Here is a 66,627-nt window from a genome sequence, read left to right on the forward strand (position 1 = left end):
ATTGGACGGATATTAAAATTTGAGAGTTGACACCGAGTGAGAGATAAAGAGACGACTCATATGAGGTGAGTGTGAGATGAGACAACGCTTAGTTAATGGGTGTTGAGTTTCATATTAGAGTTTTCAGGATTTTCATTTTTCTTGATTTTTTTTTGTAGGAAAATTTACTTAAAATTAAATATATATTTATATATTATGGGTACAGTCCGATCCAAGTAGGCGGACGAGTGGTTTCATATTTAGAACTGGGAACTAGACTGGTGCCCTTGAGGTATACTAGTTCCAATCTAGTCTAATCCAGTTCCGAGTGGTCTGCGCAGTTCTTAATTCTTTTGCATGCCCATATTAGAAGGTGGAAAAATCCTATTTAAATTATTTTTTTTAAAATATTTTTCAAATTATTCTTTCTTTGGAGAAAATATCTTGTGGTTGTGTAGTACCACGTCATATGTTGACATGGCAAGCCCTCATCAATTCTTGACCAATCATGAATTGACACATGTCAGTATGCGGAAATAAGAAATAAAACATCTTAACTTTTTTTTCCCTTCTTTCTCTCTCTTCTTCGTCCTCCATCTTCAATCGTAGAATTCTTACTTCTGCCGTCACTTTCAAGAAGCCGTCTCCCACAAAATGCCATTGAAATCTGAAACTCTGTTTTGTATTTTTCCCCTCTTCTTCCTCCTCTATCCACGGCTGCCTCCTCCACCAGCAGTCGCCGGCGCAACAACACTCAGGCCAGCCACTGCCGCGCGTCCATGGCCGAGCCACCCTCATCGTCGCGGCGGCTCATAGCCGTCGTCCGTCCATGGCTGAGTTACCCATTTCGTCACCGCTCACGGCCATCCCCTGCGTGTGTGAACGAACCCCACAAGAACGTGCGGAGGAGACAATCAAAGAGAGACCTAGAAGAAAAGAATTCAGGTCTGACAAGCCCGGTCGCGAGCTACGACGGCGGCGGGGTGGCTCGGCCGTGGCACCCGGCTCCAGACCTGGGCGCTTGAAACTGAAACTTCGATCAGGAACGGTTATGGCAAGGGAAAAGTTCCCACGAACGGGCAAAGCTTCATAATGCATGCGACAAGAAGAAAGATGAAGGGAAGCCAGTGAAAGATGGTTTCTTGAAAGTAATGGCAGAGGAAAGAAACCCAGAAACTTCAACTGACCGCTGAAGGAGGACGAAGACGACGAGAGGGGCAAGAGAAAAAAAAAATTAAGAGTTTATTTTATTTATTTCCACGTCAGTGACACTTGTGAGTTCGTGATTGGTGTACAGTTTACATAGGCTTGCCACACCAGCTTATCACGTGGGAGAGACTGTTAAAAACGAGGCAAAAAGCTCCGTTGCAAAATAAATGATTTAAAAGGCATAATTTTGAAATTACTCACTTCTATTACTTAAAAAATGAATAACTGAATGATATTTCATCCTCTGCAAAAATATTGAAATATTATAGAAATTATAATTTTTTAAATTATTTATTTTTCGCATAATAAATGGAGTCTAAAATATTGACCAACCGAGCAATCTCTAAGCAAAGTAGTCTTCGGAGAGATCCGATAAATTACTTTCATTGTAAGGGAGAAGTCTTAAGCACGTTGGGCCTCAAGTGTATCTGTTTTGTTGGGCTTGTCCATCAAGAGAAGAAAGTCCATGCAATCTTTTGGATCGGGCGGGCCTCTTGCGAGCTCAATTGGGTCGGGTTGGGTTTCGTAACTTGATGCTCACTAGGCTCGAGCAGGTCTATGGTAAGATTTAGAACAAATCGTGCCATTACCGTTTGTCCGTTAGTTCGGTTATTGCTTGCGACACATTCCTTGTTAGTCCTACTTGATTGCTTCTTACAAATCGAACGCAATCACATGCATGAAACATCTTTTGGTGCATCTGATGTATTTAAAGAACCGTACTTACGCACTAACATCCAAATGGTTAATGACTGAATTTTAACCAAATCTACGTAACTAAATATGTCATTTAGATAGATTTTTCTTAGCCGAGATATTTCATGGACGTGATTCACTTCCCATGTACATAGTGAACAAATACTTGCTCTCTATGTTCAGTGATATTCACATAAATGTGCATGCGCGTTGTCAAGTATGTTCTTGATGGATATATCTAATCATATAGTATGTGTGAATAGAATTTTGTAGGCAAGTATTTTTGTTTTGCGTGAAAACTTCATGAAAAGAAAAAACACCTTTTGGGAAATTTTCCTATTTTCAAGTTAAGAGATTCATCCGTAGACTAATCACTTTCGGCAAACTAATTACATGAAAATCAGAAAGCTAATTTGTAAAAAAATTCGGGGTTCGTTTGTTTCTTGATAATTTTATGGATATCAATTTTAAAAAAATGTAAAAAGAAAAATCTTGATTCCATTGTTTTTGTCGAACTATGCGACAAGAGATGGTAAGATTAAATCAATTCTTTGATTCCATTGTTTCTGTCGAATGTACAGCGGCCCCTTCAAGAGTACAAATATTCCCAAAACGAAGCATTTTCCATTGGTCAAATCCTCTAATCACAATTATTTAATCTAATATAATTTGATTTATTTATATTTCCCGATTTTTCTTTTCTGGCCTTTTTTTTTCTTTTCTTTTTGGTCAATCGAAATGAAGACGAGGGAAGAATCTCTGAAAGTGATTTGCCACCGAGAAGTCCACTTTGATAAATAGTCTAATAAATTACTTTCAAAAGAACTCCAATTGAGGAGAAGTCCTAAGCACGTTGCGTCTCAAGCACATCTTTTTTGCGGGGACCTGTCCATCAAGAGGAGAAAGGTACCTGAAAACTTTTGGGTCGGATCGGGATTTTTCAATTCAATGCTCGCTAGGCTAGAGCAGGTCTATGATAACATTTAAAAAACCAATCGCGTCATTACCGTTAGTTCGTCAGTTGTCACTTGTGGGGATGAGTAAGGTTCTAGAATAGACATGGAACTTGATAATCAGATCGATAATAATCTATAAGTTTCAAATTCTAAAAAATGAAGAAATTATTTTAATTGGTAAGTTTTAAGTTTTTTGTTAGAGAAACTTAAAACTTGAAACCTATAACTTATAACCTAAAACCTAGAATAAGTTTGAATGTATTTTTTTTTGTTTATATTTTTGTGCAATATTGCGATATTTCTGTATTGTTCAATTACGAGTGTATAAACTAGAAATACTAATTTGAGTTTCTATTTTATAACCGAGATTTTTATTTTATTAATATTCATATTTTTCATGTGTCTTGTGGTCTATAAATTGTGGTAACAAGTGGTAGTCATTAATAATTTTAATTTATTGCTCTCATTTAATTAATAATATTAGTGGAACTTGAGTAAACCCTGAAACCGACCTTGAAACTCGTAACAGAGAAGGTTTCGGTTTTAAGAATGGTAGGTTCTAGGTTCAAAAAATTAAGAAATCTGTTGCAGCAACTAGATTTCAAGTTGGATATGGAATTTGTATGGAATCTAGGATACTCACCCCTAGACACCTGTGACCCCTTTTATTTGGTCCCACTTGAATTGCTTCTTACGTAAAGAGTATTAAACACAATCACATACATGGAATATCTTTTGGTACATCTAATGTATTAAAAGAGTCATACTCACGCATTGACATCGAAATGTGAATATGCATGCTGCGTGCTTGAAATGGATAATAGCTGAATTTTGACCGAATCTACATTACTAAATATGTCATTTAGATAAAGTTTGCCTTCCCGCAAACAAATGCTTGCTCTTGCTCATGCTCGCCATGTTCCGTGATGTATTTGCGTAAGTGTATGTGGGTTGTCGATTATGCTCTCGATGGGCATCTCTAATCATATGGCATGCATAAATAGAATATTTATAGGTGGGTATGTTTGCGTCAGAGGAAAAGTTTCATGATAAAATAAAAATACCTTTTCAGAAGATTTTCTCATTTTTAAGTTAGGAAATTCATTTGTTGGAAGATCATTTTTAACAAACTAAAAACATGAATGTCAGAAAAGCTATTTTACAGGAATTTTTAGGGTCTATTTATTTTTGAAATTTTTTTTTGACAAAATTACTTTCTCGAAGATTATTTTTGAGGAAAATGTGAAAAAAAGAACAAATCTTAGTTCCATTGTTTTTGCCTAATCATGTGACATGACATGATAAGATTAGGCCAGTCCTCCAAAAAACGCGCAACCTATGTGCTCTGTCGTGTGGGCAGCAGCCCCTTGAAGAGCACAAATATCCCTTCTATCAGTCCATCCCCTAATCACAATTATGCAATCTAATCCAATTTCATTTATTTATATTTCCAGATTATTCTTTTCTGGGCCTTTTTCTTGTCAATCGAAATGCACTCACGGGTATTAAATAAATAAATAAATAAAGTATAATATAATCCGCCGCAATTTATTTTAGTTTCTTGCAAATATCAACAAAGGAGTTCGTAGCTTGTTTTTCTTTCTTCAATTCCCTTCGTTGACTGCCCGAAGACAAAACTCCATCTCTCTCTCTCTCTCCGGCGGCCGTCTTCCCATGGCTCCGCCCGCGTCTCGGCTGGCCGCCGCCCTCCTCCTCGCCTGGCTGTCTCTGCCCGAGCTCCTCGTCTCCTTCGCGCACGCTCTCCCTCGTCCGGGCGATCTCCACCGCCCGTTGATCTTGCCTCTCTCTAAAGCGCCCCGGGATTCTTCTTCTTCTGCTTCTTCTTCTTCTTCCTCTCGCGAGAGAGATCATCACCGCCGGCGATTGCTCGGCTCGGAGCTCCCTCGCTCGCCCAGCGCTCGCATGCGGCTCTACGACGATCTCCTCTCTAATGGGTCATCTTCAAGTCTCTTCATTTTTTCGAGTCTTCGCTGAATTTGTCTTGGTTATCTATGTTTTTGGGCCGAAATGTTTGATGGGTTTCCTTTTTTTTCGGTGGGGGCGATTCTTGCAGATACTACACGACGCGTCTTGCCATTGGGACGCCTCCTCAGGAGTTTGCGCTGATCGTGGACACGGGAAGCACCGTCACTTACGTTCCGTGTTCCAATTGTCAGCGTTGTGGTAAACATCAGGTCTGGTTTCTCAGCTGCTTTTTCAGCCTTTTTTTTTGTCTTTCCTTTTCTTTTTGTTTCTTTGGATTATATTCAGCAATCATGGCTGAACGGGGCAGTTCTAGTTAGTTTCGGTTTGAAATTTTTTTTAGCAGTTTTTAGCGGAATACCCGTGACTATGGTGATTCTGTTGATAGCTTAGATGGTCTAGAGCTCTCAACCACAGTTCTAGTAAGACTGCTACATAGCAAGTCGAGCTTCTTCTCTCAAAGGCCTGATTGGTTACTGAAGTAATTAAAATGATGGTATCTGCTCTGGTGGTTGATTTTTTATGCTGCTGATATATGTCAAAAAGGCTTGGAAAGTTACGAACAGGGTATTAATGATCTGTCGTGTTTGTTACAGCTGCAATAATAGATGGTAACGTTCCTTTTCCCCTCTACCGAGAAATTTCGTTTTTTGTTCTGTTGTGCTGTTCAATGTTCAGTTATGGACAGTTTTCATATCTTTTCTGGATTTGGAACGATCAGATAAGTTATAAGATGCTGTTGACTGGTGTGGAGGACCAGGATATCTTTTTTTCTTTTGGTTTGTTTGTAACTGTCTCTTGCAATAATCCAGGATCCAAGATTTCAACCTCAATTATCTTCCACCTATCAACCTGTCAAATGCAATGCCCACTGCTCCTGCGACGATGCAAGAAAGCAGTGCACTTATCAGAGACGGTACGCTGAGATGAGCTCCAGTACCGGCATGCTGGGAAATGATCTTGTATCATTTGGGAATGAAAGTGAGCTCACACCCCAGAGGGCTGTTTTTGGGTGTGAAATTGTGGAAACCGGTGATCTGTTCAGCCAACGAGCAGATGGCATAATGGGCTTGGGACGTGGTTATCTCAGCATTGTGAATCAGCTCGTTGAGAAGCATGTTATTGATAACTCTTTCTCATTATGTTATGGTGGTATGGGCATGGGAGGTGGTGCAATGATACTTGGAAGTATTGTTCCTCCCACAGGAATGGTATTCTCACATTCGGATCCTCACCGCAGGTAAACAGCCCCCTGACATATTGAATTAGATTGCTGACATCCTTGAGGATGCAAATGCAATTAGTGCATCTCACACATTTATGATAGTATTGGAATGTTCACAGTCCGTATTACAATATCGAGCTGAAGGAAATACATGTTGCTGGGGAGCCATTGAAGTTGACACCAAGTATTTTTGATGGAAGACATGGAACGGTCTTGGATAGTGGAACCACATTTGCATACCTACCAGCAAAGGCATTTCTGGCATTCAGGGATGCTGTAAGGTTTCTTAGCCTAAATTAAATAATTCAAATTCTACAGTACAGTTGTCCTTGTATATCTGTGTCCATTTCGGAAACATTTTGTTTGACTGCTAGATTTTGAAAGTTTATCCAATATTTCTTTCCATTAGGTAGCATTCATATTTTCATAAAGCAGAATGTTTGAGCCTGGTGCATAGTTGACGCTTAAGATGCATAAAGTCCACTAACATGAGCAATTTGCTTGAGGACCTCCAGGAACTTATTCACTTATTTGCTGGCATTAATATTCGTGAACCCATATGCCCATTATACGGAACTTATAATGTCAAACCATGTTCAAAATATGATAACTCTTGGGTTTTCTGGAATTTTATCTTAACTGGTCATTCCAACTCTTGAATATAATTAGGCTCAAAGGACGACTCATAAGGACTTGTGTATTTATTTTGACTATGATAAGGCTTTGGGAAAGTGTTTCTCTGATCTTGAAAGTCAGAGTTACTATGGTGAATTCTCAGTTGACTCAATTTTTATCCCTGTGTAAGGCTAGGACATCGTAGAAATTAAGTTGGTTAACAATGACCAGAGATGATTTTTGCGCTTCAGATTTAGAAACATCATCTAAAGTGATCTCAAGAGAGCTGATTGATTTTGCCACAGATGACAATAGGCAGCATCAAATAAGTTAAAAATTACTTAATGTGGCATCAGATTTAGAAGCATCAGCTAAAATAGCTTAACAATGAGTTCAACTGCATTTGAATGTTAATGGAGCACTCGAAACTGAAATTTTCTTCAGAAGCCTTGTCCATGAAGTACATTGCATGCACTATTCTGAAAGCTATGCTATATATGATGCAATTCTTTATTTTCGAATGCAGGTTACAGAGAATGTTCGATCCCTGAGAAAGATTCCAGGACCCGATCCAAAATTCCAAGATGTTTGTTTTGCTGGTGCTGGATGGTAGTGGCAGATAAACTTAATATGCACACTGGCAATTTTTTCTTACTGTGCTTAACTGAATTTTGTTCTCAACCTATGCTTAGGGACATCTCCAGGTTATCTGAAGTATTTCCAAAGGTTGATATGGTTTTTGGCGACAAGCAAAAGCTGTCACTGTCTCCTGAGAACTACTTGTTCAAGGTTATCACCTCGTAGGATGCTTTATTTATGCTTTTGTCTATGGATGGATGTATTACTAGTTGGCTAAGAATGCTTTATAGACAGGAGAGACTTGTATTAATGCTGCCTAGAAGCTCGAGTTGTTTATTACATAATTTCGACTTCTATTCTAAACTTTCTTGATTTTATTTAGCCTGATATATCTTCTTGATTTTACATTGTTGCCCCAAAATGGTTTGTAGCATACAAAGGTTCCTGGGGCATACTGCTTAGGAATATTCCAGAACGAAAATGATGAAACCACTCTCCTAGGAGGTACTTTTTATTAGTTCGAAATTCTCTCTCCCCCACCACCAACACCACCCAACCAACACCCCCTCCCTGCATTTATATATTTCAGACTGCTTTTGGAAACATAGTTTGGTTCTTGCTGCTGTCCCTTCTCTTTGTTTTTTTTTTTTTTTTTTGAATGCTTAGCAATTTGCAAACCCTGATCCAGCCCACTCTATTTGTTTGGCAGGTATACTTGTCCGCAACATGCTTGTTACTTATGATAGGGAGAAAAATAAGCTTGGCTTTTGGAAAACTAATTGTTCTGAACTGTGGAAGCGACTGCAAGATACTGGTAGTCCTACACCTGCACCTTTAGTTCCACAGAAGCACAATAATACTTCAGCTATTTCTCCTAGCATAGCTCCGAGTGGATTGACTCCAAATTCGTTTCCGGGTAAGAAGAGTAACTTCTGCAAGCATTTATATGCCCTTAGCTGTTTTTGTACATTAAGTATTCTACCAGAATGAGATGTAGTTAGCAGGGTATGCATCTTGATGGGTGCTGCACTCTGTCAATTCTGGCATCTCCCTCCTAGTCATTAAAATCCTGCTTAAAAGAAAGATGGAAGAAGTTAAATGCATTAGTTGCTATGTGATTACTAAATTTTGGTCTCCTTCCATTTCTAGTTCTTGACATATGTCAGACTGTAAAAGACTCAACAATGCTGGGTCTTCCTTTTGACTGAGATTCATATCCACCGATTTTCTTACTGTCTTAATTTTTCGAAAGCATTACGAGAATAAGATAGCTTAATTTTCCAGAGTACTTTTTCTTATCATCTTGCAACTTCAAAAATCTTCTTCTGAATTTTTTTTTTTTTTTGGTTGGATTCTTCTAAAGATTTTCATTACCATTTTTTTGTGCTCAGATGAATTTCGAGTAGGCATCATAACGTTCAACATGTCATTCAGCATCAAAAGCTACAGTGGCAAGCCTAACTTCACTGAATTTGAAGAACTTATTGCTCATGAGTTGGGAGTGAGTACCTCACAGGTAAGGGTCAGATCTTGCGGGAACCTTTACTGATAATCTATATTTGAATAGTATGCTTGACCTTATCTCCTGAGTTCACAAAATACGATTTTATTAATTTAAGAAGTAACCTAATCTTCTAAATCTAGCATTGCACTTTTAAGATGTTCAATTTGTTTCCTTCAGTCAGGGTGTATACCCTTGTCATATCTTTTATCAAGTGTGAGATATTGACTGCTGTCTGGATTTTAGCTCCATAAAAACTATGTGATGTCATCTAGTTTTGTGTTTAGAATAATCTTCCAAACTTACCTGCTTCTGCCTAATACTCAGGTCCATTTGCTGAAATTCACTTCCAGTGGAAATCAGTTCCTTGTTGAGTTGGCTATCTTTCCAGCAGATTCTGCTGATTACTTCTCTAATACCACTGCAATGGTATTGCTTCTTTTCTTTCATAGAATTTAATCGACAAGTAGGCTCTTGTAGTTGCAGCTTCACTCCTGACTCGTGTGTTTTGTATGCAGAGCATAATCACACGCTTAAGAGATCATCACGTGCAGCTTCCTGAAAGATTCGGTAGTTATCAGCTAGTTGAATGGAAAATTGAGCCTCAAAAGAAGCGGTGAGGTTTCAATTTCCTCTTCAATGTCTACATGTTCAGTTGTGATTTAACTTCGTTGGTTTTCCCTTAAGATGGACTAAATCATCTTCATGAATTTGAGAAGCCATATGAATACAGGGAACAATGGGCTGTTGATGGTTGGAGTAGAAATAGTTGATTGCAGAAAAAAAAAACATTGGGACTCCACCTACAAACATTGTTATTGAGTCGCTGAGTTGTTGCAGCATTGGAATTCTTGGACATTTAGCACTTTTAAGATATGTTCAATTTCAGAGAGGGACGGATAATGTCAATGTCTAGGAACTTTGTGCCAATATGGCCTGCCATATTTTGCTGCTTATTATTTCTCTAACAGTATCTTCTTCTTGATTGGTGCAGCACATGGTGGCAGCGTAATTATTTGGCAGTGGCTGCAGTAGCTTCTGTAGCACTGTTGCTCACCTTAACGAGCATCGCACTATGGTTTGTTTGGAAGAATAACTGGCAACAATCTGGTGCATACAAGCCTGTAGGTGTCGTCATTCCTGAGCAAGAGCTTCCGCCGCTCGTCATTCCTGAGCAAGAGCTCCGCCGCTTTGACTCAGGCATGTCCATCTTCTCATTATGATTTTTTTGGCTGGCACAAATTATCGAAATACATCAATAGAGGAAGGATTTCTAACTGCATCCATCCAATCTTTGGTTGGAGGAAGTTCACATTCGACGTAGTGTGTGAAGAAGCAGTTCCTACCAGGGGTATATAGTTGAAGCCTATAAAGCAGTCCCTCATACGGTTATACAGTAGAAAACATGCTAGGCAGACGAAAATATTAGAAGATTGCAGAGTGTAACATAGGCAGCTGCGCAGCTTTTGTCGAGAGAGAAAATCGCTGAACAAAAAATCTGTCCTTGCGGCTAACCAAGTGAACTGTGAATGACATGGATTGTGCTTGATCACATGGTTGGATCAGGAAAGCACCAGTTTCTATTGATTTTGCAATAGAGTGCAGTAAAAGAACTTACGTGGTTTTGTGTCTCTTAATTTGTATACTTGTAACTCTTAATCTGTTGGTGAATCTTTAGCTTTTACATCACTCATGTACTCGTGACCATTTTATAGAGATGACTATTTTTAAGAAAATATGTTCTGGACCGTTCATTTGTTGAAACAAATTAACTCATAGAAATTAGAGAGAGAGAGAGAGAGAGAGAGAGGCTACTACGAAAGGATTATGTTCTCCCAGATTCAAGATTGTATATGGTCACAGTTCACTCTTTGAGCCGCGAAATTAAGATTACGCACCCGAACTGCTTTAAACTTCGAGCATTATCATGCTCCATTTTCATGGCTTATCCACATCCATAACCTACTCAAGTGACCAATACAAAGTTGATAACCAGCCATCTATAGTCTCGACCATATGATATCTCGACTCTCGAGGGCACTTCATAAGCACTATAACGTAAGATAGGCGAGATTATTTTTTGATAATTCATAGTTAACGAATACTTAAGGCGGTAGTGATGTTCAAGGGCATTTCGGCTTGCCCTTGGAGTTCCTGAGGTCACGGTAACACGGGCACTCGTGCTTGTTGCCGTAGGTGCCGGAGGGGACGCACTTGCACTTGTCACAGCAAATCTGGCAGTACTTGAGGCAGCGATCCTTCAGCCCCGCCTTAGCGCACCTCGCCGAGCACTTGGACCCGCAGAAACCTTGCAAAATTCAACCAAACCTCGAATTAGTCTAAGTGAAGTTTGGTCGGCTGTTTGAATATTGCAAAGCCGTTGCTCTCAGTTCTCTCTCAGTTCGACACATCGGTTTTCGTAGGTTAGCATCGCTCTAACAACGACGAGTCATGATGTGCTTACTTGATCCGGCCATTGCCAAGTCGAGCAGAGAGGAGCTGACGAGGAGACATGCGAGAAGGAAAGCTGTCGCTCGAACCATCTTCATGGTGTGGTGAATGAAGCAGAGATCTTTCGAATTTGAATGTGTGCGCTTGAGCGAATGGTGTGCGAGGAAGTAATGCGAATGGTGTGGTCATTTATACATGAGAAGAAGAAGGGCAGAGCTATGGAGTGTGCAGGTGAACGTGACAGTGTGCAGGTGAAGTGACTTGTTCTTTAGGCAACAAAATTCGTACCATAGAGAGAGAGAGAGAGAGAGAGAGAGAGAGAGAGGGTTTGGGGGTGGTGCTGGAAACTCCCATGTTGAAGGTTGGTGTTGGAGTACAGGGTGTCGGTCATGTGATGTTTGGGTTCATCAAGGGCCCCGCCTTTCGAGTCGACAGTAATCGGATCGTAAAAATTACAGATATCAACCAACTACAGAGGACTTTTCAACTATTTTGTATGTACAACAATACGACGTTCTGGATCGAAATTACGGTAGAATGTGCGCCGTTTAAGATGCTTTGCGATCCACAAAATCTTTCTATATTGATTGCAGAAGCAGCCCAGTTTACCCGAAGCACGGAGGACTTTCGAAGGTCATCATTTCGTGCTACAGGGCGAATGAAGGCATATTGCTGGGATGAAGAGAGTTTTCTTGATAATTTGCGGAGGACGTGTACCACCGACTTGTTCCAAACCGAGGTATTGCGACCCCTTAATGCTCGGCCCACATTTGGCTAATGTCAAAATCTTCTTTCCCTATGAAATTATTTCTCAAAAATATCAGGACATGCGTCGGCAGGTTTTCGAGCTACTTCGCACAGCTAATAATACATTCAGTGATCTCCTTGAAATATTTAATTTAAGCTCATAAGTTATGTGTTAATACCATGAAAAACCTAAAATTGATGCATCTGTGATAAATTTATTCAAAATTAATTTTTTGATCATAAAAAATCTCAAATTGATACACTTAACTATCGAAAATCCAAAACCGATATATTCGTGACAAATTTATCATTCGTTAGTTTTTGTTAAATTGGATTAACATTACAAAAATCACAAATTGATATACTTGTGACAAACGGAGAGTAAAATCCTAAATGGGTGTACGCATTAACTATCACGTATCATCAAACTCAGTAATTAAACAGTAAAATTTAATGAAGATTAACATAGGGTAAATTTGTTATAAATGTATTAATTTGGAATTTTTTTTATAGTATTAACCCGCATTTATCTTTATGTTCTTTGATTGATATTGGCATAACATCGTGCTGATTTAACACTGTGGAGAGTCAAATAGGCGTCTACGCATCGGACTCTTTCTTTAGTCCGACAGAAGGAAAGGAAGGCAGGGGGGGCAAAGAAACGTCACCGACCCACTGGTTTTAGCCTTTCGTCAATCGGACGAATCGGTCCCCACGCGGTTTCAAAAGCCGGTGGGACCATAATTCCAGTTGCGACAACATCATCTTTAGACCGAGCCAAAAGCAGCCTGTCGGAAGAAGCCCCACTTTTGAGGGCAATCAGCGTACTGTGTATTTCCCTTCGCGTCACTTCGCCGTGGGAAGCCGGAAGAAGTTGGTGCCATAGTAACCAAAACTCAAGTAGGGCCAACTCTGGTCCCTTCGAGGTGGTGCATTTCACTTTGCAAGTGGGATGGTGTGGCTCCTTTTTTAGGAGGTGAGCATTGAATTCAGTCTACGAGTTAATGCGACGTACCTATATTAACTTACTGGAGATATTACTTATTTTTTACCCATTCTATACTGAGTTTCATGATTTTTTCCTTTAGCATATGAGCATGAATTTTCTTAACAGGTCATCATCCATGTAATACTTTACCTTGAGTATGTTTAATTTTGGAGTTCCAAAACAAAACTTGTCATTACGTCAAGAGGTGCTTTCAAAAGTTGATTTCAGTTTTTGACATATATATTGCGTAATTGCTCTCCCTATACTCAGTGTGCAATTGGTTTCAATCTTGCCCTCTTGCTATCCTAGAAGCTCGTTAGGAGTTGTTCCTTATCCGAGCTCTCTGACCTCGGCAAGCATTCCCTACCTTTGTTGGACTGGATCGTTACAATTGGAGGAGATGGGCCAGGACAAAGAGCTGGTTCAGTTCTCAATTTCACAAACCTAGAACTAACCCATTACTAATTTGATTCCTAGTTCTAAAGCCGCAATCACCAATTTCCCAAGTTGAACCAGTTTTGAAACCTCTTTTAGAAAAGCGACATACTTTTGCACCCATAAAAAATAGGACAATGGTTTTCAACATGAACAAATGACAAGATAACCACTTGACCACTGTTTTTTTTTTTGGTAGTCAAATGGATAACTTATATATGTTTCATTATAGACATTTTACTCAAAACACAAAAAGGAGTCGGTCTTGAGTTTCTGAAATTGATTAGTTTGGTTCTCGCTTCCGATCTTTTGGAATCAAGGGCCATAGAGTTGGTTCTCATTCTAAGCAAAAAAGCGACACACCTTGAACCAATCATCCCTACACCTTATACCTTAGCTCATGTCATGTAGGGACCTTGTTTCTTATAGGGGAAGATTCTCACTTTGGGATCATTGGACTTGGTCACTGCATTCACGTCATTGAAACTAGAGGTGGCAAGAACTAATTTAACCTATAAAATCCGACTCAACTAGACTCACTTGAAAGCCAATCCAATATGAGTTGACTAAGAGTAGCCTATAGCTTGTCAACAAGTATCTAAAATAAATCGAACCTCCAAAATTTGAATCGTCTAGCCATTCAAATGCGACCGAATCTGACCAACTAAAAAAAACGGTCTAACCCAGCCGGAAATGACTAATAGTATTTGAATAATATAGTACAATTGTTCGGGTCTGCTTAAGATGCGAATCAAACTCATGACCTCCTAAGAGAAATGCGACCCCGTTTACAATTAGGCCAGCCACCTTAGTGGCGACACCTAAATTTCTTACCAAAAAAAAAAAATGTAAAGATTTTTATTATATACAAACAGGAGAGGATCCCGCTGATGGGTGGGCTGGGCTGCTATATTGGGCTTTACCTCCTTTATTGCTGCTTTGATTGACGAGGGTTGGCGCTTAGTCACATTCGGGCTACGAGCAAGGCCCATTATTAAAAAAGAGCTTTGACTTCGACATGGAATTTGGGCTACGACCAAGGCCCATTTCAGGAACATATCAGATGCTAGTTGTCATTATTCATGCGTGATCCGATGTATTTTCAAAAGATTTGGCATCTGATCTTGACCAAGTCGCACTAATATGGTTTGCACGAAAAAGAGAAAAGAAAAATTGACCAAGCTAAATTAAACTATCGTTTCAAACTGAACGAAACGAAACTATACCCTATTAATTATTATTTTTCTTCTATAAATGAATGATAAAGGTAATATTGGTAGAAGCTTCAATGTTTATGCAAGCCGAAGAATTTGATTAGACAAGATCAAATTATTATTTTTCTTCTATAAATGAATGACAAAGGTAATATTAGTAGAAGCTTCAACGTTTATGCAAGCTGAAGAATTTGATTAGACAAGTTAAAAAATACAAGGACTTAAGATGAAAAAAGCACCTAAGTTCAAAGACAAATGTGGAATTTCACCAATTTCAAATAGAATGTGAAAACATTTCATGTGTGAATCCTGATTTGCAACATGTTTGAAAGTCACAACTACCTCAAGCAAAACGATAATACTTGATCAATTCACCAACCAACTTTATTCTTACTTGTTTTATAACTCGAGCATGAGAATAGAGACCGATTAAATAGAGGCTTATGGAACACTCTACAAGTTCCATGAACCAAATAAGTTTGGACCTTTAGGCTTTTCAAATAGCCTTGATTTGGTTTGCCAACCGGTAAGATCTCCAAGAGTATGTAATTTGGCAAGGTTCAAACAATTGACCTTCCTCTAATTTAAGCTTGAAATTTCTTGATGCCCTAACCAATGACCCGATCTTCATTTATTCAATTTTCTTCCTCACGTGATTTTATTCATTGGCTAAAGATTGTCTGCATAAAAGCTTCATATCAAGAGACATTTGCTTTATTTTTAGGATTATTCCTCATGAAAGCATTCTCTTAACACATGAATATTTCAGGTGAAGCAACCTTATGGGATGCTGTTACAAAAAGGGAACATAAATTAACCGGCCAAGGACTTAGGTTTATGAAGAATAAAGACACCCAAAGTCATATTCCATTGCTATTGACTATACGAACAACTTTTTTTTTCTCACTGATCACATTAATGAAGCCTCAATTTTCTGAACTTAGGTGCCAAATTTTTGGACTTTAGTGACTGGCTACACATACCCCACCGACCCCAACCCACCTAATTCACGTCACAAATTCAAACTGAAGTTAGCAATTTCCTCATTTGAATAAACTCAACCGTAGCCCTCCAATTAGCCTTCTTGATAGTCAAACCAGTTAATGAATAAAAAGGAACCGTCGGGCGTTCAACAATACCGGTCCCAATGTCAAAATAGCTTTTGAGAAAAAGTTCTATCGGGATTCGAATTTTGCGGAGCGCTCAACTAATTTTGCAGATTGTCACAATCTCTTATCTCACTAGAGTTCGGGTATAGGAAATGGAAAAAAGTCTATTAAAGGCGGTCCAGAGGAGCAGCCTTCAATGGAACATAAGAACCTAAAAACAGAAGGTTCCACTGGTCATTAGGATCCTAATACCTTGCTTGGCCAGGAAGGCACTCATTCAATCTCCAGTTGCCTCTGTGATTTCCTGTAAAAGGAAAATAAAGGAAAAAGGGTTCAATTCAAAGTGCTTCAAATCCCACGTGGCAAAAGGTAAAAAGGAAAAACAAAAAGAAACCTGTTTCATTCTAAAAAATGATTAGTCCACATGGCAAGAGATTATGCATACATTATACCCCTCTCTCATCCAGCTTTCATAGATTTCTTAATAGCCCACAACTTCATCATTCGCGTTTGAATGTGTTTATAAATAGAACCAAGAGAAACCACAACAATCTCGGCAATTTTTTTTTTTTTTTTTACCAAAATGAAGTGTGATCAACTTAGTTAAAATGATTGCTGGCCAACATGTTTAGGACTTCTATCACACTAATTTTTTTTCTAATGGAGATAAGCACAATCTCTTGTTACACGTGTTTGCACTTTACTTTGAATTTGTGATACTTTCTCGTAAATCTTTAATTTGCAAATAGCCTTGTTATACAACGAATAGAACGCCCATAGACAGAGTACAGTGGATGACATGACATTACTAAGTTTGTCTTCCAATTTATATATACTCAATTTCAAATATTTGAAAAATTAAATTACCATTTTTCGAAGGAGCAGATCAATTTGGATTGTACTCTAGCATCAACTTTCCTCGATATTGAATCCCAATTTTTTTTTTCCCGCTCAACTAATGAATCAAAGATTAGACTCTCGGATTTTTTCTTCCGCGCACGTTCCCACCAAGTTGCGCACTTTGTTGACCTCATGCCCAACCACATATCTCTCATCTCCTAAAAAATACCAGTGACCAGCGGTTACCTCTGACTTCGAGGCATGCATGGCATATACTCAATTTGTTTCGACAATGCATCGTATTTATGGTACTTTTCGACCGATTTGATTATGTCATGAAGGCAATCGAATTCTTTAAATATTCATCGTTTTTCTTTTAAAATTGCTGTGAGATCAATGTACTGACAAGACTATTTTATTTCTGGCAACAGCAGCAAGTGATGTGATACGAGGATTTCTTCATGTACCATCTTCGGAAGGAATAAAAGAGGTGTTATTTAAATTGAACAGCACGAGCGAACCAAATCATGAAAGAAGATCGAGGGCGGTGGGCCCCACCTCTAAGATGATAAGATGGGCCCGGGCCCTAAAGCCCTTTGTTCTCGAGTCCCCTCCTTTTGACTTTTTCCGCGAACCAATCTCTGCATGATCTTCGATTGAATTAATAAAAGTAAAAATAAAGAGAGCACTAAACAAATAATTTCCGAGATTTTATTTGGTTTTTCTTGAAGATCTCGAGATATTTTCTTTTTAATTTCGTTTTTTATGTGTTTTGGAAGCTATTTGGTTTGGTTGGAATCTTTGACTTTGGCTCGGCTGGTTAGAACTTAGATTAGTCACATTTTCACGTAATTCCACGCTGCTCGTGACTAATTGAGCGCGACTTGCGCTTCTTTGGAAAAAGGGTTTTAACTAATCATCTCTTTAATCCTCCATGCATAAGCAAATGGCGTTATTCTTCGTGACTCCTGATAATTTTCTTCTGGACAAAAACCTCGAACTCAAGAAACCGAACAAAAGAAAAAAGGAGAAGAAAATAATAAAAGAAAAAGAGAGAGAACAAGCTCCATAATAATTGGGCAAGACAACCACAATAGCATCCTTTCGCGGTAAGCTGGAGCTTCAACCCAATTTTCCTGTTTTGAAAATGAAATAATTATAGATCTATATGCCCTTTAAGTGGACGCCATCTCCTATGTTGTCGGTCCGAGCTTTCAAGGTTGGTCTTTTTTCCGTACATTATCGGTTCAACTTAAATTTCTTGTTTTGAAAAATGATGTAATTACAGATTTTGTATGCTCTTTAAGTGCACGTGGTCTCCCCATGCTGTTGCTTCAAGCTTTCGAGTTAGACTTTCACATATGGCAATCAGAGCCCAATTTCCGTTCCGGTCTATTTCGCACCGCGTTCATCCGTTCCGTCGAATTTTATGACCGGGTCCCTTTTTTCAAAGGAAGGTCTGGAGTAGGGAAATGAAACGAAGTGGAAAGGGCGGAATTTTTGTTGAATTTTTTTTTTTGGGTTATATCCCCGTGATTGGCGACGTGACATAGGAGAGAAGAAGTGGAAGCCAATTGTCCGGTCGTCGTCGTGGTCGCTTTTGGGGTGGAAAGACAAGGAGTGGGGGACGAAGGGAGGGCGGCTGCTGCTGGGTGCTCCTTTTATGTTTGTCGGGTTTAGACGGTCGTGCGGATGAAGACAAGGCGCGCGACGCTAAGCCGCACCTGCTCCGGTCCCCCGCTTTTAGTTTTTACCCACCAACGCTACTCTCCTCCCTCCCTCCCTCCCGCTTTAAATGAGGCTACGTGGCATGGGGGCTCCCATAAATTCATAGTGTAAATTAACAAAAATTATATTATATAAAATATATATATATATACACATATTAGATAAGAATAAATGCACTAAAAACTCAAAACCTACGATGAAAGTGCAATTGAGTTGTTATTAAAAATGTACAATTGAGTTATAAAATTTTAAAAAGTATAATCAAATTTTAAAATTTGCAAAATGTCCACAAATTTGACAAGTTTTTATATATTTTAAAAGTTTTAAGACTCAATTATACTTTTATAATAAGTTTTATGATTTAATTGTACTTTTCAAAAGTTTTAGAACTCAATTGTACTTTTATAACGTATTTTAAGGCTTTTAATACATCTATTTCTATTAAATAATATCTCATTTTAGGAGTAATAGGATGTTGGTTGGCCAATGGGAAATGAGACCGGCTTGCTTTTGCACGTAGAATTATTGCCTTGGGTTTAGCTCGCTCACGACACGGCCTCGAACTTATTTTATGTTGTCTCTACTTCATGTTCCGCAACGTTCAGCTTTAAACACGAATTGGGATTAGAATAATGGCATCCGCGACAGTAATCAAATGTAAGTACACAATGATGAAAAGGTACCATTAAGAAGGCCGAAAAAGGTCAATCTTCCCTTCATTTTCTCCTACTTCGATGCATCGATGTGCATCGCCCTTGCATCCCTCGTTCGAATGAACCTCAAATTAATCTAATGACGGGTGCCGTCCTAAACATGACGCTAACGAGAATCGTGGTGATTTCTGGACGCGGAATCTGTTTTTAATCCAACGGGTTCTTTAATCCTCCATCAACCTCATGTCTTACGAGAGGATTTTTTACTTTAATAAAAAGATGGGATTTCCCCCCCTTTTTGTACCTTTTTTTTTTTTTGGGGGGATTAAACTTTGGATATGATATGGGGAGAGGGATGGGGTTTTCAATTTTCACTTTAGTCGCACTCGGCCGCATCCGGTTTGACCCACGCACCGGGAAAACCCTAATCTTTGACCGTTATGAGCGGCGCCAAACCCCACATTTGCCTCCGTGTTCCACGAGAAAGCAGCACCTGCCTGCCCAAAAGATCTCTCTCTCTCTCTCTCTCTCTCTCTCCCATGTTGTCCTGTTCCTCTAGCAGTCTTTTAAAGCTCTAATTCTCTCGCTCTCTCTCAAGATTCAAGAAGAAGGAGGGGGAGACGACGAAGCGTTCGTCTGAATAAACTAAACCCAAAAGTATTTTTGGGTAATGATGAGAGGAGAGACGAGACGCACGTAAAGGAGAAGGAGAAGGAGAAGAAGGAGAGGGCAGAGGAGGAGGCCTTGGTTGAGCATAATTAAAGTATCCATCTTTTTTAGAAAGACAGAGAGAGAGAGAGAAAGGGAGAGAAGCTACGACCCCATCATCACCAGATTCATCCTCCACAGTGAGGTGAGGTGAGAGAGAGAGAGAGAGAGAGGGTGAGGCTTTTGTCTCCCGGCTATGCATTCCAAAAAGAAAACCACCGAGACGTAATAAGAAAGAACAACCCATCATTGCCACTTTGCCATTTGTTTTTCCCACTCTTCCCCTTCCCCCCGTTTCGCTCTCTCCAGCTCGAAACTCGACACCAATCACTCTCTCTCTCTCTCTCTCTTCCCCTTTTGCTTCTCCTCACTCTGTTGCCCAGCTGCTGCTTCTCGCTGAAGCTCCTCTGTTTCTCTCTCTGCCTCTGTCTCCGCGCGCGTCGTGGGTGTGGACGCTCGGTGGCGGGTTCGTGACATGGAGAAGAAGCAGGGGTTCTTCTCCGCTCTCAAGGACGAGGTGGTGCGCGGCCTCTCCCCCTCGCGCTCCCGTCCCCGCTCCAGGGCCAAGAGCCCCCGCGGCAGGAGCGCGTCGCCCATGAGCGGCCTCTTCAGGCGGAGGAAGGGGGGCCAGGTGGCGCCGCCCGAGCTGCTGATCTCGAGATCCGGGAGCCTGATGCGGCCCGTCGAGGCTCTCTCCCCGCTGATGGAGGGCCCCGATCCGGACGGCGCGGAATGCGGGGACTCCAGGAGGGGACACTGGATGCGGGCGCCCTCCGTCTCCTCCTCTTCCTCCTCCGCCGCCGCCGCCGCAGCCGCCAGCAAGCAGTCGAATCTGAGGCTTCTGCTCGGCGTGCTCGGGGCGCCGCTCGCTCCCGTGCACGTGGCCGCCTCCGATCCCCTCCCTCACCTCAGCATCAAGAACATCCCCATTGTTAGTTCTCTCTCTCTCTTTCTCTAGATCCCTGTAATGGGTTGGCATATTTCTGGGAAAGTCGTTTCATAACTAGCGCCAAAATTACTAAAGTGTTCGATAAATTACTGTGTTTCTGTTGTGAGGTTTCGAAACATTTTTTTGGAAATTCGGGATTAGCATTTTGGCTTTTCTTTTTTCTTTGAATGAGTCATGGGGGAGGTGATGAAACTATGCATGCTCTGCTTCTGGGGTACTTGCTGAAAACGCTCAAATGGTATCGCCAACGCATGTGTTTTCTTTGCGTTTCTTCCATGAAGTGTGATGTAGGAAACTGCCACTAGTGAGAGTAGTACACAGCATATGTCTCCGACCCAAAGAAAAAATAGATTTATGTTGGAGAAGAACTTCGATTTGAAGAAGCATATGTCTCCGACCCAAAGAAAAAATAGATTTATGTTGGAGAAGAACTTCGATTTGAAGAAGCAAGTCGGAATTTTTCTTCTGATTCTGTTAAGGGCGATTTTGCAGGAATCGTCGTCCGCGCAGTACATACTGCAGCAGTACATGGCAGCGTCTGGAGGACAGAAGCTCCAGAACTCCATTAACAACGCATACGCCATGGGAAAGGTCCGGATGATAGCCTCCGAATTCGAGACGCCCAACAAAGTCATCAAGAACAAGAATTCCTCTAAGGCCGCTGAGTCAGGTGGGTTCGTTCTCTGGCAGATGAATCCCGACATGTGGTATGTCGAGCTGGCGCTTGGGGGCAGCAAGGTTCACGCCGGCTGCAATGGGAAGATTGTATGGAGGCACACGCCATGGCTCGGTGCGCATGCAGCGAAGGGACCTGTTAGGCCTCTCCGTCGTGCACTCCAGGTGAACACTTCTTGGTTCTCTGCACCGACTATTAACAAGAGGAATTGAATCGGCTCAATTATTGAACTATCTTGCGTCCGATACTTAGTATAGCCAGACCTAATTAATAGGATAATGATCTAAAAATTCCTTGTCGAAAAAGAGTACTGTTTCCGTGTCTTATTTCAATTGTGTTATTCGGTCGTGTATCAGGGTCTTGATCCAAGAACCACGGCAAGCATGTTTACCAATGCGCGGTGTATTGGGGAGAAGATGGTCAATGGAGAGGACTGTTTCATTCTTAAGCTTTGCGCAGACCCTGTCACCCTGAAGGCCAGGAGCGATGGACCAGCTGAAATCATACGGCACGTTCTATTTGGGTACTTCAGCCAGAAAACAGGGCTCCTCATTCACTTGGAAGACTCGCACTTGACCCGGATCCAGAACAACGGAGGTGATGCTGTGTATTGGGAGACCACAATCAACTCCTTCCTCGACGATTATAGGCCTGTGGAGGGAATTATGATCGCACATTCAGGACGGTCGGTAGTGACCCTCTTCAGGTTTGGAGAAACTGCCATGAACCATACCAAGACCAGGATGGAGGAAGCATGGACCATCGAGGAAGTGGCGTTCAATGTCCCAGGACTGTCGTTAGATTGCTTCATCCCTCCCGCAGAAATCAGGTTATCCTCGATCAGTGAGGCCTGTGAACTCCCTCATGGTCAGAGAGCAAAGAATGCGGCTGCTAATCTCGGTAGTAATATACATCGTGCCAGAGTTGCTTCACTAGACAGATCTCATGGTAGCCTGGCCCGCAGTTACATTTAGGGAGACGTATGCTCGCAAAGGAAAAAGATGCGGCCTATCTTTTCCCTGTGTGGTAGCGTGGAGTAGCTACCGATCACCATTAGAAGGTATATCTGAATTTCAGCACTTGATGATCAAGGATCTAAACTGTAAATAGAGCACAACGGTCAGGAGGTGCCAGGCTGCCAGGAAGTGGGATTTTGATGGAATGTGCCGGTGGAGTTTTCTTTTTCCCTTTCCTTTCTAGAACAAGATCAGCTCTTTCGTTCAAATTTTAAATCAGGATATCCTGGAATCACATTTGAAGCGGGATTCTTGTGGAAGTTGCTCATTGAGCGCAAGCCAATCGATATACTCACAGATGATCAGAAAGACATGTAAAAATCCGAGCGACTTCAAAAAATGTGCATAGTCAAAATTTTCCCGAATTCCCCACCGAGCTCGTCTCTTTTGTGGATGTAATCGCTAGCACTCACAACAAATGAGCGACATCAAAATGACCTTCAATCAGAATGCCGTGAGAAATAAGATGAGTTGTTCTTTTGAGTTTCTTAGCTTGTACTGCTCTGTTTCTTGGCATTCGGTTCAGGCAACTAAACCCTGCTAGCCCCACCATGGAAGTCATGGAGTACCAATGCTTATTCGGACGTCCGACCAATCTAGTACCTTGGATGTGAAGCTTTTATATTCTTGTCCTATATATATCTTCAAATGTTTTAGGGGGGAAAATCTCCCTTTGCAGAGTGGGCATGTCCACTTTTTCCTTTTTTGACTGTTGACGGTTAGAATCTGTATTAATGAATGCTTCGAGGGCCCTTTTACACTGGTCATGGCCGCAGCCAGAGGACATCACAGGTTCCACGATGCCCTATGGAACTATTTGCCCCAAATCACGCAGATTTGCTCAGAAAATTGCCGTCCTGTCCTAGCCTTGTGACTATGATCCGCCATGAGCAAAAAGGGCTCGCTCCTTCGGAACAGAGCAATGCGAAAAATGTCGCGCGTTAGCTATATTAGGCACATCATTAGTTGCATTATTCATGGATCTCAACTTGGATATCTATGCATCCGCGTGTGTTGTCTCTTGCCCAGTGCACATGTTGTGTTTCTGTCAAGTAATGCCTGTTGAGATAGTGGGTTTTGGGATTAAAAACATACTGAAAAATTAGGGGGTGAGCGGCCATTCACAGAAACCTGGATTGACCTTGGACTAGCCCAAACCCATCAACTCGGCCGATCTTGGTCCGTTTCTGGAGAGACTAGGTTGGTATCTGGTTTTGAGACAGCTGGAACCTCTATTGTGCGGATTGATTCCTGGTTAATTCCTGATTTTAAGACTTTAGGATTGATCTAACTTGAGCTAGCTTTATAGCTGTCTTTTTATTATTATTATTATTTTTATTGAAACCCTAGGTATATAACTATAAATGCTGCTCCTCTTCTTTTGCCGTTTCCCTATTTCTTAGTTTCAGTCTCCCTTAATCTCAGATTATTGCTAAATTACATTTCCACATTTTTTAGGGCAATCTCTTCTTCTTTCTACTCATTTAAAATTAGTGATCAATTCTCTTCCGCTCCATTTTCACGCTTCTACCTCTGATTCTCTTCCCCTTCCTTTTGCGTTTACGTACTTTTTATTGTTTATATTATTTTACAAGTTCGTCTTTTATAGTTTATTGCTTTTTCTTAGTGGAGAGATTAATAATATAACCTTATCTCACATTTCTATATAACCCCTACCGATGTTCACTATTTGATTGCTTAATTTTGTATTGTCAATGGATATGTAATTTTAAAATGTATTTTTATTTTTTTAAGGAATACAAAAAGGAATTAGTTGGTCATGGGTTTACCCTAGAATCAGGCTGGACCCACAAGGTCAATCCAGTCATCGATTTCAGGCTCAACATGGTTGGTCTCTAGTTTTAAAAATTGAGAACCAACACTGAGTGGGTTAGTCCTTAGGTTAGGTGTTGAATCGGCTTGACCTAAACTATCTCACCCCAAGAAAAAATAGGTGATGATGATTTTGGATAAAGGGTTAGACAAATAAACAAACAAATAAACAAATATATGTGGCTTGTAGGGTATAGCATACGCACAGCCATTCGGACTAAGCAACTATGCTCGAGGCAAAAATTTCAAAGGATGAAAGAACTAATCATTATGCAAGCATGGACAAATGCAGAGATTTCTCTCCCTCAACTTTGACATTGTACATTCGGAAAACTCTTCACATAATCTTTCGAAATGTAATGAAGGGTGACTGTACAGAAAATATCACAATTTGCTAATGTGGCAAATCATTGGCTGAAAACCCCGTTGATAGCTAGTGCTATCTTCCATCTGTCTGAACAACACTATTCTCGTTTATTTTCACCAAAATGTGCAATGCTTTAATGCAGTGAAGTTTCCTAGACACTTCACTCTCAATTGAAGTTTGTCATACTTACATACCAGATATAGTCAAAATACACATGAGTCCTTGAAGAGCAAAGGTGCCCGACCGCATTACTATTATACATGTGAGAGAAAAGTGCTTCTATTATTCGATAATGTTCTATATATACATAAAATAAACCCTAAAGTTCCTAAAAACTATTTTAGCATTATATTCTAACACTCCCCCTTAAGTTGGAGTATAGATATTAATCATGCCCAACTTGTTACAAATATAATCTATCCTCTAATTTCCTAGAGGTTTAGTAAGAATATCCATAAGCAGTTCGAATATGACTAGGAAGAATCAATCCACTCTACAACTTCTCTAGAATAAAATGACAATCAACCTTAATGTGTTTTATTCTCTCTGAAACACAAGATTGGAAGCTATATACATTGCAGCTTTATTATCACACCATAGGGTCATAGGTGTTGAAGCTTTGAAACTTAACTTAGTCAGTAACTGTTGAATTCAAAGTAATTCACACGTCACTTGTGCCATGACTTTATATTTTGACTCAGCACTGGAGCGAGCAACAACACTCTGCTTCTTACTCTTCCATGATGCCAAATTCCCTTCGACCAAGGTACAATAGCCTATGGTTGACCTCCTATCATTTGGAGACCCTGCCCAATTAGCATCAGAAAATCCTTCAACTTTGTTATGATCGTGGTTCTAGTCAACAATGCCTTTCCCTGGAGTCTTCTTCAAGTACCACAATATACAAGTAACTACATCCCAATGAGAAGTTCGGGGGGGAAGACATACACTAATTGGAAAGGAAACATTTGGATGAGTGATTGTAAGGTAATTCAGCTTACTCATCAATCTTTTATATCTCTCGGGATTATCAAAGATCTCCCTTTCCTTAACGGTAAGTTTAGCCCCTTGTTCCATAGGTGAATCAAGAGACTTTGATCCCAATATACTTGTCTCAGTAAGCAAATCCAAGATATATTTTCATTGTGACAAAACAATACCTTTCATTGACTATGCAACTTCAATTCCTAGGAAATACTTCCATTTTCCTAAGTTTTTAGTCTGAAACCGATGTTGAAGGTAGATCTTTAGCTCAGCTATACCGGCCAAGTCATCTCCTGTGATGATAATATCATCAACATATACAATCAAGAATAATTTGCCTCCCCCAAAATGTTTATAAAAGAAAGAGTGATCATTTTCACATCTTGACATTCCAAAAGAAAGTATGGCCTCAGAAAATCTTCCAAACCATGCCCATTGAGATTGCTTCAAACCATATGAAGATTTCTTTAATTTGCAAACCAATCCCCTAGACTCCCCTTAAGCAACAAACCAGGAGGTTGCTCCATATAAACATCCTCATTAAGAGTACCATGCAAGAAAGCATTCTTAACATCAAGTTGAAATATGGGCCAGTTATTTATGGCAGCAAGAGAGATCAAAATTCAAATAGAAGTAAATTTGGCAATAGGAGAAAAAGTTGTCCAAATAGTCAACTCCATACACTTTGGGTAAGTCTTACTTTTAAATGAGTAAGAGAACCATTATGATTGACCTTCACAACATATACCCATCGACAAGCACTAGCAGCTTTGTCTAAAGGAAAGAGGTATCAAATCTCAAGTTTGATTCATTTCAAGAGCCTTTAATTCTTCTTCCATTGCTGTCATAACTTTGTAATGCTTCAGCTACAGACTTAGGTACTTGATGTTGTTCAACAGTAGTTAAAAATGACCGAAAAGAAGAAGACATAGAAGAGTAATAGATAAAATTTGCAATAGAATGTTGAGTATAGGCACGTGTACCTTTTCAATGAGCAATAGGAAGATCAAGATCAGATACAAGAGAAGGGTCTAATAGCAGATTTGGAGCAGAAGATGATGTAGTAGTGACGGGAGGACGGGGGAGCAATACTACTCAAGGGCGTTGAGTATAAAACTTGAGAGGAGGTTGTTCCTATGGAGATATTGGTGAAACATTTGAAGTAGTCGATTGAATGGAGGTCACATATAAGTCTTCATCCAATTCAGACACAGTAATTGGAACATCATGACAATGAGTGGATTCAAAGAATGAGACATCAACGGTTATAAAGTATTTTCTCAATGATGGAGAATAACAACGATATCCCTTTTGAGTATGGGAATAACCCATAAACATACACTTGATAGCCCTTGGATCAAGTTTTGATACTCCAGGTCGATGATCACAAATAAAACAACACAACCAAAAATTCGGCGTGGTAAGATAAATAGTGGCTCATTTGGAAACAAAGTAAAAAATGGAATGCCACCTTGCAAAATAGAAGAAAGCATCTAATTAATGAGATAGCATGTAGTTAGAATAGCATCGGACCAAAAGGTTTTAGGGACCTTTATCTCAAATAGCATAGATCTAGTAACTTCCAACAAATGTCGATTCTTTCTTTCAATAACACCATTTTGTCAAGGTGTATCAAGACAAGAAGATTCATGGATTATGTCATGTTGAGTCATAAAATCGGATAATGGCACAGAAAAGTACTTCTTAGCGTAATCATAACACAAAAGTTTAACATGCACACCAAATTGAGTATGAATTTTAGATATAAATGCACGAAATATAGAAAATAATTCTAAGTGATTTTTTATTAAATATAATCAAGTAACTCTTGAGTAGTTATCAACTAATGTAACAAAATATCGGAAACCCAAATTGGGAACCATATGACAAAGACCCCAAATATCTAAATGAACCAACAAAAAAGGAGACGCTGCTCATTTAATGACTCAAGGTGGATAGCTAATACAATATAATTTGCCAAGTTGGCATGACTCACATTCTAGACTAGAAAGAGACCGAAAATTAGAATCTCACTTTTGAAGACTATGTGAAGAAGGATGACAAAGATGACAATAAATATGATGTAGTGATGTAAGATTGGGGCAAGCAATTGATGGAGCGTCTTCCAACATATAAAAGCCCCTACTTCACGCCCTCTACCAATCGTCCTCTGTGTAGCTAGATCCTGAAAGTTTTTGGTTAATTTATTGATTGACATGAGGTTAAATGGAAATTGTGGAAGATAAAGTACTTGTGACAACCCAAGCGCAGGGGCGCGTTTCCTATCCCACATTGCTTAGGGGTAAGTCTTGAGGCTAGTTTATAAGGCTTAGGTTCATCTAATCTGTGTGACGCGTTTTAAAGCTGTGAGGACTCAGTATTCAAAGCGGACAATATTACACAGTAGGGCCCGAGTCGTTACAAATGGTATCAGAGTCGACTTCCAACTGCATATGGGCCACAACGAGAACCCTGTGCTCCCAAGGGGGGGGGGAGAGTGTAACGGCTCAAGCGTGGGGTCATTACAGTACTGAGGACAATGGTAATGGAAGAGTTTGGTGAACAGTGCCAACCCCCTTAACATGTGTAGATGATCCATCGGCTAAGGTAACTATGGATGAAAATGGAGTAAGAGAGGAAAATATACCTAAAAGGCTTAACATGTGATTAGAAGCCCCTGAATCAATGAACCAAGTATGGGAAGCAGCTAAAAGACATGCAATAACATTACCTATTTGAACCAAAGTAGTAGTGGAAGAAGCAATATGTGAAATCTGAAATTGGTTATATTGGGCAAATTCCTCCTCAGACATAACAACTACCTTGGCTTCAGATGACTTTGGAGAAGAGTTAGTATTGGATGTAGTATTCACAAATTGTTGCCTGTTGCCCTAGTCTTTTATGTAATTTATAGCAAAAATTCTGAATATGGCTAGGTTTGCCACAATAATGACATGTCCTCGTGGCCCTTGAGGTATCGTTAGACACATAAGATTGTACATTATTATTTTGTTGACCTTTGCCTCTCCCTGTCCTATGCCTCGGCCTTTCCCTTGGCCACCATGTCCACCATATCCTCCATGACTTCCTCCACCACTCTTAATACCACTGCTAATTTTAGACTAGGACATAAGAGCTGAACTATCTACCATAGATGTACCTTGAGAAGACTCACGAGATACTCGAAGAACCCGAGCAAATGTATCAATGAGTAACGTAACAGTCTCTCCTCCAAGAATCTAGATCTAACATTTTCATATTCAGGGCCTAAGCCTCCTAAAAATCCCATCACAGCCAATTGTTCTATCTAAAGTTGCATTTGTTGAACATTAGCTGAAATAGGGGGAACATCATTCAACTCTTCATACATTCTCTTAAAATTGGCAAAGTACTATGTGATAGAGTGTCTCTTCCTTTCAAATTAGTTAAAATCCTATGATAGCTCATAAATCCACGACATGTTATTTTGATCAGAATATAACACATCCAAATACTCCCACAGTTCTCTAACTATGTCAATATGTGTTACTAAAGCAACTACATTACTCTCCATAGAGTTTAATATCTGACCAAGAGTACATGCATCAATAAAGCCCCAAGTTTCATCATCTCTGGATTTAGACTAGTTAAGTGTCTATGCTGATTCTTACCTGTCAAAGTAAGTTTCACAATTTTCTTCCATTGATAGAAGTTAGAACTGCCTTCAAGATTCTAATCAATAATTCTATTAGATGAGGAAATAACCTCAATCATCACAAAATGATTTTTCTCAGGATCATTCTCTCTTTTATCCCTCGAAGTATCACCCATGCTCCAAGAACAATAAGAAAATTCTCACAATAGCTTTCTTCAGATAACTCAGCCCCAATGAATCAATAACTCAACAAGATTGATAATATATCACCATATAAAAGAGTCTCAATAACCCACAAACATAAGCAAATACATTAAAATCAACTCATATATTTGTAGTAATCAGCAACTCATATACCCAAAGACATCCTTAAGAAACGACCTGACCAAATCAACTCATATATTTCACCAAGAATCAGCAGCCCATAAATCAACAAACCTCAGTAGCCCAGAAATCAGTGACCAGCCACCAATATATATTTTTCAATGCTGGAGGCGACCGAAATCAGTGACCAAAGTAAGCGACCGGCATCCCAATGACCAAAACCAGCAACCAGCGAGCCACGAGAGTTGCACCAAGGAGCCGAGCGAACTAGAGGAGCTGCACGAGGGTGTCTCGCGAGATGGGTGAGCCGCGTGAGGATGCCCCGTGAGCTGGGTGAGTCGCATGAATTGAGCGAGGTGCGAGGTCGCATGAGAGATAACTCTCATAAGGAAGAGTTGCGTGTGAGAAAAGGGACACATGACGGAGACCAGTTGCCATGGCAACTGTTCCGATGAGTGACCGATGGTGGCGATGGCGACTGTTCTGACTAGTGGCCGACGGTGGCGACAGCGACTGTTCCAGCATGGCATCTAGGGTTAAGCTATAGGCTCTGATACCATGTGAGATAAAAGTGCTTTTACTATTCAATAATGTTCTATATATACATAAAATAAATCCTAAAGTTCCTGAAGATTATTTTACTCTTATATTCTAACAATATGAAACTTCGTAAATAACGAAGACGAATATAGAATTCTCTGTCACTTTCTAGCTTGTCCTAATGCTTGATCTTGCACAACTTCAAGCATGATTTTCGAGACATTAACCATCTTAGGTTGAGCTCATATGCCTCTTTGTTTCTACAACTGCATAGCCGGTTTGATTGTTTTCATACTGGTCCATTTACACCGGCAAAACTGAATGTGGATGACATATGGGCGTTTCAAAATCGTGTTGCTTAAGTCCTTACCTCATCATTTTGCCGCTTCGCTCTAAATTAACATCTATAAATCCAATTACTGAATTTAAATTCCTACTTGGATTAATTAGGTGGGCTCCTAAATTCTTTTTACCAGCCTCGAAAAAGTTTATTTCACGCTGCAATTTAGATGCATGTTTTTTCCTTTTCTGCTTATTTTAAGGAGTGCATAACAAACTACAATTTCTGTTCTAGAAACAAATTTTCTATTCCAGACTTGTTTCTGGAATAGAAATCTGTTTGATAAAATTATTCCATTTTCTATTTCTGAAATAGATTTTTGTTCCAGAAATGAATTTGTAATAGAAATAAGAAATAAAAATTTTCTACTTTTCTATTTTTGAAAGAAAAATGAGAAATAAAAATTCTTCTCATATTTCGTTTTTGTTATGAATCAGTCGTCCATTCATCATGCGCGCTTGCTCGCCGATTGCTGGTAGCGGCCGTCATCGCCGGCCACCGCTGGTCGCCGGCCACCGCCATTGTCCGCGATTGCCGATCATCGGCTGCCGCTATCATCCACCGCCCGCCGTCTGCCGTCCGTCATTCGCCATTTGCCGGTCACGCCACCATCCGCCAGCTAGCCGCCGTCCGTTGGTCGCCGCTAGTCGCCCGCCGCTATCTAAAAGAAAGAAATTTTGTGTCATTATCAAACGGGTATTTTTGCTTAGAAACTCATCTAGAAATAAAAATATAAAAATTTATTTCTCTCCCAGAAATCAATTTCTGGCGAGAATGGTTATCATTCACGCCCTAACTGTCCATGCAAAAACAGCATAATTCCTTGCCTGGAAACCATGCAATCAGTCTGTATAGCTTGCCTAGCTCCGATATGTCATTTTCCCGTGTCGGTCCTTGTTTCAATCACATCAGTTGCAACCCGAGATCGTGAGCAAAAGTAGTAAATTGCTTTTGAAACCGTGATATATCATTGCCTGGACATCCACCTAATTTAACTGCATTTTACGGTAGACAAAAGATCCGTAGCTTTGAGTGATAATCTATAAGTCTGTCTGCAGTTTGGTATGCTGTATTTCTGCCATCTTTGCTGTCACATGAAAGAAGTACCACATTGCACGTTCTATCACCGATCAACCAAGTGTTCACATTTCTGTCCAAGATTCAGTTCGTGTTTAAAGATCTGCGACAAATCAATGTGTGGGGATTGGTTAGTGATATCACGTTAACATATAATGTGGTACTAAACAATGTTACACAATATGCTTTCTCCAGTTGCATAACTGCCTCTATTAGGAACTCCGACCTATAAATTAAGACACTGGTACGTATGTGTCCCAAGACTGAGTGTAGAAGCTTCGTTTACTACCCGAGGTAGATTACATCAATTACAAAGGAACAAAACCTGAATCAGATTAAGAAGGATTACTATTTCTGCATATTTGCATCATCTAAGGCGACTAACTGTGCAATTTCTTTTTTCCTGATCAGGGGCCTTGAAAGCAGCAACACTCTTTCCCTGCTGGTTGTCTGCTGCATTTGTGGACCAAAGCCAGATAAGGACATCCTAAAACACACAGAATTCCCTCCTACACATCTAGAAGTCATGATTATATACTTTGATATGCAACAGGAGTCCTCGACATGGTTTGCATATTTAATTACCGTCGTAAACCACATTCCTAGAAACTGATTCGGATTTCTTCTCATTCTTCAGGCTCGTTATTCTAGTACACTATGTGCTTTATATATAGTGACTGCATATTCTTGAGACCACCAACATTCCTACTAAAGTTCCAATAAGCGTATAAAGCTTCTGTACTTGGGAACTTGGAGTTGTGGGAGAAAATATTTGTCTAGAGGAACAACCTGGGAATAGTGTCAAGGGACCACAAACACCGTGTTTGAAAAATGCCATTGCAACCCTGATTTTCAGCTGTGGTCCCTCATAAGCTTTTCGTGCACTCCCATTCTCAACAGAACTGAACTCATAAAGTGGATGAATCAGGAGGATTTTCTGCAAAAAGAATTCATGCTCTCTCTCTTTCTCTCTCTCTCTCTCTCTCTATCTCTGAGGAGTCACTGTACATCACACCTTCAGAATTGTGTCATTATATTAAGGGTTCCTTCCTCTTGCTGATTGTCAGAGATTGTGATATCTGTAATTTCTTCCCCAGAAAAGTTCTGAGTTGGATCAATTGCTGCATGCCAAAGGAAGAAAAAGATAAAAAGACAATTAGGGTTAAAGGTGGTTGGCACTTAGTATGGCTAGAGAGTTTGTAAGTAGCAGTCCTTATTTTGTACTGGAAGCTGATGATCACATCAGGTTTCCAAGAGACTATCGCTCGTATGTTGAGTCCAATCAACTTTCTAACACGATTCGAACTCCGAAAGCTTACTGGGGTTTAAAAAATGAGGGAATGGATTTCATGTGCCTCTGAATATTATATCCTTGAGATTCTACTGGTCATCTATAGAATGAGTTTATATCTAAATGTTATTTTTAACTACCTCGATATAAATAATAAAGCAGCAATAATCTCTTTGATGTGAGAGAATCTACATTCCAGACAACATCATGATGGAGGCGCACAAGGGAATTTAAGGAGTTTTCTTCAAGATAAATTAAGCTCCAGCTTCATTAGATTTGGAAGATTTGTTCTCTTGCCCACAGTCTTTTATGCTGCATAAGACAAAAGAGCTTTTTGGAGCAAAAGGGAAAAAGATGCAACATGAAAATTGATGATTATCTTCTATATCAAAACTAGACTTCCACTTGGAATTTGTTTAAACTCTCTGCCGGGGAGGACCACTGAAGTTGCTTTTCTGATGTTGGAGGCACTAAGCTACAAGGGTAGGGCAACTTTCTGCTTTTTAAGGGTATTATGGTGCAAAGTTGAGTTAAAAATATCGAATTACTTGAGCACGTCTTTATAGTTGAAAGTCACTATATTCTCATTTGAACTTGTTCTCTAATATCTGACTCAATCTGAATATGGTCTCCACCGCAATGATAAGTTTCAATTGTTTGGGATGAAATTATCTATGAAAAAAAGAACCGCTGTCGACTAAACAAATTACCAAAAATCAGACAGATGACAATAAGCAACGACTTAATTTGATTATCCATGCATTTGAAGGGAAATGAGGTTATCAATTGCGATGCTCAAGTAAAGAGTTTACAGGAGATGAGAAATAGGGCTGTTAAAGGATTTGGTGCCAAAATTGAGGTTAAAAGCAAAGGGAATTGGTTTACGATAAATTGATGACCTTTGACTACTCTAATAAGAGATCACTTGAGAGTACTTCAATTCGTTCAAAATGCACATGGAGGCGATATGAGAAAATGGTTGCGTTGTTTAACATGATGATGACAAAAAAATACTAGTTATTATGCTCAGTTTATACTTGCAGTTGATTTCTAGCATAGATATAGAATAGAACTGCTTTTGTTTTCATTAAGATTATACACCTAGAATAAAGCAATCACTAAAAACAGGCAAGAGCTATGACCCCACACAGACAACTCCAACCAAAAAATAGAGACACTAAAAAAACAAGCCTTTTCTTTACATAAATACTCATATGAAGTCAATATTGGAAAATGCTTCAAAAGCACTAGATTATGCATTCTTTTGCAAACCCTAGCTAGTCACTCCATGGGTCAGTAATTTACTTGTTTCAATCTACTTACTTCCCTACAAATCGTCCATTAATTGCCAAGTGACCTCAATAGAATAAGCCCCAATGAACACTTGAAACTTTTAAAACCCTAATCTCTCTCTCTCTCTCTCTCTCTCTCTCTCTCTCTCTCTCTCTCTCACTCACTCACTCACTCACTCACACACACACTAGTACAATGGAGTTTTTTGAAAAGCATGAGAAGAGGAAGAAGAAGATAACCCCCACAACTACCAGTACCAGCACAAGCCTATCATCAAGTTGTTTCTTTTGTATTATGGAGGAGGCAGACCCATCAATCAGAAGAGCTGGTATTACAAGTTGCTTCAAGGAGATGCTTCATAGGGACAACCAAGAGCTAGTTCTCATCCTGAGTGGACTGTGGCACATTGCCATGACTCACACTGACGATCCCGAATACCCGTCCCTCGGAATCTTCAACCTCTTGAGCAACTTGATCATGAAGGGGATTAGTGACAAAGATTGGCTTCTTAGGGATCAAAACATATACGTGCCTTACTACGCAGCCCACATTATTGGCTCCTACACCATGAACAAGGCCGAGTTTGCTGAAAAGGCAGTGGAGTCCGGCGTGATACCACCATTGATCAAGCTCCTGAGAGGCAAGTTAAGTTGGGTCGAGCAAAGAGTTGCAGTCCGAGCTCTGGGCCACCTCGCAAGCTACGAGACTACTTTCAAAGCGGTTTTGGCGTACGAACAAGAAGTGGTTGATTCAGCCATGCAAATAGCAAGCACTTGCCTCGAGGTCGTGTATTCCCAATTCATAGCACTAAATGGAATGAAGAGGTCGAAGTACCAACGCGATTTGCTGACGCGCGGTATCGGAAGGACCGAGTTGGAAGACCGAAAGGCTGAGGAGTGGGCGAGCCAGCTCCAATGCTGGTCTCTCTATCTCCTAAATTGCTTTGCCTGCAAGGGAAGGAGTTTGGATTTGATTTGCAGGGGAGAGTTCTTGAAGGACTTGTGCGAGATGTGGGGTGGACTTGTCAACCACTCTAATCCTGGTGGTGTTGGGCTTATTAGAATCTTGTGTTACACCAAAATTGGAAGAGAGAGGATAGCTGATTGCAAAGAAGTCGTCCAATATCTCTGTAATCTCTCAAGATCTTCCGATGATTGGCAGTATATGGGCATCGATTGTCTTCTCTTACTTCTCAGAGACCAAAATACCCGGTACCAAGTCATTGAAATTGCCATTTTTTGTCTCATAGATTTGATAGAACTCAATAATCTTGGGAAAGCAAGGATCCACATAGGAGAAGCCATTTCAAGAACTCTCCTTCAAGACCACAGCAAAATGATAAGATCAAAATTCAAGGACAATCCAAAAGTCCAAGAGGCATTAGATGAATTATGGATCCTAAAGGTTGAAAAAGGGAAAAGGGAGAGACTTTTGACCCAAGAAAAGGTTAAAGAAAAGAGGGTCTTAGTGGATCTCATAAAACAACAAGCAAAAAGCATGTTTTGGGCAGGTCACATAGAGGAGGCCATGTTGAAGTACAACGAGGCACTGGAGATTTGCCCATTGAGGCTGAGGAAGGACAGGATGGTGATCTACAGCAACCGAGGCCAGTGTCATTTGTTGCTTGGAGATGCAGATTCTGCCATCAGAGACACAACAAGAGCTCTCTGCTTGTCGAGTCCGGCGAACAATCACTGCAAGAGCTTGTGGAGAAGATCGCAGGCTTATGATATGAAAGGGCTGAGCAGAGAGAGCTTGATGGATTGCTTGATGTTTGTCAACGGGTGCATGAGGTCGGAGAAGAAGAGGGGCAAACACGCAAAGATACCGCACTATGCAGCGCGTATGATCAGCAAGCAGATGGAGGCCATGTGGCTGTTTGCCGGCTCAAGGTCGAGGGCGATGGCGAGCTGTGCAGAAGGAGGGAGATTTTGAGGATGAGAATTGTGAACTAAAGAGGAAGGACATGGGGATAATGTACGAAGTTCTAGCATGGTAAGTTCAAGTCTTCACAGTTCAGGACTTCATTTGTCTGAAGTTTTACCTCATCTTTGTAGTAACGTTGCCACTTCTTTCTCTACTTGTATCCACCTTCCACTGTTTTACATCCATTAAAGGCGCAATTTTCTCAGTGCTAAGCTTTACTCCTTGGACACATAGAATCATTCAAGATTAGCACTAAGGATTGTGTCTGGTCATATTTCTTTGAAAATGGTTGAGATCGATCTAGTCGACCATGTGATGTAGTGACATATTTGAGCATGTGTCCTGCAGTGATATTTGCTGGAAAAACCCGGCATTTCGGTGCAGCGCCACATTAAATATCCTACAAAGAAATAAAAAGAAAAAAAAACGTTTTATTGGTCCAAATTTGATATTGCTTTGGTACTGTATTATGATTAGCCCACGCATTGCCGCAGGAGAAAATAAATATTTTCTTTATACTTTTCCGGTCAAAAGATTTATTCCAATATTATTCTTCTTTAATAGGATCATTGTATACTAATATGATTGCAGGTAATATATACGAACACGCACAAAGATGTCATCTCATACTATTCTTGTAACATTGTAAGTCAATAAATGTACTAATTTGCTAAAAATCACTTCAATTTAAATAAAATAATTTCTAAAAATATTATCTTTATTTTCGTACTTAGAAAAAATAGTAAAAAATAGGTACACATAAAATTCATTATTAGCAGTGCTAGGTCAAATTGACACGCGGCATGAATTGTATTGGCCCATTTCAGACACACATCTTTGTTCAATAAGTCATTTTATGCATCGATAAGTAACACTAAAATGGATTAATTTGGTAAAGGGAACTAACTTTTTTTGATCAAAAATTTAATTCATTATTTACACTCTTTTGTCAAACTAATTCTCTGTTTACTCATTTTCAATAAATGAATTACTTTGATAAGAAAAAAATAATTCCATAGAAATTAACCTAACTCCATAGAAAATATGAGCCTCATCTTCGTCTTTGAACAACAAATATAAAAATAAAGATCACACATAAAAATTCACTATTTGCAGTGATAAAACAAATAGAAAATTGACACGTGGCACAATAAGTTATATCATTTGACAATAATATTGAAGTAATCTTTTTTGTTATTCTACATTTCATTTTTGAATAATACATATATTCAAGAAAGATGAAACAAAATTTCCATATTTTGAGTTCATTGCAAAATATTTTTAAAGGTCTATCAACAAATATAACAATAGAAAAAAGAAAAACATAAACTCATAAGAATTACATGGGTCGGTTTGGAAATATGTAACTAAAGGACAATCCTATATCTAAAAGATAGGTTGAGAAACAAAGAAAAGGAAAGATAAAATTGAATAGAAAAAATAAAATACGTAAAATAAAGAGGAAACCAAAATTAAGAAAAAAGGGAGAGGAAATAGTGGAACAGAAAAAGAATTAATTTGGCAAAAGAAAACGAGAAAAGGGGTAAAAGGGCTGGAGGTTGAAGGGAAAAAAAGAAAACGGACATGGGGGCCCAAGGATTCAAACCTGCGGAGTCCATTTTATAAAAGTGGCCCCCTCTGGCTGGGCCACCTCTCCCTTCCTTTTTTTTTTTTTTTTTTTTTTTTTTTGTCATATTTAAAATATGGGTTAATAAACTGAAAAACCTCAAATTGGTATACTTATGACAATTTTATCATAAATTAATTTTTTGAACCCCAAACTATTATATTTGTGATAAATTTACCATTTATTAGTTTCCATTAAATTTTATTGTCAAATTAATAAATTGAATGATAGTGACAAGGTTGACTAGTGTGCCAATTTAAGATTTTATTCTCCATTTATTATAGTTATACAAAATTTGTGATTTTTTATGGTATTAATCTAATTTAACGGAGGGTATATTTGTCATAAATGTACAAGTTTTGGATTTTTGGTAATCAAATAAATTAGTGGGGTAATACCAGTTTAAGGTTTTTATGGTCAGTTGAGATAAATTTATCACAAGTATATCAGTTTGAGATTTTTCATAATAAATTTTTTTAATTTTGAGTAAATTTGTTACAGATGTACTAATTTGAGATTTTTAGAGTATTAATCCTTAATATATTGATATATTTATATAGACTAATTATATATGTATAATAATCATCAATAATAGATATAATTAGTAAGGTTGGTCTGACCAACCATAAAAAGACATGTGGGGAAAGTAGACCTCTAGCTCCGGGGCTAAAAAGACTGGTGGATGCCTAGGCTAATTGGCAATGGCATACGTGTGAGCGTTTTTATGGATTTTACGTACTTTCAATGCATTATAAAAAAAATTCCATCTTATGTAAATCTTATCTTACTTATAGGTGCAAATACATAAAGTGAAATACTGCACTTATTTTATAGGAAAATATTCTTTTAACTCCCATATATAAACTTCACCTGAAAGATGAATATGTTGGAATACATCCTTTTGTTGTAATACTCATTATCTTTTAAATGATCACAATCTTTTAATATCTTAATAAATTACTATGCAAAATCGAACATTCATTGGCTACATATATACTTTTTCTAAGCTTTGTAGAAGTGGCTAAAATAACGACGAAAAACATTTAACAGATAAAGCTCACACATGATTGTGTCACATTGCGCCATAATGCACAAGAAGTATCCATCTACCGATATGCAAAATCTAGTGGAATGCACAATAGAAACTTAATACTTTATCTTGAGAAATTACTAAGGAGCAGCTATTTCGAGCTTGTCAATAAATCAAATTGAATTTACCAATATTCAAAAATTTAAATCAACCAATTAGATTATATTAACTATTTTACACCACGTCATTCTCATTGCACTCCAAACACATGTACATGATCATGTCTCAATGCGAAACCAGCTACCCAAATTTGTCTCAAAAGATAAGCCTCAGACCTGCAAGGGCTCACCACAAGCACTTTGCCAGTTTTAGAACTAACGACGCACGTATTCTCCTTCGTTCGGTTCACAACTGATATAGAAGTAGCTATTCCTCATCTGAGGCCGATTGCAAACCGACATCAGAACCAATCGTGCCGCTCCCCATTATGCACGGTTGTTCTACCCTCTTATTATCTTGTTTCGCAAATGAAACTTACCAATAACATACCAATAAAGCGATCGCGTAGTCATCATCTCTTCTGAGTTGCACCCTCTTCCTCCATACCCATACCCACACACATGCCACTCATTTCGCACCTTCATGGTCATGCGAAATGCTTTCACCACCAGAATCATCTTGCACGCAACTCCCCCCTGCACAGTGCATTGCCCATCCACTCACTCCACTCTTCTCTACAGCGACTACTCGTTTATCCCCCCCAAGCTACAAAAGAGGACCTCCCTCATATTTATGTGCACGAGGACGAGGACCATCTCCCCTGCATCCATTTTAAGCGAAGTCTTGCGTGTGCGCTACTGTTCGCGGTCCTTCAAGCTCTCAGACGTTGCTTCTTCAGCGTGCCATTAAACATTTCCCCTACTCTATTAACTAGCACACCGAAGACAACAAACAGAGAGGTGAGAGACTTGCGGATTTGTGGGTGAGGACGGACGTTTTGATATTTTTTCGTCTACTAGTTGTTTCCTGCTGCTCTTTTATTACTATTGTTTTTTCGGAGTAAGAATATACAAAGGGGTTGTTAAGTTTGGCTATATGAATTATGCATCATAGGCGAGAGGGTGTCATGGGAAAGCAGTATGGGGCTGCATGGAGTTTCATCCTCATTTTGTTCATCTTGCGGTTCCTAGTAGTGGAAGGGAGTAGGGGGAAGAGGTTTCTGAGCAAAGGTGACGATTATGACAAGGCCAAAGAGTTGCAAAGGAAAGTTAAGGATTGGGAAGAAGCTGCCTACAGAACGGTGACAGCTGGGGGATTAGGAGATGAAGGCGGTGGTTTTGGTAGTGGCGGGGGCATAGGCAAGGGAGGTGGAGGTTATGGGTCAGGTGGTGGTATGGGCGGCGGCTACAGTGGTGGAAATGGAGCAGGGGGTTGGGGAGGTGGCATTGGGGGTGGCAGTGGCTTCGGAGGTGGCGGAGGATCCAGCTACAACAATGGCGGTCAACGTGACGGACATGATTCTGGGGGTGGAAGTGGAGGCGAGTATGGAGGAGGATCAAATGGTGGGTATGGTTCTGCTGGCGGAGGGGCGGTGGCTTAGGGGAGGATCCGGTTGGAGTGGCCCTGGTGGGGGAAGTGGGTATGGATCAGGCTGTGGCTTGGGATGTGGAAATGGCGGAGGCATCGGTGGAATTGGTGGAGGAGGAGGAGGTTCAGGCACAGGTTACGGGCATGATGGAGGATCTGGGTATGGCTCGGGTGAAGGCCATGGAGAAGGCTCATACGGAGGCCCAGGCAAAATCTATTGAATCCAACTAGGACTTATTTCTAGCGGAGAAATAAGGATGGCCATTAGGGTCGCCCAACATATATTTCGTCTAGTCCCTATGGTAGTCTTGCCGCAACTGGGAGAAGACACATCTATCATACCATGTAATCCTACTAATCTTTAACAGTACTAGTATGCTATCTTGACAATTACCATTAACATGTCGAACTCTAATAGAGGGTCATGATGATCTCATTAGAGAATGCTTTGCAGCCTGTAGCACCTTTGGAAATCATGATGAGAGCTCACATGGATAACTGTAAAACAAAAGTGCATATAGACGTGCCTCCATCATCTCTAAGTAACTGGAACCGTGGAAGATGCTATGTCATCAATCTGGCTGTGACCTTGCAGTCTAATTGACCGAATAACTCAGATGTTATGCTTACAAAAAGATGCAAATGCAAATTGAAATGAGAGTCCGAGTGATGAAATTCTGAAGAAGAAAAAGGCCAGTGATTTTATTTGAGGTTACATGGGACCATATTCCTTTAATGAGTCGACGTAGCCTCCAAAATACACATACAGAAAACCTTCCCATTCACCTAACTCCCAACAATTAATCACAATGTCGGCAATGAGAATTCCTAAGCTACTATGACAGAGATATACCAGATATGTACTGAGGAAACCCCCAACTACTGCCAAAATAAAATGGCGGCAGAGCAATCTCTGCGAAATACATGCAAAATCAAAAGAAGAAAAGCTATGATACAGATGATATACCAGGAAAATGCACTAAGCATCCCTAAATTTAAAGAGGTTGAACTAAGATTAGTGTCTACCACATTAAAAAATGGAAGAATGTTTTCCCCATCAAGAATGAGTACATTGGTGAGACTTGATCTGGATTGACAGCTTTTTGCACTTCATTGAATGATTTAAAGAGGCAGCTGGATATGAAGTTAAAAAGTGGAGACCAATATTGCCACTTCAATTATTCACCGCTAGATTCAGAACGAACTTTATTGTAAAGGCGGTAGATGAGACTAGACTTCGCCATCTGAGGTTCCCTTTCCAGAACAGCAATCACATCCTTGACAGAAATTGTACGAACTACCTTTGGTTGTGATGCAATAGCTTGGTTCCTTCCTAATTTTCTAATGACCCCTGTAAAGCACAAAAACTGGGTAAGAGAACTGATTGGGATGCGGCACCACACACCAGAGAATGGGAGATTACAATAACACCCAACACATTGATTTTTGGCATGTTAGTTCGTTGAAACAAGTACTTGCTCTATGTCCAGCATTAGATTTTACAATGAAGAATCATCTTTGTCAACTGTTCATGCGATCAAACCAGGACTTCAAAATATCAAATTAACAATGATTCAATGACATACCAGATGCAGCCTGTCCCCTTTTTCCTGCTTGATTGTCTTTATTGCTTCTTCCAGAAATTGAAGATTTTTGGCTATCTTTACCGACCTGAGAGGCTGCTTCCAACCCTCCCTCACGCTTTTGACGAGCTTGTTCAGCCATAAGCTGCCACTTGGACAACATGTCATCTCCTCCCACAGCAGCTCGGGCAGCAACATTTGCGGCAGTTGTCCTCATCTTGTCATCTTCCTCTTTGTTTGCCTAAGTATAGCCGAAAAAGAATGAAATATGATCAGGCTGGATCCATGAGGTGTGATGTGACAAACATTGCTAGCACAATCACTAGGCTGATGAACATTGGAATTCAATCCTCATTTCAACCACTATACATAGGGGATTTCAAGGCAAGGGAGGCCTCTGCCTAGGCAAGGCATTGCACCCGAAAAGAAATCCAATATTACCTTCACGGATTTTCCACGGCCTTCATCCTTTTCTTTATCACCATCAACTCCTTGACTGCCCTCGGGCTGCAACAACGTACACTAATAAGCACTAGACAGAGAACCAGAAAAGGAGCTGAAGAAAAGAGGGAAACAGATCAACTATTGCAAACATATTTATCAACGTAGACATATTTTTAGATCTGCAAACATAACCATGCTCCAGCATAAGTTTCGTAGTGTCAAAAGTCATGTTAGCTAGGTGAAATGGCAAAAACTCACCTCACTTTGTTTCCTTAGCTTTTCTGCTTCAACCTGTTTCTTCTCCCATTCTTCCTTAGCTTTGCGGTTCAAAATCATAAGGTGCTGCCGGACATCTGAAGTGACAATGGTCTGATGTCTGGGCCTCTCAACATCAACCCTCTATAAAAAATAACTTAAATAAGGAGAGACTAATATTTGAATCAAGTTAGTGGAAGGGTGAAGAAGACTCACCTGCTTGGAGACTCTTATCAAATTGCACAGTAGGCTGCGCAACCTTTCCTCCACACTCTGGAAAATTAGTCAGTTAAAGACACTAAACAGGAAACATTAAAGAGCAGAGAAGCTAGCATCTCACCAAAGACAGACACCGCTCTACGTCATTGCTTATATTCTGCACACCACATTGGGCCACTGGCACAAGCATAGAGTAAAATATTTTTACCAAAGAGAACTGGGGCATGATATAAGAGAAACATAAAATTTCAGATGGGAATTCGGAAGAGAGGAATTAACTGATCTCCGCCAATTTTTTCTGCAGGGGAGCTTGCTGCAATATCAGAGTTTCCTCTTCCTCTTGGACAACTCTTCGGGATGCTTCTGAGACTCGATTGTCTTCTTTAGGCCCGGAAAACAACTGTTCTTCTTCTTCCTAGTTCCAATCACATTTTCACGGATAAAAAACCAATTACTAGAAATTTAATAATCAGTTTAGGACGAAATATACGGAATTGTGTTGTCAATTCATACCCTGAGATTGACCCCACTAACAGCAGTGACATCAATGAGTTGTTCGATGCTTTGATCTGTGAAAGTCCCAGATACCTTTTGCTTCTTACTGTACAGATTCGGTAGACAACATTAAGTGGACAAATGTTAATATCAAAAGTGAAATTTCATACTCAACTGATCAAAAAGGGTGTAATCATTTGAAGCCAGATCACCTTGAGGGAGTAGGCGAAGAACCAAGTGTGTCAAGAGGCTTCTTCTGGCTGAGACAAGTCTTTTTAGAAGGCCTCCTTGCATTATTCCCAGCTGGTGTGGATGCCGTTTGGGAGCCTAGCTGATAGATTCAAGGCGAATAATATCTCTTAAAAAGGGCCTACTGGCTGTCAGATCTTCATCTAATTTTATCAAGGACTAAACTTTTGTACTTGTTATCCCAAAAAGAACCACCAGTTACTAGTTTCAAAGCAGCGCATAATGAATGACAAAACAATGCTTTAAAAGTAAAATTTCCACAATATCACCACTCCAGTAGAGGTAAAATGCAATTTATGCAATATATTCCTATCAGTCTAATAATTGTAAGCATGATTAATGAGAGTAGAAGTTCATGCACCAAGCATCTCCTCTATATTTGCAGTTGTAGATGCAACATTGTGTCCAATAAATGATACAATAGCTATCAACCCTAGTGACAATGTCACCAGAGAATTCCTTTCCTGAGTGAAAGGATTGTATTTAACTAGTAAATATGTTCTTGTAAACAAGTAATCCTTCCAAAGTTTTTACCACATTAACATTTTACACTTCATGATAGAAGCCCTGCCCAGGACAAGATCAGTTAGCTGCTGTTTTGCTGCCTAGTAATAAAGAGTATTTTCACACCTCTTCAATCAAGCAAATGAAAAGGAATGGCTATCAAATAGTTTTACACCTAAAGCATGGAGATAAACCTCCCAACAGCAAACATCTCCTAGCCATGGCATGATAAACCTCTTAACTGTAAAACAAAACTTAAACAGACCCTCAGGACAGTTCTTTTACATCTTTGCCTATGTGATCAATTGTTTAATCCAGGGTTGCTATCCAGATTTTATATTCCCATAGGCATTTGAAAGAAATAAATGCATTCAAAGAAATTAACTGGATTAAATTGCAAGATAGAAGCATTGTAGAATTTAAAGGACCACCTTAGAATCCTGAGCTGGTGTTGTGGAAAGAGAACCCTGATGCGAAGTCCCAGTATTAGCAGGAGCCAAGAAACCTGCTCCTGGGGACGGCTGCTCTAGTGAATTGTCCCTTGAGGTTTCTAGTTTGGGAACTCTTTGCTCAAGATGTCCAGCTGAAACAGAGGACAATCCGGGAAGGGAACACAACTGTGGTTTTTGTTGAATGCTGGAATGATCAACAGGTTCTTGTTTTACAAAGGCTGATGGTGAGATGGCACCCAAACTTTGGTCTTTAGCAGTAGATGATTTCCAAGGAACTAAATTTTGTTGGCGTGATACATTACTTGCAAATGGTGGCAGAGGAGAAGATTGCGCTTTCTTGTCATCACTGTTAGGATGCTGCCGATCAAATTTTGGTGCAGTCACCAGGCTTATTGTCCGAGCTGCCCCTCCTGGCTGAATTGAACCCAAACTTTGATGATTTGGAATCTGCTTCATTTGTAAATCATTAGGTTGTGTTTTGACAGATGAAGTAGCTATGTTTACATTTGTCCCACTGAATGGATGATAAACACCAGGACTTCCACACTTAGGAAATGTTTGCATGTTCTGAAAATGCTGCTGCTGCATTAATCGAGGCTCTGGTATCTGTTCCACCTCTCCAGACTTTGGACCATTTCTATTCATTGGGGAATGGACTTGGCCCGGTGGAGATGAATCACTGAACTTTGCACCGCTAGCAGGCTGCATTCTAGGGTGCTGCTGTAGAGCTGAAGCTGAACCCTGAACTTGCAACTGCAGGGGAGGCTGCAAGCGAGAGACTATGGAGCTTAGTTACAAAATGGCATTCATAGTCCTGTGTACGACATCAATCATGCTAAACATACCTGTGTTTGCATTTTCATAACTGCCAACTTCAGCATCCGGTCTCCAACAATTCCTCTCATGTTCCGCGCAAACACTTCCTTGGGAATATCATTGTTCTACAGCAGTGAGACCAAACAAGCACCTAACAAACCTCCTTAAATTTCCCACAAAAAGTAAGGATCAGAAAGAGCTTTACCAAAGACTCACCTTCAATTTGGCATAGAGGGTTTGCAGTTGCATGGCTCTGTCTTTCTCGAGCTGGGGAAGAATCACTGGGAGCAACAATGCAAATGGCACTTGTTTAACAAGGTTTGGTCTATTTGGTGCTTGCTTGGGGACCATTGCCTGTTGATTGCTCATTTGCTGTAACTTTAAGTACTGAGATTCAGCGTCAAGAGTATGCACTCTACCTGGCCCACTCATAGGGAGGGAATTCTTTTCTGACACTTGCATCCCAGGAGATTGCTTGATCTGGATAGAATTTTGGTGTCCCTGCCCAGGTTGATGACCATCTTGCACTTGTTCCTGCTTCAACTGCGGGTGATTGACTTCCTCCAAGGTGTTATTTCGTTGGGGATTGGCAAGAGATTCATCTTGCTGCAGTTGCATCTGTGCCAAAATCTGTTCTTGATGTTCTGCAATTTTTGCTCTTGGTGAGTTTGAGAATTTGCATTTGCAGCCTGGTTAGTCGGTTGCCATCCTGGATATGATTGGTGAGGCATATCATTGTCTCCTTGGGAGACACCTGAAGCATTATAGTTTCCTTAACAGTAAGAACCTTTGAAGCAAGAAATAGCAGATCAGCAGCCAAAAAGCAAAAGGAAGAAGGGAATGATCTAGCTGACCGAGGTATTAGGGAGCAAGTTTTTTTTATAGTACTTCTAAGCTGCTCATCAATATGTATATTGACCAAAATTCTACTTTTGTTTTGCATTCTTTCAAATATAACATCAAACAAGGAGCACATACCAAGCCAATAAAGGTTTTCATCTCATACGCATTTCAAATAGCAAACTGGTATAGGAAACCTTTTTCAGCTGATACTGCCAAGCACTGCATTCACACAGCATTGGCTAAAAGTATTATCCAAAACTACACCACAAGCTTAAGAAGTTCAAATAACTTTTTCCTCTGTAAAAATTTCATCCTTGTAACAAATTTGTTTCTCATCCCTTTCAGATATTTAACGGTTACATCCACTATTTGTGGTTTAGTCTCTGCTGCTTTCCTTTTTTGATGGTGTTGGAAGGGAGGAGGGGTTAAAAGCCTCGTTTTGTTCTTTTGTCATCCTTCTTTTAGATCAAAAGGAATCTACAAAATGTTGTGAATGCCCTTCTTGGGTCTTGGATTTCAAGAGCTGGAGCCAGAAGGGGACAACTTTTGCCTGTGGCATAACTTTTGCCTTTTATAAGTTGGCTTTTGATGCTAGACACAGATTGGATGAGAAGCAGAGAGGTAGGAACCCCCCTGAACAATCTCTTAGTCACGATAATCAAAACCTACTTACTCATCCTCCTTCTCACAGAAAATTTCTCCCACAAAAATTCATTCCCTGTTTACAAGTGGCTTTGCTTCTATATAACTTCATCAAGGAAATCCAAATTCACAAATAAGACAAAGAAACCAAAGAACATCTCATCATACTCATCCTCGCATGCTAATAGATAATTATATCACATCAGCTCTAATTAAGTTCACAGATACTTGGACGAATGCATCCCCGCCAATTTAAACTAAATGTCAATGATTAAATCCACCTTTTTAATATATTTATCAAGAAAAAGCAAAGCTTGAGACAAACAAGGTTTAATCCATCAGAATCTTTAAAAGCTTCCCTTCAATCTCATGGTCAGTAATCCATAATCTATCATATCTTCAGTCATGCGAGATTTGAAGTCACCACTGATTTACCACTATTCTACAATGCAAATGAAATTAACCAGAACTAGCCCATCAGACTGAAAATCACCTGCTTCTATCTTATCCACACACCCAACATCTGAGAGACCTGACTCTGGTTCCACAGAAACTCATTAGTTGTGACCAAGGATACAATTATTCGATCTACAGGTCAACAGTAGTTCTCAGGAATCAACTTAGAGACTGCAGGTTCAATGATGTCTCGACTTAATTTTCAAAGTTTAATCTAAAGCCCCAGCGAAGTCAAACAAGGCATATAATGACATCAACAATACTTAAAATAAGGTAACGCAAAGCAGTGAACTTGAAAGACATGACATATCTTCATGCTTTTCCAATCCGACAAATTGATAAATTTGACTGGTTAAACCAAGCCTAGAAACTATTGAAGTGTTGTAACAATGCACCGTCCCTGCCCTAATTTCGTTACATACAGCACATAAGTTGTTCATTGTCATATTAACACGATGTGAGACAATGTCCTGACAACCTAACAGTTTGCATCAAAACTACCAGGAAAAATTCTTAATTCCTAGAGAGCGAAAACTTAATGCCGAAAGCACCTTTATGGGATGATGATGGCTGAGAAGTCGACGTATCACCTCCAATATCCCGATTGAGGGCAGCCTGGAAAGCCTCCACGTCAGCCCCTGAGTGCATGCTTTCGTCCTGTAGACACAACATTCACCAAAATAAGAAATCCCCACCCTAAATCCATGGCGGCCCGTATAACTACGGAAAAATATAAAAATAAAAAATAACCTCATCTTCTTCCGGGAGCTTCATTAGGGAAGGATCCATAGCGTCCAGCACTCCTTCAGCGACTTCGTTTGCTCAATCGCAACGACCACCGAACCAAAACAACCTATCTTCTGCAGAGGAAACTACTCAATTGAACAAGTAGCGGGTGGCTACGGTCACAAGAACTTTTTTTCTTTTTTCTTTTTTATGCTTGAGGTCGAGGTCGGCTATCAGACAGTCGCAAGCATCTCTCTCCACGTTAAAAGCTGCTGCCACAAACCAGTGTGACAACGATGTGTGCGTCGGAACGTTCCCGCGAACGAGCTATTCGATCGTCCGAGGAAGAAAACCGGCGAAACCCTAACCTCTACGCTTCTCGATGGAGACCGCGCAGCTCCATTCCTCGCCGTGATCCTCGATCGCGAGCAAACAGCAGCTCCCGCAGCCCCGGCTACCGTTGATGCGAGGGCATCGCCGTCGAAGCAAACGGCGCCGGCGCTTCGGAAAACGTCTAGCTTCGGAGAGAGAGGCAGAGAGACGGAGTGCGCAACGAGGAGAAGAGCTCCGCCATGAAAGGAACGAAAGCGTCGAAGATTCTCGACGAGAGCGACCGCGACAGAGCAGAGACAGCGACAGCGACGGAGAGAGAAAATGGGAGGGAAGGAGACGGGGGCTTAAAAAGGCCTGCCGAATGCTTCGGTTCAACCGGGCTCGAAAAAGGCCTTGGCCCAAACCCGGTCCGGTTCGAATCCGGTTCGATTCCGGTCCTTCCGCTGAAGACCTGTCCAGAGATAATCCAGTTCCCAATCCGCTCCAATTCCCAATTTTGAGAACCAGGATCGGACTGTCGAATGTTTGGTTTTAAGATTGGAAAGTAGATTAGCCATTGGTTTCAGTCCAGTATGGCTCAACGGAACCGGCCGCTTTTTATTTTATGAAAGATTTTAGTTTAAATTGAATTTATATATGTGTGTGTTTAAGAAATAAAATGATCTATTTTAGGATTTATTGCTATTGTTAAAAAAATTTAAAATATTATTTTTAAAAAATCTATCCCATATGGTTTCTCTTGGAATTGTGATCGATTAGGTCCAGTCCAAACAATTCTTGATTTCAATGGTCGTACGGGCTTGCCCCACCTGCCTGCGTAAACACAAGCATGCCTACTAGCAAAGAATACCGATCCCCCCTTTTATTAGGGGGGTGTCCAAAGAACCGGATTCGTTGGACCGCTCGGAACCGGGACCAAACCGCTGAAGGCAGGCGGTTCTTAAAGGAATTGGTCCTTTCGGTTCCAATTTATGGGAACCGGTGGAGTACCGATCCGGTTCGGTTTACGGTTCCATGGGCGGATCCGTCCACCCACCCACCGAATTGGATTGATTAATTTTTAATATTAAAAAAAGTTACTAATAACAAACCTTAATCAGGCTATTGATTTGTCTATTTCAATGATCTCTAAACGTGGTATTTAGTTAGGTTTTTTGCTAAGTTCTTCATTTGAGTTCGGGAAGTTGTGTAAGTTTGTGAGTTAAGAAGATATTTTTGTACCATGTGAGATATGATTGGGGATTTTTTATATAGCTAGCCCGTTTGATGGATAGAAGTTTTAGCTAGGTGTAATTTTATGAGTCAGTGTATGTGCCTGCAACGTTGACTTTATTTTTCCGATTCGTGGGTACGGAATGCGTTTTCTTTCCCTGCTAAATTCATGGGGTTGAATTTATTCCGCAAAGCAAGTGAAAGCAATTTTTCGATACGAAGATGAACTGATTCAATGGATCCATCTGGGAACCGGATCCATCCAACAAATGGGTAAATCCCCTTATAATTTTTCGGAACGGTTCTTAAGTGGTTCCGGTTTCTGTCCAAAGCATGCACACCCCCGCCCTTTTTTGCATTTTTGGGTAAAAATGCACACGCCTGCCTTTTATCTCCCCAAAACTCCAAATTTCAAGGGGGAATGAAAATGGCGGCGAGCGCCGTACTGAAGCACTTCCGCCGGCGCTCGACGGAGCTCTCGGTCTCGCCCGCCGGTCTCGCCGCCTCCTTCGAATCCCCGTCGCTCGCGAGCTCGCAGCGGCGCAGGGCGTACGCCGGCGGCTCGCGGAACGGGGCCGGCAACCGCGGCGGCGCCAGGAGCAGCTCGATCCCTTCCTCCGAGCCCTCCCTCTCGCCGCCCGCTCCTCATTGCCGGCCGCGGAAGGACGGCTTCCTCGCCTGGTACTTGGGCTCGCTCGAGGCTCGGCCTCTCGTCACCAAGTGCGTCACGTCCTCGCTCATCTACGCCGCCGCCGATCTGACTTCCCAGGTAAAGTGCAGAGACCACGTCGGTTCCGACTTCGAGCGTGTTTTCCGCACGAAAAGACCCTAGCTTTTATGGTCTGGAGAGTTTGAATTGTTTTGGGACCGTTGAAGTTTATCTTGCTTCTGATTCTAGCTAGCGTCTGGTGAGAGATTACCGTAAGGTGAACGATTCATTTGGCAGGCCTTGGCATAACATCTGCTCAAACTTTTAGTATAGATTTTTCGACTTAGATTATATGGGTATGTTAGTTTTCTGTGTTGCCCAACTTCTGTATTCTGATTAATTAGGCTACTATGATTTTGCTTGACTGCTGTTTATCGAATTCTTTTAGATGATCACATTGCCGCCTTCTAGTTCTTTGGACCTGATACGAACGCTGCGGATGACCGCGTATGGATTGGTTATCTTGGGGCCTAGCCAGCACACGTGGTTCAACACCGTGTCGAGAGTCCTACCGAAGCGAGATATGGTGACCACTATGAAGAAAATATTTATGGGGCAGGCGATATATGGACCTTGCGTTACCACGGTCTTCTTCTCATACAATGCGGGTCTACAAGGTGATGAGATGCTTTTGCGATCTTTTTCTTCTCGCAAGCCCTTTGTCTTTCACGTAGCAAAACTTTAACGGCAATTTTTGCTTTATTCTGTTGGTGATGAGTGACTATGGTATTGCAAACTATTGACAAGCGGTTTTCTCTTTTGAGCAAAGAAATTTGACTAAATCCAACTCAAAAATTACTTATAGAAATCTTTGTGAAGGTAGAGATCGTTCTTTGATGTTCTCTTTTCTGAGGTAAAGCGAGCTGATTGGTTGTATAGTTGACTTGCCACAAAGCCTGTTCCTCATTCTATATGCCTCTTTTGGATGATCGAGGGACTTATGCTGGTTCATTTTTCAAATTTTAGCTTTTCAAGTTGTCAATTGGATGCAGTATCCTATTTTAACATACCCCTGAGTCAGTTTCTCTGTTATGGCAAAGTATTCTTCTCTTCCTCATAAGAAAAGCAGGCTAAATCACTCGTGTACGGTAGATTATAATGTTGATGCTAGCCCTTTGCCAAAAGCGCAAGTCTTAATAGGCTGATAGATCATGATGTAGTCTTAATGTACTTTGGACATTCTGCTCTATTTGACTAATGGGTGCCCTGTAGTTCTTTGCCGCGATATCCTAAGACTACTGATGAATAGCTCTTTGAGAAGATCCCAATTGTGGTTGGTGTTGATGATCACCACTTATCACTAAAAATGCTAGAATTGGATAATCCATTAAAGAAAAAAAGATTTATGGGACTGATTTGCATATGAGTGTTTTTTGGAGGGTGTTACTTTAGAGGGGGATGTGATATGGTGCCAGTTATGCAGCTCAGAGACTATGGCTTATGTTATCTTTAGTTTTTTTCTATTCCACAACTTTGATAGATAGTTTGAGTGACTAAAATGAGCAACAGAATACCTTTCCTTTGCAGCCATTGAATAATTAGCATTAGTTTAAACCTCTCTTTCTGTGTGCCTGCATACATGTGCCACCTTGTACGCTCATGCCTCTGTGTAAATTCTGCATTGGTTATAAGATTTTGCCCTGATGATTGAGCCCATAGGCCTCAGTTGTGCCAAATGGCTACTAATTGGCATATATTTCTTCATCTTTAGTATCAACTGACGTCAAATTTCCCGTGAGATAATGTACCTAAGCAGAAAATGCTTCTTTATTAGTGAACTTAGTTTCTGACTGATGCAGGTGAAACTTTTGGTGATATTGTTGGCAGATTGAGGCGAGATCTACTGCCTACCATGAGAAATGGCATTTTATTTTGGCCTATTTGTGATTTTTTCACATTCAAGTTCATCCCTGTGCATTTACAGGTATGTTGATTGCTTTAAGCATGCCAGAAGTTTACATTGCTGACATACAAGGAAAATAAACTACTCCAACTAATGTGACTCGCAGGGTACTCATTATAATTTTCCTTGGAGCTGATTGGATTGTTAGGAAAAGTTGCTTTTTGTCTAGGAATAATCAGTTTATTTTCTTTGTCCCACCTGAAATAACATGTGAATTCTTCTCACACTTGTGTTCTTATCATGGCAATGGCCGAGGGGAGAGTGAGCTATTAACCCTTCTTTTCGTATTGTTGGCAGCCATTGGCGAACAGTTCTTGTGCATATGTATGGAGCATTTATTTAACATACATGGCAAGCTTGAAAAAAGCGAGTTCTGACTGAAGATGGGATTTGTGAACTCCGACTGTATACATTGTTTGTCTACAACTCAGGAAACTGAAGAAAGGAAACAATTAGCTTGTACCAAGTTCAATCCTTGTTGACAGCGCAATCAATCTCCATGAATGGTGGGGGTGTAAGATTCATTTAGTTATGATACATCATTTTTATTAAACTGTGTACTTTTATCAATTTAGAAAGAAGATTCTGTTAAGTTTCAGCATCCAACCTTGTCAAATTTCAAGAGCTGTTGTATCATTTTGTTATCATCAAGAATCAAGTATGCACTGGCTCTGTTGTTTTTTGATGACCTTGGTATCCAATGATGTGAGCAACACGGAGCTTGATTCCCTCTGGACTGATCGAGAAGGATGATGAAACCATGCGCAAAAGTAGCACAGAACAGTGGCAGCAACTAGAGGTTGTTGTACTTTTTATTATTTGATTTTTCATTTGGCCTCAACTGTGTGGGTTTTGTGTATTTATTACTCTTTCACCATAGAAAATCAATCACCTAGCAATACATATATTGCTGTTACATTTTGCCAGATAAACATTACATGGTTGAAGCCAAGTATTTTAGTCATGTGAGCGAGGCTCCCGATTTCAAGTTTCCAAGGCAGAGTGGTTGCTTTGGTGTTTTGCATGCTTAATATCATGAAACTCAATAGCTCCGAACCTCCTGACTAATTCTGATTTAATTCCGATGGATAATGGGAATCCAATTATGTTTAATGAAATTCCATTGATGTTATTTGGATTGCAGCAGAGGTGATGGGAAGTATGTTTGAGTTATAAAAATGTGTTCTTTTGGAAAAGATGCATGTACTTTTCATGTATTCGAAAGGATGCATGCCCTTTTTATATCTTGCTGATAATCGTATCATAGCTGGCTAACTGATGTAATGTAATACATACCCATCAAGGCAGATTAATATGCTTTGTTTAAGATAAAAGTGCTCCTCTTTGCCTTAGGGAAGCAATTAGAACAATCGTCTAGTACTGGGAAAGCCGAAAGGCTGTTTGAGCTATCGTTTGGCTGCCATTAGAAACGACGGTGGACGGCAAGGTGATTCTATGTTCGACCTGGCTCATTTTTCGTAGTGTGCACGACCGCCCTGACCAGGAAGCTGAATACAGCACCCCGAAAACGATTACTCCATCTGTACAAGATTTGTTGTCCCCATGGAAGTAGCAAAGGAAAAGAAGTGGCCGAAGGTGATCATTGAAGTTGATGTAGGTGCTGTTTAAAAAGAATTTTAATATTGTAATAAAGGACTTAGGATGTGTTTGTTTTCGAAAAAAGAGAAAAGAAAAGGAAAATACTTTTTGAGAAATCACGAATTAGTTTTGGACTTTCATGCTTTTGATTTATTGAAAATGATTTGAAAATATGTATACTAAAATTTAGGAAATGAATTTTCTAATTTGGAATGATTTTTTGGAAAGCTTTTTTTTTCGTGAAGTTTTTTTTTAAACAAAAACTTAGCTCTGTTGCTTTCTTGAGCATGCAATTTTGTGCTCTTATTGATAAAAGAAATTCTATCCGGTCCTATCCTACTCCTAAGATTATTTTATCCTACTATCCCGGTATTTTGTCATGGATAGGATGAAAACAAGATAGAATAAGACATATCACATTGTGATTTTTAGAATAAGACATATCATTTCTCCATAGAAATCGTGCAATATGTCATATTTTTAAGCCCAATGGCCATAGCTATTTTTTTGGACTTGTAAAGAAGGCTTGACAAACAAGGAAGTTGAGCACACCACCTTCTTATGAACGGCATGAGTCACGGGCCAGCAAATTCTCAACTGTGGAATAATCCATGCAGCACTCAATGAGTTGAGAACACTAAGAGCACGTTTGTAACCATTTAGCTCCTAGAAATAATTTATAATAAAAAATTATTATTTTTTTATTCTATTCCGGAGAACAATTTTTAAACATTTTAAATCGTTTGGTAATTATCCAAAATTTTTATTTCTGAAATAAAATTTCATTTTGTACCGTTCTAAAAATTTATAATCCAAATCGTTTTCTTTTAATTTTTTTAATAACTTTATTACTTTTTTTTTTCTTGACCTTGCTAGATCTAGCAAGGCTAAGCCTCGCTGGTGGCTGGGTGTTACTCCGGTGACCAATGGCAATGGACGGTTAATAAGTAACAACGGTTGAAAAGAAAGAGAGAGAAAAGAACAATGAAAAGAGGAGAAATTAGAAAAAAAAAATGGGTTAGCTTGATTTTGGAATTATTCCTAGGAACAAAAAAATTAACTTTTTTTTACTTTTAATTCTATTTTAAATCCATTTTTGAGAATAAAAAAGAAATTTATTTTTGAGAATAAAATTTTTATCAAACGAATTCTATTTCAAATCTACTCTAAAAATAAAATAACAGAAATTATTACTATTTGACAAGTTACCAAACACAGCCTAGATCAATCTTCCTTCTATAGCCCCACGCGTTCCTCAATCATCAACGCCACTTTCTTGAGAATTACAGCTGTTGATCTTTATCTCGAATTAACGGCATAAAGGCACAATTATCGCCACATTCAGCCAATGGATGAGATTGAGTCGATCCAACGGTGTTCAACACCAATCCCGATCTTCCGACGGTAGAGATCTGTTCGATCTTAACGGCGCTGGGGATCACTCTGCCGGACATTGATCTAACGGTAGAGTTTGAATATCCTACTGATCCGACGGTATCAGGCCGCCCTGCTCGACCTCTTCGGATCGATCCGGGTCGCATGCCCACCTAAAACGCGGCGTTTTAGGGACGTGGAAGCTTATAAAAAAGCTCTTAGGGTTTCTTCCCTAGCTGTTCTTCACAAGAGCGGCGGCGATCGAACTGCGCGGCGAGCTCCGAAGGATTTTCCGCATCGAGGAGGAAGAAGAGAGAAGATGGGTCACTCCAACGTGTGGAACTCTCATCCCAAGAGCTACGGCCCCGGTTCTCGCGCTTGGTAACGCACTTCCCTTCGATCTTCCATCGTTCCCTTTCGCTTTCCCCCGTAGAATTACGCTTCGAAGCTTCGAACTTGGCGACTAGCTGATTGATGATTGATTACGACGCTGGTATGATAGCCGGTTGATGTCGTGGCTCCCACTGTAGTCGTGCCCTTTTCAGGATTTGTCTAGGAGATGCTTGGGGTCGTTTAGACACTGCTAAGATTCAGTCGACCATCTTTTTAGTGTGAGAAGATCAGGCCAAGGGTTCGCATCGTGTTGAATTTGGTAGCTTGATATTGAATACCGTTTGTGAAGTTTTACAATGAGAATCTAGTCTGTGATTTTCTTTTGTCATTTCGTATTTCTTTTGATCGGAGACACGTATGCAGCCCCCCCACAATGGTGTTCTGCAGATTTAATCGCTGATGTTCCTTCAGTTTCTTTATTTATCGAGCTGATTGTTCTTTCTTTTCTGGGAAGAAAAGAAAAAGGGCGTAACTGCTGGCTTTAGGCGTGTATTCTCAACTTTCCGTTTTGTTTTGTCGGCAGCCGGGTATGTGGAAACCCTCATGGTTTGATCCGGAAGTATGGACTGATGTGCTGTAGGCAGTGCTTCCGCAGCAACGCCAAGGAAATTGGCTTCATTAAGGTGAACTTTTGTTAGACTCCCCTGGTTTATGTTAGTTAGTTCACCGACCACGAAACTTCGATTCTTTCACCTCATTTTGTTGCATGACATTCAATTATTAATTGTATCTGACGTTAGTCCCTCTACTTTGTTGGCCAAGAAGAAAAAAAGGTCCATCTACTTCATAGGTTATGAATGTTATGCTTTTTGTTTTTTTGCTCATCACTTTTTAAATTTGTATTGTTATAAAAGGTTAACTTATGATTAGAAGGCAAAAATGTTTGATATGGTCTGTATCAAAGCCCTTTCTTTCCGAGTGGTTTATGTGGCCAAAATCCATGAAAGATAATCTACTTTCTCACACTATTGTTTGAGAAAACTTTATGAGTTTCAATCTTTGCTGCATCTTTTTTTTCCAGTGGAGAGAAGTCTTATTGTCATGATTTTTCTTGCAGTACCGCTGATTGAGGGGGAGTCATGTCATAAACAATTGGAGGAGGTTATGCAAAGAGTTTTGTCTGGACGTGTAATTTCGAACTTTTCTTTCATCTTCTTGCTCCAAGTTAGGCGTTACTGAGATTTCTCTTGGATATGTTTGGTTGGCTGTTGCCCTTTGGAAGCTGATTACCCCCTGGTCTACAGGGGTACATGGACATGGTTTATTTGACCTCTTGAAAGAAAAACAAAATCAGCATGAGTACCTCTCAAGAAATTTAATATTTATTGACTTGCTTGTGCTAGTAATTTGTGTACAACTGATGATCCAACCGTTGTGGGTTTCTTCTAAACCACACCACCCACCCAAAAAAAAAAAAAAAAAAAAAACTCTTGATATACAATATGGTCAGGGTCTGTCACAGGTGTTATTTTCTTCTTAACCGCGAGACTTCTCTAGAGTAAAACGGTAGATTGATTAATATTCTGAACATGCGTCTGCATTTTATTTTGGAATTTGGTCTGTTATGATAAGGGGCCATGGATCCTCATTCTGTCTTGGTGGTAGTCGCTAACATTATGGTAGAGAATCGTGTTATATGCTGGTTCCAGACATTGATGCAGATTCTGCTATTTGTCGAATCGTCTGCATGCGCAAACCGAGTACGTAGCATTGACTGAGAGAGCCCATATGCCTGATGGGGATAGATTCGCCATTTACTGAAACGGTTTAATGTCTGTGGATGGCTTTTGTACAAAGGAACAGCTGCAATGGGATGGGTCTATTTTCAAATTGGACTTCTACTTTGTCTTTCCTCTGCTGTGTTGTCTTCTTGCCTCTTTATCGTGGTATGGCTGCTAGGTATTGTGACGTTGTGGCTTGATCCCTGTGGGTCGAGCCATCATAATTTAGTTGCTTGCCTTGCCTCATTAGGAATTCTTGAAGTCAGATATGATGAGGCAACGCCTGATGGTGGGAGAGAGAAGCTTAGGGGAGAGACCCAACACTCTATGGATAACTTAGTTTCAGACGATACCAAATTGTTAGATCCAATCATTCAAGATTTTTTTGGGGCTAGGTCTTCGAGCGCAACAAATTTTCTCCCTGCCCTATCATTTTCACCATTTATCAACCTTCAGTCGGATGCCAAATCCTCATACTCTTTCTCTCTAAAATGGTTCGTTGATCACATTTTTTTCCTTTGTCATTACAATGATTTAAAAATTAATAGTGCCACGTGATTTCCAAATTATGGCTGCCGAAATAACGAGAGTTGTCAATGAGCCTGGCATTTCTGATAAAATTTTAAGCATCTTAGATAATGCCTCCGTTAATGCATTCCTAATGCAGAGTTTGATCCAATGGCTCAGTCTTGTTAGCAATGGGAATTTTCTCCACCTACGCCGCTGCATTTATCTGTTCATGTGAGACGGTTTTGTCAGTTTCAAGCTTCTGTGTTGTTATACGTGGGTCGACATATTAGATCTACCCCTCAAGTATCAAGAATTGAGGTTCTCTTTATGACACAGGGAAGGCAAGTTGAAAATATCACCTTACACAAAAAAAGACGAGGTGAATTCCACGTATAAGATGTTATAGAAGGCAGGCAAGGAGATGGAGACGCTAAAGCTGGACTCCACCACTCATATCATAGATTTTGCTGTTGACAAGACAAGATTGGAGGGTTGCTTCAGGGATTTCTTGCTAGTTTTCAATGATGCAACGGCCCACGGGTGCGTTGTTGTTCGAAAATTATCCATCAAGCAACCACGTTGTTCATTTCTGTACATAACATTAGTAAATTGGTGAACAAAGAGAATGATTCCTTTTTAGTAAAGCAACACTGGCGTAAAGGAGATCCTCAAATCTTAGAAGGACATTCCATCTTTTGTTTTTTTTTTTTTATCCACCATCTTGGATCTAATGTTCAAGTTAGGGGCTAACAACTATAGCTGTTCCATATTACGACATTTTGATGCCATTTGAGGAGGTTTAAGTGGAGCAAGTATTCGCAAGGAGGGAGAATTGTCAAAAAGTTTTAAACCTATTATACGACTGTCAATTCAATTATATACTTTTTAATTTGACTAGTTTAATCCTAAAACTTGTGATGATTTTTCAATGTGGTCATTTTCAATTAATTTTGGTTAGAAAGTCAATGTCAGTTATCCTACGAAACAAGATAGGTATAGATATAAAATATTTTTTGAACTTTTTAAAATTATTTATTTTCTTTCTTTCTTTTTTATTATTTCCCTTTTTTGGCCATCGTTGAGGTCTTAATGAGAAATAGGAAAAACAAGAAGGAAAAGGAAATGGAAAAGAAAAGAAAAGAAATTCAAAAATTTAGAAAAAATTACAAAAACCATCAATATCATTATTTTTCCGCTAAAATTGGTTAGAAAGATTTAGGATGAAAAGTTTATGATTAAATTGGCGGAAGTATAATATGTTAAGGACTTTTTAGACAATTTCTCATTTGTAATGGTGAGAAATTAACTCCAAAACATGTGTGATGCATACACTGGTAAATTTAATATTTCAAACTTCACCGCATGAATGAAGTATTTTAAAGATGATGCCAAAATTTTAAAATGGTGGAAAAGCAGAGCTTCACATTTTTCCATTCTTTCCACCATAGCTTGTGACAAATAGCGAAATATCTACAATACCATCAAGGTCCATGTTAAATGCTAATCTACAGTGTGTTGAATAAAATAGGTGAAGCTTGACTGCCAAAAAAATAATCATAAAGAAGCTAGAAATAGTTGCCTGTGGACATGATTGATTATTGCATAAATGACTCTAGCCAAACGTAAGCAATGTGAAGAACGATGATACTTATCCAAATTACGGTGAGGGATACAATACTTAAGACATCAGATTAGTTAGATATTCTATTGGGTGTGATTTGTTTTTAACCCTTATTAGGCACTTGTACATGTAATTATCTTCTTCAAATTTGAAGATATATTTAAGTCTTATTTAGTTGAATGAGTATTTATCATTAATTTTCCTGGATTGATTTTAGAATGATTCTTAATAATTAGAAATAAAGTATATAGCCATGAAACCCACCTGCTCCGTCCATAAATAGAGCACTGATTTTGGACGAGACATTCACCAATCACAATCGGAAATTGACATTCCCAAGTTCGGAAATTCGTACACTCTTGACATTAAGCAATCCATCTAGATAACAAATAATAGGTTCGAACGTCAATGTACCTCGATTGGGTAATCACTCGAAAGAAAGAGGCACTGGTTGATGTGAGATAGGCCATTGTGCAATGTGCAAATCATATCTACAAACCTTTTTTGTAATCCAAACAAAGGACGGGACATTTGTCGTAGCATAAAGAGCATCATTTCTATTGAAAAAGGCATGTGGGAAGGTTTAGGCGGACCGACGAAATGTAGTTGTGGAATATCATTTTAAAAAGTATAGTATACTAGTATTTCACGTTTTGAATGTATTGTGTAATTTCTTAGATATCTTATAATATTATCATATATTCCAATTTCTTGCAATATTTAATAAATCTCACAGTTTGTACATTTAATACATACGTACATATATATATATATAACCGAATTCTTCTTTTAAAAAAATGTCTATAAATTATACTTTGATAAAACTTATCCACTTCAATCGTATCTTAGCCAGGGCAGGCATAATAACTGTCGAGCCCAGCACAGCCGGACAACTACTTCCACATGTCTGTCAAATACAATGGCTTTTTTTTTTTTTTAACCAAATACAATGGCTTGACCTGGTATAATGAAAATGTCCCTTGCTCAAAACAAAAACATATAATATAGGAAAAGTAATAAAGCATCCCTGCCAAAAAAGACGAAAGTAGAAAAACACAAGAGTTGCACAGTTCATCAGTCGGGGAGAGAGAAAAAGACATGTGGAAATGGAGGTGCGGGGAATCGAACCCGTGCCTCTCGCATGCGAAGCGAGCGCTCTACCATATGAGCTACACCCCGAAGCTGTCTGATGGAATTAGTAATATTAAGTTAATGTTTGTACACATTCTTCTTTTCCTCTTCTGACAAGCATGTACGAGAAACATTCTCGGTCGACCCGAAAGGCAGTGAAGGCGTTCACGGTTTTCCATTTCCCGGTATGTCCCTGCAACTCCAGATAGCGACGTGCCCGACATCCCGCATTCCCACCATCATTAATGTCACTCCTCCACCCCTCCTGCAAACAAATTCAATGCTTTGTCTCTCTCTCTCTCTCTCTAGAAGACATTGAAGCGCTCTTCTTCTTCTTTCAGTTTTCACTCGCCACGCATTCTCGAAGAAGTTTCAAGCCTTCCAGTGGAGGGAGAGAGAGAGAGAGAGAGAGACGGGTACGACAGAAGAGTGCTTATTTTATGGGAGGTGGGATATTGGCATTCATTGCTCGCTACTTGTTTTACGTGCCAGGTTTTCCGGTAGACTTTTTGGTGCGGCTTCTCTCTAAATCTGGGGGTGACGCAAGGACGCGCAGTTGCACTGCTTTGCCATTCCTGGTCAACTTTCGCTCCAGCACGAAATTCCCACAGTGCAAAAAGGGAAAAGAAATTCAGTTCCATGAGCTGGGATCCTCGTTCTTGAGTTCACTTTTAGTCTGGCTTAAATAGGAGGCTGCCATCTTGATGAGAAAAGCAGCATTGTTTCTGAGTAAAAATCTCATCTAGGATTCCTCGACATTGAGTGGTTTTGCTGTGTTTGCATGCACTGGAATCATGAAGGTTTTGGCGCTGCTTGTCGTGCTCTGCATGGTTGGAGCAACTCCGCGTCGCTGTTCGGCTTCTCGGACGCCATGGTGACTCCTCGGCTTCTGGCAAGTGCTCTCACATCGCATGAATTTGTTTCGCGTGGTAATGTTTCGATGATATGAATTGTGTCGGACATTGGTTTTGTTCGATCTTCTTATCTTGCCTTTTCTATTGTTCGTGTCGTAAGCCCTGCCTCAATGTCAATAATTTGTTCTTTTGGGGCATTATGGGTGTGTTGGTTGGATCCATTTGTTATCGCCTGTTGGTGTTAGAGAAGTTCCTGGTTTGGTTGATACATAGAAGTTCAGAGTTAGACCACTGTTACATGGTGTCGGTCTAAATTAAATCTTTCCAAAGAGAGAAAAACAAATCTGAGTTAAATCACATCTAGAAGGTGAGAAATTCAACCATATTCACATGGTTCTGTATGTCTTGGATTGGTTCTGCTAAGACCTGGTGGACGACGCTATGGTGAGTCGTTATGGTGAGTCGTTTTATCACGAAGACTTTTAGAAACATGAATGGAAAATTTAATAAATAAAAAGAAAACATATGTTTGATTTATAACACATCAAAAGAAGATATATCCTTGGTTCATCAATTCAGGAAAATTGAGAGCAAAACTAAACTAAAATTGTCGATTGCCCCGCATATCATTCTGGTTTGGTTTGATTTGGCTGTTGAACATCCCTGGTTAATGTGATCACATTACACTGTGGGGAAGCCAAATTGCTAAGTTGAAGAAAGTTGAGACCTCGATATACTGCCTCATTATGTCTACTAGTGAAAATGCTCTGTGGGCAACTCTGGAGTAACTTGCTGCTCTGGGTCAGGCTGGATTATCTTAGAGAGTGACATTGCTTGAAGAAATTATACATGAAAAATATGAGTTGGGTCGTGCATAGATTATCTTGTGGCTTCGGCCAACTTCAGTGTGGTATTTTGAATCAAGTCATGTTGAAGTGGTAGTTTGGTGGAGCTACAGAACGTCATATTGCCTGAGTGTGCATAGAGTTGCAGCAATAGCTGGTATTTGTCTCTTCTGATATTGAAGTGACGTACTTCAAGTTTGAGTTCTTTCTGTTCTAGTTAATCTTTCCTTAGGTTGCACAAGCAGCCAATACTATGTTTACATTCTCTTCAATGTCAGGATTTTGATATTGGATCCTATAGTGCCTCATAATTCTTCTCAGCATAGCAACTTTTTCCTGCTCCAATTGTTTAAATCTTGGCCAGTCATGCTGACATAATAAATTATTTATGTTGTCAATGTGTTAGCCAATATATGCATTGAATATCAAAATCGCTTAAGCTGTTTAATTTATAATCCTTAAACATGGGACCTACTTTTAAGCCATTTAGGTCGCTGAGATGAAAAGTCGTCAAATACATTCTAAAGATAAAATCATCTGTAGTTAGATTTTAATGTGAACAAAATCTTCCCATGCTTATTACCTCTTCCTGCTCAAATGTAACTTCAGATGTTGCATCCACCCCCCAAGTTGATACAACGTTGAACACACTTGCAGGCGGGAAGCTAAAGGTTCGTGCCTCCATCTAAGACTCACAAGTTTTTTTAGTCACATTGCTCAATCAGATTAATCTGGATACCAGAGGTTTCTTCAATGGCATCGCAAGTTTCCAAGTCAAAATCTCTTTTTCAGGCCTCTCATCAGTCATTGATTAAGTCTTCCCATGAAATTGCAGGGCAATGGAAATAGTCTCAACTCGGAGTTGAAAAGTAGTGAAGAAGGAAGCGTGAGTCTGGAGGATTATAGACCTGTCGACCCAGCTCCAAGCTCAAAGACCTCCATAAAGCCAGGACCAATTGTGCATGGAACTCCTCTTATGCCATACATACCGAAGCCTTCACCTCCAGGTCCGCCTGAGCATGGTGGCTAATCAGTACCCGGACCCTTAGTTCTTGTGGAGGCATTTTTATCTAGATGTGCACTGCCTTGCAAATTGGTTGTTTTTAAGGAGCGCTGTGTAGCTACTTGTTCGTATTTTCCTAGAATATTTGTGCTATTACCGTACTTATTAGTCCTAAATGTGTCATTGTCATGGCATGACTCTTGTCACTCTGTGGTTTATATTTGCATTGGCTAAGAAATTTCAGTTAAATTTCAAATGAAGAGTTGAAGTTCAGATTCTCTTCCCTCTGAACTGTGTCCAATGTGGCTATCTTGAATAGTACATTTTTTTCTTTTGTTTTCCAATTGTTAATTCTGGTATTTGTAACTTTTGGATCCTGTAGTCGCCTAGCCGATGAGTGAAACTCCGCATTGAGTCAAGAATTTCGTGTCTGGAGCTCATGGCTCCCCTATGTCCAGCGACGAATCAAGGCAAGGTAAAGCCAATAACAGAGATCAGCTATGATAACCTGATAAGCCTTGTTGTCTGTCTAGGCATGGCCTTTTTCTCGAATTTAATTCTTGGTCGGGTATTCGTTTGAGAAAAACCAAGAAGCTTCAAACATGAGATCTCTTAGTACTGGAGCCAATCTCATCGCCATTGCCAATACCAGTCCAATCATTCATTTTCACAACTGTTTTGGCAAGCTGAACTCCATCAATCTGTATCTCACCAGGTCTTACTGCATTTTCCTCTCCCCCTTTCTGATTAAGCATCTTTTCGTTTGTGTCGTTATGAAAAAAATTTAATGACACTTGGCGAGACTCCGATTCGACGTTCTTGATATACATTGCGACCCAACAGTTTAGACTTTTGGTGAATAAATAACAATGTCAGTAAAGTGGCATGACCTGATCAAAGAGGTTTAGTTCCTTACTAGTATTTTCCTCCAGTTATTCGAAACATGATCCATCCTCCTTATTTTGTGTGTAAAACCCGAATTTGCACGCAAGAGGAGTGTTAATGTATGAGTCATGATTACACAAATGACTCGCATCAAAGTAACTACGACACAAACGCATAAAGAGCCATGCCAGTAAGGGGTAAGTTTTCCAAATGACTCTTTGCATCTCCTGAGGACCACATCCCCTCACATCGATATCTCGACGCCTAGGTTCGTCACTTGTGACATCTGATGAAACACTTGATATTATTAATCGACCTGAGGGCTGCAATGTCGACAGAGTTTTACCAGTCTAATCCTTAACCGTAACTCTCTTCACCCATAGTGCGCTGGCTAACTCGTCAGCCCAAAGACCAGGGAACCCCTCAACTCTCTGGTAAAATGGCCGAGGAGAGGCAACTGGATAGAGATAGGCAGGCGGAGTTCGCCGAATCTTTCCGGGTTTCTGGCACACTTCGCATCATCGGGCATGTATCTCTGCATCTTTCATGATCTCTGGCGGATTGGCTGGTAAAACGCCTCCTGCTTCATCACCTCCGCACAAGATGAGGAATCAACATAAACTAAAGAGCTCGAATGAAACTTCTTCTGTATGGGGTCAGCCAATATTTTGTCGCATCGGCTTCCAGCAGCTGCAAAACATTATCAGAATTCAGTATCTGAAGAGAATCAGGGGCAACACACGTAGAAAGGACTTGGATCATGATCCAGAGTGGCACATTCTGACCGAGCCGATTAGAGATGTCCGACCAATTCTCGAGCTCTGTAAATGCGAACTACATTGCATATGCCGGCGAAATAGGGAAGTTACTGAAGTTCTAAGCTGGAGTTCAAATGGAGCTGGCGTTTGGCGGACTAAACATGTTGGGAATGGGGAAACTGGAAGAACAGGAAGATTTCAAGTATTTAAAGGACTTGGTGAGGATAATATCTGAATTGTGGTAGTATGGTCACCCCTCTGACCCCTTTCATAATCCACAACAGAGTATATTAGAATTACGTCTCTGCATTGCATGATAGCAATATGAGCTAAAATTCCCTTTCATACGTTGATGTGGAGTAGGAAGCTGGAAGATAGTGTAAAGAACCGAAAATTTCTTTATGAGACCATATAGTGAAACTTCTTAATTTCGCTCAATCCCGAACAAGTATAAGATCCACAGACCGCATTCTGGGTTCAATTCCGAACAAGCAAGCGCTTTGCATCTATCGAATTCTCGTCATTCAACCTAATTCTAATGTGATTTATCATGATTCAATAAACGAATCCTTGTGGTCTATGGGAGAGTCGTTCTTCTAAAGTTGTATCTTGTCGCAAAATATTTATCGTAACCACTAAATATGTAATCAAATCCCTTGGTCTAGATGAGCCGGACTTGAGATGATTGAATTGCCTAATCGTGCCAGAGCCTTCCATTGGGCTCGAACATTTTGTCTAGCACCCGAAATTTCTTTGTTCCCATAATGTCAAAACTGAGCTAATAAATACGAAATACTATGTTGAGATGTTTGGTGCGACTTAATCAACACTAAATTGAGAATTAAAGATATAAATTAACTATACTGCTTTAAAAAGAGGTTATAAGGATTAGACTGACGAAGACTAGTAATAAAGATGACAACAAGTCACCCTCTCTCTTCCATCATTCAACTAATTAAATGTCATGTATAAAAAGATTGAGACTCCATTTGTTTTGAGGAAAAAAAATGAATGATTTGAAAAATATTTTTCTATAAATGATCATCTTTGTCACTTATGCCACATGAAGAATTAGTTAATGAAAAATAATTTTATTATTGAAAACAATTTACATCTAAATATTTTCATGGACGGTCAAAATATTTTTTTGTTTTATTCATTTTTGTAAATAATACAAGTAGTTAGAAAGGCCATGAGACAGCGATGAGACGTGAATGGCCTCTGTCTTCGCTACCTTATAAACGATACAAGTAGTACACCACGCCCGGTTTCAACCTCGACCTCGACCTCGACCTAGAGGTGTCGAAATGGATCAAATCTTATTTCCCAAAGCACCCATAATGGGTTTTAAAAATAAAGAAATTTGAGATATATAGTTCTTAAATGGGTACATATTCTCGGACCCATTTATCAACCCATTAAAAATAAGTCATTCTGAGAAAAGTTTATCTATTCTCTATTTAACTTTGCAAAATTTTTTTTTATTATAAAAACCAAAAATTATAATTATTTTTATTTTAATTCTCTTTTCTTTTTTCTTTCTTTCTTTTTTCTTTCTTCTTCCTCGTCATGCCGTTAGGCATGGCAATGACTAGCCGAGGCTGACTCAAGGTTCGGCTGCCGTTGGGCGAGGCTCGACCTCCCTAATCTGGTGAGACTCGAGCTCATTGGCGTTGGCGAGCTCGAGGCTTGCTATGGTTGGCCGCGGGCGCCATCGTTGTGGTCGGCGGATGGCCGAAGAAGAAGAACAAAAAGAAAAGAAAATTATATTTTAAAAAATAAAAATATTAAAAATTTAATTTAAAAAATAAAAAATATTAAAATTTAATTTAAAAAATAAAAAATGTTAAAAATTTAATTTAAAAAATAAAAATATTAAAAATTTAATTTAAAAAATAAAAAATATTAAAATTTAATTTAAAAAATAAAAAATATTAAAATTTTAATTTAAAAAATAATTAAAATTCGATTTTCTAAAATAA

At 39.8% G+C, this 66,627-nt stretch overlaps 8 protein-coding genes and 1 long non-coding RNA gene across 14 annotated transcripts; 7 read left to right on the forward strand and 2 right to left on the reverse strand.

Annotated features, from left to right (window-relative positions):
• The first annotated feature begins 4,429 nt into the window (after positions 1 to 4,429).
• LOC104449283 (aspartic proteinase CDR1) lies at positions 4,430 to 10,479 on the forward strand. The gene is made up of 12 exons (XM_010063398.3): positions 4,430 to 4,795; positions 4,915 to 5,035; positions 5,636 to 6,063; positions 6,168 to 6,324; positions 7,190 to 7,272; positions 7,356 to 7,452; positions 7,674 to 7,746; positions 7,952 to 8,158; positions 8,634 to 8,758; positions 9,071 to 9,172; positions 9,262 to 9,359; positions 9,738 to 10,479. The coding sequence occupies exons 1-12, from the start codon at positions 4,515 to 4,517 to the stop codon at positions 9,964 to 9,966; spliced, it is 2,001 nt and encodes a 666-aa protein (XP_010061700.2). The 5' UTR covers positions 4,430 to 4,514; the 3' UTR covers positions 9,967 to 10,479.
• Positions 10,480 to 10,555: 76 nt separating this feature from the next.
• LOC104449282 (peamaclein) lies at positions 10,556 to 11,475 on the reverse strand. The gene is made up of 2 exons (XM_018876504.2): positions 11,208 to 11,475; positions 10,556 to 11,051 (listed from the first exon to the last, which is right to left on the reverse strand). The coding sequence occupies exons 1-2, from the start codon at positions 11,290 to 11,292 to the stop codon at positions 10,867 to 10,869; spliced, it is 270 nt and encodes an 89-aa protein (XP_018732049.2). The 5' UTR covers positions 11,293 to 11,475; the 3' UTR covers positions 10,556 to 10,866.
• A 7,999-nt stretch (positions 11,476 to 19,474) lies between these two features.
• On the forward strand, positions 19,475 to 23,017 carry LOC104449281 (hypothetical protein). Its single transcript, XM_010063397.3, has 3 exons — positions 19,475 to 20,547; positions 21,058 to 21,405; positions 21,598 to 23,017. Exons 1-3 carry the CDS (start codon positions 20,092 to 20,094, stop codon positions 22,213 to 22,215), a joined length of 1,422 nt encoding a protein of 473 aa, XP_010061699.2. The 5' UTR covers positions 19,475 to 20,091; the 3' UTR covers positions 22,216 to 23,017.
• An 11,208-nt stretch (positions 23,018 to 34,225) lies between these two features.
• Positions 34,226 to 35,933, forward strand: LOC104449279. Its single transcript, XM_010063396.3, has one exon. The coding sequence runs from the start codon at positions 34,235 to 34,237 to the stop codon at positions 35,873 to 35,875; it is 1,641 nt and encodes a 546-aa protein (XP_010061698.2). The 5' UTR covers positions 34,226 to 34,234; the 3' UTR covers positions 35,876 to 35,933.
• A 3,716-nt stretch (positions 35,934 to 39,649) lies between these two features.
• On the forward strand, positions 39,650 to 40,123 carry LOC104451830 (glycine-rich cell wall structural protein-like). Its single transcript, XM_010066410.2, has one exon. The coding sequence runs from the start codon at positions 39,650 to 39,652 to the stop codon at positions 40,121 to 40,123; it is 474 nt and encodes a 157-aa protein (XP_010064712.2).
• Positions 40,124 to 40,785: 662 nt separating this feature from the next.
• On the reverse strand, positions 40,786 to 48,429 carry LOC104449278 (transcription initiation factor TFIID subunit 4b). 5 transcript variants are annotated; one of them, XM_039316056.1, is made up of 15 exons: positions 47,819 to 48,429; positions 47,620 to 47,725; positions 45,547 to 45,881; positions 45,344 to 45,408; positions 45,157 to 45,234; positions 44,291 to 45,076; positions 43,319 to 43,437; positions 43,125 to 43,212; positions 42,891 to 43,026; positions 42,733 to 42,788; positions 42,609 to 42,665; positions 42,396 to 42,536; positions 42,135 to 42,200; positions 41,697 to 41,934; positions 40,786 to 41,461 (listed from the first exon to the last, which is right to left on the reverse strand). In XM_039316056.1, the coding sequence occupies exons 3-15, from the start codon at positions 45,743 to 45,745 to the stop codon at positions 41,289 to 41,291; spliced, it is 2,202 nt and encodes a 733-aa protein (XP_039171990.1). In that variant the 5' UTR covers positions 45,746 to 45,881; positions 47,620 to 47,725; positions 47,819 to 48,429; the 3' UTR covers positions 40,786 to 41,288. The 5 variants fall into 5 exon arrangements, with proteins under 5 accessions (XP_039171990.1, XP_010061697.2, XP_039171989.1 ...); XM_010063395.3 differs by having other exon boundaries at positions 45,157 to 45,252; XM_039316055.1 differs by having other exon boundaries at positions 45,344 to 45,881.
• A 1,305-nt stretch (positions 48,430 to 49,734) lies between these two features.
• LOC104449277 (protein sym-1) lies at positions 49,735 to 52,873 on the forward strand. 2 transcript variants are annotated; one of them, XM_010063390.3, is made up of 4 exons: positions 49,735 to 50,108; positions 50,437 to 50,665; positions 51,848 to 51,972; positions 52,249 to 52,873. In XM_010063390.3, the coding sequence occupies exons 1-4, from the start codon at positions 49,761 to 49,763 to the stop codon at positions 52,330 to 52,332; spliced, it is 786 nt and encodes a 261-aa protein (XP_010061692.2). In that variant the 5' UTR covers positions 49,735 to 49,760; the 3' UTR covers positions 52,333 to 52,873. The 2 variants fall into 2 exon arrangements, with proteins under 2 accessions (XP_010061692.2, XP_010061693.2); XM_010063391.3 differs by lacking the exon at positions 52,249 to 52,873 and having other exon boundaries at positions 51,876 to 51,972.
• A 2,270-nt stretch (positions 52,874 to 55,143) lies between these two features.
• Positions 55,144 to 56,659, forward strand: LOC120294640 (40S ribosomal protein S29). Its single transcript, XM_039314961.1, has 3 exons — positions 55,144 to 55,305; positions 55,841 to 55,940; positions 56,375 to 56,659. The coding sequence occupies exons 1-3, from the start codon at positions 55,244 to 55,246 to the stop codon at positions 56,381 to 56,383; spliced, it is 171 nt and encodes a 56-aa protein (XP_039170895.1). The 5' UTR covers positions 55,144 to 55,243; the 3' UTR covers positions 56,384 to 56,659.
• A 75-nt stretch (positions 56,660 to 56,734) lies between these two features.
• On the forward strand, positions 56,735 to 58,186 carry LOC104449275. Its single transcript, XR_005552110.1, has 2 exons — positions 56,735 to 57,779; positions 57,885 to 58,186. It is a non-coding gene; the product is annotated as an uncharacterized LOC104449275 (long non-coding RNA).
• The last annotated feature ends 8,441 nt before the right edge of the window (positions 58,187 to 66,627 follow it).

The sequence above is a fragment of the Eucalyptus grandis genome, chromosome 6 (assembly GCF_016545825.1).
Source record: "Eucalyptus grandis isolate ANBG69807.140 chromosome 6, ASM1654582v1, whole genome shotgun sequence".
Classification (NCBI taxonomy): Eukaryota; Viridiplantae; Streptophyta; class Magnoliopsida; order Myrtales; family Myrtaceae; genus Eucalyptus; species Eucalyptus grandis.

Excerpts from the sequence above, each read along its gene's own strand:
- LOC104449283 (XM_010063398.3), top strand. The coding sequence starts at position 4,515 with ATGGCTCCGCCCGCGTCTCGGCTGGCCGCCGCCCTCCTCCTCGCCTGG. Across the intron at positions 8,759-9,070 it reads TGGGAGTGAGTACCTCACAG|GTCCATTTGCTGAAATTCAC; the intron begins GTAAGGGTCAGA and ends CCTAATACTCAG. Across the intron at positions 9,173-9,261 it reads TCTCTAATACCACTGCAATG|AGCATAATCACACGCTTAAG; the intron begins GTATTGCTTCTT and ends TTTTGTATGCAG.
- LOC104449282 (XM_018876504.2), bottom strand. The coding sequence starts at position 11,292 with ATGAAGATGGTTCGAGCGACAGCTTTCCTTCTCGCATGTCTCCTCGTC. Across the intron at positions 11,052-11,207 it reads CTTGGCAATGGCCGGATCAA|GTTTCTGCGGGTCCAAGTGC; the intron begins GTAAGCACATCA and ends GAATTTTGCAAG.
- LOC104449281 (XM_010063397.3), top strand. The coding sequence starts at position 20,092 with ATGGAGAAGAAGCAGGGGTTCTTCTCCGCTCTCAAGGACGAGGTGGTG. Across the intron at positions 20,548-21,057 it reads GCATCAAGAACATCCCCATT|GAATCGTCGTCCGCGCAGTA; the intron begins GTTAGTTCTCTC and ends GCGATTTTGCAG. Across the intron at positions 21,406-21,597 it reads CTCTCCGTCGTGCACTCCAG|GGTCTTGATCCAAGAACCAC; the intron begins GTGAACACTTCT and ends GTCGTGTATCAG.
- LOC104449279 (XM_010063396.3), top strand. The coding sequence starts at position 34,235 with ATGGAGGAGGCAGACCCATCAATCAGAAGAGCTGGTATTACAAGTTGC.
- LOC104451830 (XM_010066410.2), top strand. The coding sequence starts at position 39,650 with ATGGGAAAGCAGTATGGGGCTGCATGGAGTTTCATCCTCATTTTGTTC.
- LOC104449278 (XM_010063392.3), bottom strand. The coding sequence starts at position 45,745 with ATGCAACTGCAGCAAGATGAATCTCTTGCCAATCCCCAACGAAATAAC. Across the intron at positions 43,213-43,318 it reads TCTTCGCCTACTCCCTCAAG|TAAGAAGCAAAAGGTATCTG; the intron begins GTGATCTGGCTT and ends GAATCTGTACAG. Across the intron at positions 43,027-43,124 it reads TTAGTGGGGTCAATCTCAGG|GAAGAAGAAGAACAGTTGTT; the intron begins GTATGAATTGAC and ends GATTGGAACTAG.
- LOC104449277 (XM_010063390.3), top strand. The coding sequence starts at position 49,761 with ATGAAAATGGCGGCGAGCGCCGTACTGAAGCACTTCCGCCGGCGCTCG. Across the intron at positions 50,109-50,436 it reads CCGCCGATCTGACTTCCCAG|ATGATCACATTGCCGCCTTC; the intron begins GTAAAGTGCAGA and ends GAATTCTTTTAG. Across the intron at positions 51,973-52,248 it reads TCATCCCTGTGCATTTACAG|CCATTGGCGAACAGTTCTTG; the intron begins GTATGTTGATTG and ends TATTGTTGGCAG.
- LOC120294640 (XM_039314961.1), top strand. The coding sequence starts at position 55,244 with ATGGGTCACTCCAACGTGTGGAACTCTCATCCCAAGAGCTACGGCCCC. Across the intron at positions 55,306-55,840 it reads GGCCCCGGTTCTCGCGCTTG|CCGGGTATGTGGAAACCCTC; the intron begins GTAACGCACTTC and ends TTTTGTCGGCAG.